A 72089-nucleotide genomic window follows, 5' to 3' on the forward strand; every position below is an offset into this window, starting at 1 on the left:
ATTTAACTCACAGAGAGCAAGAATCAAACTTCCAGGTTGTGTTCCTGTAGTAATTATAACTCATTATCATCATGTTTGGATTATTATCCAGTGCCTTTCATTTCATCTGACTGAGTATATGGGAAAAGAATGGAATACCCCATTTACACCAGGGATTGAAATGCATTCTGGGGGATCCAATTAGAATTTGACCATATGAGATTACAGTTGTAAATGCACCTGGAATGCATTGAGGACGGATTGTGATCCAGTCAAAGGAAAACCCCTCTGGAGGTGGTCAGGGAACTGTGACCAGAAGTGTGAATGTAAATGTGTTGTCAATCCACATGGAGCAACTACAAAGGCAGAAATATTATTCCAAACAAGCAAGGTAGCAGCAGGCAGCCAGCAGCCAGTAACACATGAAGTGGTCCTATCCCCCGTTCATGACACTCGTGGATGGACAAGAAGCAAACACCAATCAAAAACAAGCAAACACAATAATGAAATGTCTTGTTTACCTGTGCATAAAAGAGAAGGATGTCACAATTGTCAAAGCAAATGCAATCAGTCACATCTCAATTTGGAGAGACACAAAGGGTTGGTATGTTGTATTTAAAACACTTTTTATCTTATTCGTCGAAATTCTGAAAATGTCCTGATAGCATCAGTTGATGGCCTTTCTGTGGCCCTCTGAACAAAATGATTGGCTGGTGTACCTGTCTGTCACTAACCGACACGCCTGCCCGAGCTCTCACTGCACATAACTGGAGTCTTCTGACGCAGAGACGTTAGCCAGTAGCGAGCGAGTCACTGAAAAATCGTCTTCTAGCAGTTTTTTAGTCAGTGCACGTTCACATGGTTTGTGGGCGTAGCTTTGGCAAGAGCACCAATGGGAGGCGGTGGAATGTATCGTTGCATTTTTACAGTGTAGCCTGCTCTTGCTAGCTTTTCCAGGATAACCAACCCTGGCTTTAATACCAGGTATAAATGTTATCTGGGATAAATAATATGTAGATACAATCTTGTCATGAGACACACTGTGATGCCAGTTGTAAATTGATTTTTAAATATGCATATATGCGTATTTCTTCTTTTTATTCTTATCATCCTTTAACGCAATATGAAACCACTGTGTGTTGAAAGTTAGCAGCTCATTAGAAGATGACAGGGTCAGTGCTGGTATAGATAAGGGAGAAAGCACTTTTGCGGAAGTGGAAACTGGTTGATCTGAGAATGCGGAGAGTCTAAACTCTAAAAACATGAAATCCACTGGAGGAGATGCAATGACTCAGAAACTAATGTTCAATAATTTCCCTATTTGGGATCAATAAAGTACATCTATCTATCTATCTATCTATCTATCTATCTATCTATCTATCTATCTATCTATCTATCTATCTATCTATTTATCAATCTATCATGGAACAGTGTCCAGCCTGGAGGCGACAGTGGTACTTTGGCTCTCAGTAGGTTGTAAGGCAAAGTGTGATGCTTCCTGAAACTGGTTACATTATCACAATACTGCACATTTCAGTGTGATGTCGTTATATTCTTCTGCTGAGGCACATTTTAAAACAATGTTTCAGTGGGTGGAGAAATGCTGAAGGGGAAATATCTTACACAGAGACAGAAAATAAATAAAACAATATTTATATAAAAATAATCTCTTACAAAATATATTCTATCGACCAACATTGAGGGAAATGTATGTCTGGAAGCTCAGACGTTTGCTCCTGGTGGTGTCAACTTAGCTTGAAGAGTCAATATGGCTGCTCGTCACAAACTCCAGAAGTTTCCAGACAACTAGCAGCAGAATGGAGGGGAAGAGAAAGAAACAAGCGCAAAACAATACTATCAGACCGAGTCCAGAATCAGTAGTTTCATCTTCCTCTACTTGGTTTAATGCACGCAAGCGGCAGCTTCCCAAATCTGTCAGTCAAGTTCAGCCCTGACTCTTTCAGGTTTCAGCTCCAGTGTTTAAATATCTTGTACAAAAAAAAGAAATGAAAATTATTTTTGCTCTTAAGTGCACTTGAGTATTTTCTAAATAAAATGCCAGACATCTACACCAACTTAAAACCCCACCAGATTTAGCTGACAGAGAAATTTAAAAAATGATCAGTAGTTTTCTCACTGAATAAATTATTAGTCTAGAAAAAAGAAAAAGTAAATCAAACAATCAGTCTGAGGTGAGTCGTGCCAATAGAACAGTGATACGTCAAGCCTGGAGCATGAAGTGGCATTATGAAAAATAGAAATAAAGGTATGAGCCCACAGGTGGAGTCCAGTGTGATGACAGATGTGCACTGGCGTCCGTATCATCAACACAAGTTAGAGGCATCGCTTCAGGTGAATACACGTCCAATAAATATCTCTATTTACAGGTATACACCTCTGTCCTCTCACTGCAGGTGTTGCACCTGACGTAGCAGCACCACAGGAACTTGCAGTTGCACTGCCACACTCGCGAGTACTGGTGCGTGTTGTATCCGCGGCCACAGCACATCAGGTCGCAGCTGTTGGGCTGCTGGGCCGTTTTGTTGCACAGGCGACCCTGCGTCCCCATGCTGCCGGTCAGCTGGTCGGCCTCGCAGTAGTTGGGTGACCTCTCGATGTAGACCAACTCCGTGTCCAGGGGCTTACGGTAGGAATGGGGTTTCTTGATCTTCAGGAAGGTGGGGCGCTTGTTGCGGCTGGCTCGCACCGGCTCCACATGTACGGCCTGGTTGTACTTGTCCTTGAGAATGTATCCAAGCTGACGGAACTTGGGGAGCGTCGTCCAGCAGGTTTTGGTGGTGCAAGACCCTGACACGCCGTGACACTTGCACTCCAGATGCATTCCCTTCTCCAGGACCTATAGAACACAGAGGAACATTTCAGAGATGCAGTTAAAAAACTACTCAAACCAACTGAAAATACAGTTTAATTTATTGTCATTTTATATTTTTGGGTTAAACTATCTACCTCACTCTCATAAGAACTTTATCGGTAAAATGTTAATCAACTCTTTCTGGCAAAATATTCAGAAGTTCAAACACACATACATCTTACAGACTGTTTGTTGGTGTCCACAGGAAACACATGCGTTTGGAGAAATACTAAGTGATATTGCATGAATACTTCAACAGGTTGAGACAAAAGTTTTCGAACATTCCAAATGAATGTAGGCATTCCAGAGATCTCCGAGCCGCCACAGTATGTCACTCTATGGCTGGTAGCTATGTATGTTCCATTCTTTTACAAGACTGTGCTTCAGAACAGACTCATGGAGGAACCACACAATTTATAAGGCATATTAATGATACAACAATGTGTATGTGGTGTGTAAGATTTAGGTGAAAGGGATCTATTGGCCGAAATTGAATATAAAGCAATCCTAGTGATGTTTTCACAAGTGTGTTTCATCTAAATTGTACCAATTGTTGTTTTCTTTACCCCAGAATGGGCCGTTTATATTTAAATACTTTAAAAAGTTAAAAAGATTTTATGACAACTGAAGTTCACCACAGGTTCTCTTTTGGAGGGGGAGGGTGAGCTGAGTGGTATTCAGCTGCAAGATGCTACTTCACCACTAGATGTCACTAAATTCTACACACTGAACCTTAAATTCAGTGCAGTGTCTGTGGGTATCTTTCATTGTTTTCAACAGAATAATTACAAAAAGAATCTCAAAAGAATTTCTCTGATTTTAATTCATTTTACTTGAAGCAAGTAAGAATCAGTCTGTGAAAATGCATACGTCTCTCTGGAACAAGCTTGGCCATCGGAAAACATAACTCATGATTTACAATTAACGACTAATGAACTGATTCCAGTGTATATGAGAAAGTCCTTATTTATTATAGATGCCCAAAAAGCAACTTATGAGCACCCTGCATGAACATGGGTTATCTCAGCTTGAGCTCTGAGAATACATTCTTTACTGGACAGCCTGTTACAAACTGGGGGTGAGAAGCTTGAAAGACACAAGCATTTATCAGGCAAGGAGGGTTTAATTAAAAAGGCTATCAAGCATTAAGTGAAATTTGGAATGAAGGTTTTTGAGGCTTGGCACATACTAGGGAGTATAGGTCAGATGTGCTGCTTTGGTTTGGACAATTCTTTTGGACATTTTACTACCAACAAAAGTTTAAGGTTTTGTGTTTTGTGTTTTATGTTGCTAAAGTAAATGTACCACTACATGTTTCAGTAAATAACCTTTGTGAGCCTGAGACATGTTGCCAATAAATTAAATGTAGATTGAATTAAATACATTTGTTTTGAAAATTATTTTGTTTCCAAAAATGCAAAAGAGCAGCTAATTCTGAGGCAGAACCTCGTTGCACATGTCTTTAAACAACTCAGGCGACTTGTATATTGTTAAAATAAAATATATCTGCTGATGAATTCAGACATCAGCAGGGTGGATGATGAGTTCTTGTTGTAAGTGAAGTGACAGTTTGGTCCGTCACCATGTTCAGACATCCATGGTGACTGCACTGGCAGCAGTGAAAGGCCTTTTCAGGGTACGAGTGGAACCTTTCGGTGGGTTTGGCAAAGCAGCTGGGGTATTCTCTGAGCGCCTCGGGCTGAATGACATCAGCTCACCCTCCTTCCTCCTCACCCTCGCTGGCATTGAAGACGCCTCACCCTGCTTTTTAATTATTCCACTCTGATATGGCCTCAGACTTTCTGGAGTCTCATGGGGTAATTGTCAAAAGCCCTGGATGCACATGGCTTAGTGTGGTCATGCTCCCAAGATCTGACAAACATATAATTCACAGAGTTCAGTGAAGTGAGATGCCAACGAAGCTGCCATTGTTTGTCTAACAGAGCCCCGTAAGCCTCCATAGCACCTTCTACACTATTGTTTATTCTTCTCAAGAAATCTAAAGGTTGACACTCTGACATCATCTCCAATTAAACATGAAAGCCGCACTACAGTAATTACAGAGGTATCAGTTTAGTAAGTGTATATTAAGAGATCCACACGCCTTATCACAGTGTGACTGATAACAGAGCTCCAACACTAGTAGGAAGACGAGCCGTCACAGATGAAACAACAACTCCCTGAACAGGACCACAAGCTGTTACTGTGACACTGCGACATTTTACAAGCAAAAACCTCAGAATGAATTTTCCTCTGAAAGTCAATGTTACACTGTTTGACGAGGAGAAATAACAGAAGACCCTTTTGGTGACAAGAACAAAACACACCTCTGAAAAAACTGATCTCACAAAGGCACTTCATCTACTGGTTTACTGGTTCTACATCGGTATATACAGTAAAACTATGATGGGCTCGGTTAATGCTATAACATGCATGTAGTGAAACAGATGGATAAACAAATAAAGATACATTTTGACAGGAAAAATCCAAGAATTTGCAGTCTGATTCACCTGTTTCAATATTTAATCTATAAAGGTACCAGATTATTGGGAAAATGCTGGATACAAGTTTCCTGATCATTATCAGATCAGAGTTCTGCCATGCTAGCAGCTCTATGGGGGTTTTCTTTCATCCAAATGCTAGCATCTGCATATATATAGTAACATGCTCTCAATGACAAATGCTAACATGCTGATCTTTAGTAGTTAGAATGTTTGCAACACTCATCATCTCAAATTGTGCATGTTAGCATGCTAACACGGTGCTATATTAAAAAAAAAGATCTCCTGATGGTGGCACTAGAGAAAAAAGTAATAAAAGATGAACTGCAAATCATGCTGAGCAGGACATGATGCATTCATGGAAACCAATCCAACATATGTCGAGAAATTTCACCAAAAAAATGTCAGTCGGGTTCATCCTCTGGGGACAAGGTGTAACTAACTGATTGTGATTAAATCAAACTGCAGACATGTTCATGTTTAAAATCTAAACCAATCTAGCAAACTGTTAGAGTTAGGGTTACTGATCGGAGCTATCAGGGATTCATTGCAGCGGTTTTTTCAACAATGAGAATGAGACAATGAGAATGGCAATGAAATACACAAATTATGACTAGGTTCCTCCGACACGATGTACACAGCCATAGGAGTACACAGCTGACGTCGGCTGAATTGAGATACAGCTAAAGAAGAAACAACCTTTGAGGAATGCTTGAGAAGGGTTAGGTTTAGGGGGTTAGGGCTAAAACCAATCTTTGTGCTCACTGTATTTACTTTCTCTCATGTTGCCTGTTTCCTGTCTCACTCTTTCAGTTAAATCCAATTTTGTCTGTGAGGTAATTACCATTTTTCATGTTACATTGTCTTTTTCAGTTTCTAGTTATCAGAAGCTGAGGTGTGATTGTGACCCCAACACTGGACTGTATCCACCTCCTCAGGCTCACTTAAATCACATCAGGTCAGATGCCAGATTGAATTCGGTGGTGTGTCTGACTCCTGCAGGAGTAGCCCATTCATATTAAACCAAAGTGATTTTTTAAAATGTTGCTAAACAAAGTCAGGAATCCATCTGCTCTCTGTCTCCTAAAAGATCCCTCACAGATCAGGTATATCTATCCATACCGAAACCCTGATTCCACTCGACCCCGTCTGATGAGAAAATAACTGGTCGACACAGATGTGAGTGTGGGAGTTCCTACTGCATGAAAAATCCCAAACAACAGTTGCTCTCCCTTCCTGACCATCATAACTTCAGCCTGCACTTTTAGGGCTCATCTCTGATCACTGGAGTAGTAACGTTCCTCGATGAGGAAATGGTGCATTCCACTGACGCGATCAAGTTCTTCACAGATGCGTCATTAATCTGTGATTTTTTTCTTGGGATATGTTTTCAAAGTGAGTTGTTTGCAAACTAGAGGCCTTACTCTCTCTCTCTCCGAGCTCGATTTGTTATCCGCACTGTGCAAGTTTTACCTGATCACTGCAGCGTGCCATATACAGAGCCATCGTAAGAACATTGGAGTTCTACGTCAGAATCAACATCACGCATGCATCGTACCTTTCACATCCTCAGCAGTCACATACAACTTCATCGCAATGGCCCATAATGTGTCCACTCATCATGTTTGGCTTCAAATTCCAGACCTTCTGGAGCCTCAGCCAAGCTCCAGCACAAGTTCTCCTCAAGCTCTGTCTGCAATCAGACCCCCAATTCAAGGTCCAAAGATTCAGCTAAGATATATACAAGAAACTGCTTCGCATCTTCCACCATAAAATCATAAGATTTCACTTGGAACCTCTTTTGCAATGTTTTGTGTTTCTGCTGGTACGCCACTTAAACCTGATTCCATAAACACTGTTTGCGCCTTAATTTGTTACTGCATGGATGCTCGCCATTTCAAACCTCAGTACATTTGTGGGTAACTTTCCTGGATTCAGTTTAACATAACATGTTATGATCCTTCTTTTACTAGTTTATTTTCTAACCCAGCCATTAAATTACTTGTGAAAGGTATTTCAAAAGTTTCTCCCTCTGGCTGTAGATTCCCAGTCATTCTTTCCACTTTGCAAAGAATGCTGACAGTAGTCACAGATGGCATTTTGTCTCCTTACATTGACTTGATTCTGTATTTTCACTGCCTTTTGTGCATTACTTAGAAAAGGCAAATTCAGAATATCTTTAAATTCATTCATCCAGAATAGAGGTACTGCATTTTCTGATTTTCCATCACTGCAGTCAAGATGTTTGCTCCTTCACTTTTCTAATGTTCTGTGCTGCCATTGCTTACCTGCATCACATCCATTACTAACATTCAAATTCTAAGAAGAAACCACATTTTGTTGGAATAATGACTCCTCTAAATTATTCTGTTGCCAAAGACTCCTCACAAATTACTTTCTAATTGCTCAAGAATCAAATCAATTCATTGAATTTGTCTTTAATCATCTTTCTGTCTCTCCTGACTGAAGTGAAGCTCAGTAATAGTTCAACTGCTCCTCTGATAGATTTCAGGCACTGCACTGGTGCTGCAGTTCTGAATTTAGCAGCGGTGTCTAAGATCTACTCTCCAGGAAAACTTCAGAATTCAGAGAAGTTTCAAACTCAAACTGATCTATGATGTGACTGCTGTGGCTTTTCCAACCGACTGCTCTCTGGTGCGGTCACTTTGTGGAGGATCCTGCTATTTCTATTGATCTGTTGTTCAGCTCCTGAATTCTGTCCCCTGCTAACAACATCACAGTCTGGCTAATGTATGCTCATATGGTCCTGGTCCGGGGTTCACGCCACTATGCATCGCGTCACACACTGTTACCTCTTGACTCGACTTCTCTAAATGAGTGCAGGCTCTTACATTGACCATCCTCATTGGCTCTTGATGTCACTGTACTTGCTGCTTGCACTCATTGTGATTTACTTCAGTATGTAATCGTGAGAAATTACTACAGCCAGACCTCAGGTCTAGATCCAACATATCTTTGGATATCTACCTTGAGCAAGTTACTGGACCTCAGCTTGCCTCTAAAAACTGCGCTGGCAGTGTGTGAGTGATGTGTGACAGAGAGTGCTGCACATAAATGGACTGTATGAAATTGTGTGAATGTGTGGATGGCAAAAACAGCACTGTAAAGAGCTTTGAGTGGTCATCAAGACTAGAAAAGATCTCTATGAATACAGACCATTTACTATCATGTCACAGTATAAATGCCTCAGAGTTTGAAGAAAGCATAGCTTCACCTGCATTTACCTGCAATACATCATCTATTGGCGGGTGGCATCATTTTCATTTCAATATAAATGATCGGACCTAACAAATGATAAATGTATAATATTATACATCAGTATGTGTATTTCTTTTATTATGTCTGCTCAACTTTGATATGTTTGAACCTGTTTATTGTCAGTATTGCAGTTAAAGCCTAAAGCAGTAAATAAACAACACTGCATGTGTTTACTGTGCAGTTTAAACTCATCCAGTCTCAGTCAGTTTTACTCCCTGTTTTCAATCACATACCAAATTTATACCACATTTCCAGCAAAAATCTATTTTTAATGACAGTGTCCCACATTCTTCCTGCATCACTGTTTATACGGTTATTGCATCTCAGTTGCAACTCTATTTGAAACCCTATTTGAACTTCAAAAATATGTCTTAAAGTCTCTTGTTCAACATCAGCGTTTGACATAATGCACCTAGAGACTCCTGATTGACTGCCCATGTGACTGTGTGTCTCCCTGTGTTAACCTAGGCACTGTGTGGGTGCATCCTGTCTCTTACCCAGTGCATGCTGGGATAGTCCTTACAATGCTAAACAATAAGTAATGCAGCAGATGAGGCAGTGTGGATGACTGGATATTACCTGACTTTATACTGCTCTTTTAAACATTTTATCGTATAGTTCTAGCAGGGAGCATTCTGCGTGTGCAGTTTGTACCTACCACCAGACAAAAGTTAAACAAAGGCTCAGTAATTTTACTCACACAGCTGATCATTGTAGTTTCTATCGAACAGGAGGAAACAGAGCATTTGTTGGGGACTATTTTCAGCAGCGGATTAATCTACATTTGGTGCTCTAATGAGTATTTACTGCAGCAGGATGGTGTGTGTGTGGGATTGAGTCAAAATAAGCTGCAGTGCGTGAGTTCATGGTAATGATGGAACATGTCAGTGAAACACTGCAGCTCACTGATGTGTTTTTAATAGTTTTTGGAAACAATGGAGCTCTATGGCACAGGGGATAAATATGTATCAGGCTTTGGATACGCACAGTACATTCATTGTTTGCTTTGGAGAAAAAATTGAAAAACGTCCGTCTCTGCCAGCCTTATCCTTTAAATGATGTCTTCACTGATGTTATTAGTTACAATCACAAAGTCATACACTCCAGTGTTAACAGGTAAAATGTTTGAATGTCCCTGCAGCTTATTCACACATGCACTTTGGTCTGTCTGACCTTCAGTAGATGTTACTTCTGACTGGGGTACTGTGATGTGATTTCAATGTGCTGATGTAAAAGTCGAATAGACTATTGCAAACATACCTTGCGTCCCACTTCATTGTTATGTAAATTCATGAGAGTCCTGGCATTCTGCTTAATTTCCCGCGCGTCCACAAACACCTTGGAGAAATCCAGGCCGTAGTGGACGTCCGCTGAGCAGCCGCCCCACTTCCAGCCCTCCTCCTGGTTGTAGAAACCCTGCTTCTCCTTGTCACAGCCGCACCCACTCAAACTGCCCTGGGTGCAGGCCGCAGTGACGGCATGGGCCACCCCGGCAGCGATAATGGCGTAGGTGAACGCTGCCTCCTTACTGCCTGCGATGAAGAGAAACACACATTTTTAATCACAATTGCAGACAACGGAGCTTTAGTATTTCAGATTGGGCCCGAGCCTCCTCACATACCTGACATAGCTGCTTCAAACCAAATCAAAAAAATACACGAGCCGGGCCAAGTCCCATTCATCAATCATGCTCCCTCTACAAACAGAGACACTACAGGAGGAAGCTCCGAATCTTACAGAAAATATAATGAAGCCGTCTAAAAGAGGAGAGAAGCTCTAATAAAAGCTGTTTATGAGGTAGTGGGACAGTTTGATTGTTTTATTGGAGTTTACGGTTTTATATTTATGAGTTACTATCCGAGAGCCTTCAGGGTCAGGACCAGTCTGTAAATTTGGGGAGTATAATTAAACAACTGCACCAGACGATTGATAAAGATGAATATTTGAGAGCATTTACTGGGAGATAAAATATTAAATGTTTAGGCCTTATTCTGGCTCCTGTCCCAGCTGCCATCACTGGGATCCACCCTGTGGAGGTGAATCTGAGAGGCATGCACAGCCTCCCTACTGAGATGGATTTCCACTCCATAAATCTGACTGCTTCAGGTCAACTCCAGTATTTTTTCCCCTCTTCCTTTTTAATTAAAATAGAGATAATTCCTGGAGCTTGGGTGGAAACCATCCAAAAATGGCCGTCAGTTGCAAAAAATGCTCCAATAAAATCATCATCTTCAACAATCACACCACCACAGAAGCTTTTTAGACTTTTAAGGTCACGGTTCTTCTGCCAACGCTGGGATTTACATACAAATGTCAATAAATTGATGTGATATGTTAGAGTAGTACAATTTAAATGCATAATAGAGAGAATATCAAACATAGCACCTGAGCATAGGGATGAAACAGTCACCTGATGCTTAGTTGTTCAATCTTTAATTGCAGTGATTACCATGGTGATTTGGTTGGTACTGTAACAGCATTAGCTGCTAGTCCTCTGTATAAACCAAGCAACTGCTAGTTCCCATGTCCTCAGACATCAGGGTCGGCAGCTGCACTAAATGTAATGTGCCTTCTCTTCTCCACTCCACTTGTTTTGTGCTGTTATTTTGTTTACATATGATTGAATTGAACATGCACATACTTTGATAATAATGTTTTTTTATGATGTACGTATTCAGGGCTTTATTTAAACCAGCGTTGCAGGAAGCTTTATCAGTACTTTTCAAACATGTTCATTAACAAACATTAACAAAAACAATAATAATATGATCAAACTGCTTCATCTCTACCTGAGCACCACGTTTGTAAACCAAATGTAAAAACAGTTACATCATTAGCAGGAAACACTACTACAGTAGGTGGAGCAGCATCCAGTCGGTGCCCACATGTGAGCAGCCAGCCTGGTGGATGGGGAGGATACTCCATCCTAATGTCAGAAATACTGCACACTGCTGCAACACTGCCAACAACAGCCCCACATTTCTGTATTCTGTCAGTTATCAGTGTTCCAGTCTGCTGACACAAAACAATGGATTCAGACAGGCTGGATGCGAGGCAGCTGGAGCCGAGCAGCGAGCGAGCGAGCGAGCGAGCGAGGTGACCTGCTGCCTCCTAGAAATCAACCTGATCTTTGTCGAAAATCTGAGCAGAATATGGACTCAAATTATTTTCAATCATCTCCTCTCGCCAAGTTTCGTTTCAATCCATGTGCGAGAAAAAAGTGTAGTTGCTCCCCTAAAACATTCAGTTAAACATCCCCTGCCAAAGCTGCACGACCTGGAGGTAAATTTGTAAACCAAGAGGAGAGTGCTTGTCTGAACTTGAAGCTTTAGGAAGGGGGGTGGGGGGCTATGAACACATACGTGAAGGTTGTTCAGCTCAGAGCATGTAGGTCTGCATGTTAGCAGCTATGAAACAGGATGTTACAGTGTGTGTTCCTGATATATAACACTGAGATGATCAGACATAAGGTTTCATCTTATCCAGTCAGAGCAGAGGTCACCTGAAGCAGTTACACATCATCTACACATCAAACTACTCATCTTGCCGCTTTTACGAGTGGAAACATTTTCTGCACGCAACATTTGTTTCTGTTGTTTCTGATAATACCTCCATACCTGCAGATCATACAATAAAATATCAATGGGCAAAGCAGCTATCGGCATAAATTAAAGGCTTAAACGTGATGTGAGCCTTAATCCCATGATGACACTTTGAGTGAAAAACGACTCCCGGGCTCTGCATGTGTGTCTGCGAGATGACAGGGTGAACTTACAGGACAAGACAGTGGAACACCAGCGTGTTTAAATATGACACTCCACTTATTTCCACTGTCGAGTCTTTGGGAGCGAGCATGGCCTCGAGCCTTATTCCACATCCAGGATCAGATCTGGGGCTTGTTTTCCCACCGAGAGCAGAAGCACTGAGAGTCTGAGAGCTTCCTGACATGGGGGAGGTCCACTAACTTGGGGACAGTTCGTAGCAATTTAACCGTTTGGGGTTTTTTTGTGCACTTTTAGACTCATGTGCAGATGCTTCAAACTGTATTAAACAGACCACCTACAATATCAACAAATAAATAAAAGCATCTTCTGTTTGCAGTGTTCGTGCAAACCCACAATTATGAATCTGCTATTGTGACATTGTGCAGCAATTTAAAAAGGAAACAGCTTAAATACTTTTTAAAAAAACTAGAAAGATAAAGGCACTTTGCTGACAAAGATATTGAACTACACTTTGAATGTATTTAATATATATTATTATTATTATTATTATTATTATTATTTATGTACTTCATTATTTTAACCATTTGGGTTTTTCGTTGATCAGCACTTTACTGTGTGTTGAAAACAGTGCTCAATAAATAAAGTTATTTTTCTTCTTCTTATTATAATACCTCAAAGAAATATTAGTACAAGATCAGATGCAATACAACTACTTAAAACTCAGTATCACAGAATCCCATAGAATAATGTCCCCATTTCAGAAAGCTTGTTGCACAAAGAGTCAGTGAACTGGGTGGATGATGAATAACATACCCACTCTGAGCTCTCTGCCGAACACGGTCCTCTCTCCCAGGGCCGAGCAGTTCCAGCGTCCGTGTCTGAACTGGAACTGACACTCGTTGATGCCCATCTGAACCCCCTCTCCGATCACGATGATGGCGTCGGGCCGGCTCTGACAGATAGTCCGCTGACGAGGGGCCAGGCCCGGGATTTTATTACAGATGATGCTCGCTCCCAGCGCCACCACCGAGGACAGACCCCTGCAGGCGGGGAAGGCGACAGGTTAACATGTGGCAGGTGGAGCTCCTCCAGGTGTGGGGACATGTGAGGGAACATCTGCATGCGCTCTGGTGACATCTTAAACTCTGCTTCTATAAACTCCTGTGTGTGTGTGTGTGTGTGTGTGTGTGTGTGTGTGTGTGTGTGTGTGTGTGTGTGTGTGTGTGTGTGTGTGTGGAGCACCCAGTAACTCACCCGATCTTCAGGTACACTACTCCGAGGCACAGGAAAAAATGTAGGATCAAGCGCCGCGTCTTCCTGCTCATGGTGCCCGGGACCAGGCGCCGGATCGACGCAGTGAACCGCTGCAGGAAGCCGCCTTATTTCTGTGCGGAGTCCCGCAGGACCTCCAGGTGATCCGAGCAGCAGGCGCGGGTTAAAACGCTCCCGGGGACGAGAAGACGTGCGTGGGGGGAAAGTCCTGGTCTCATCGGGTTGGTGTCCGGTGGAGCTGCGGGCCCGCGGCGGAGCATCGGGGCTGCGCTTGTTCTCTGCAGGTAAAGTGCGTGCGTCCACCTTCTCCTCTGACAGGGCGTGTTCTGCTGCTCGAGCTGTGGCTGCAGCCTGCAGGTACACGCTCAGCTCATCTGTCCTGACACACACACACACAGACACACACTGACACACACACGCACTGAGCTGCACACCTGCCTGGGCACAGCTGAGCAGTTAAAGCCGCCAGGTCATGGCAGCTCACACGGACACTGGGTTTAAGTCCTACCCGGGGACACTGGATCACCCGCTTCACCACTGCAGCCACTGACACAGCAGCTCTCATTCACCACGTTTTATCCATTTTACACCAGTGAGCGCCCCTCCCACTGACCACACACACACTCACACACACACACACACACACACAAACACACACACACACACACACACACACACACTCACAGTCGTGTCTCTATGTCTTCAGAGGACACTACATTCATCCCTGGAGTCTAACTTTAACAATAGTTACTACTTGCCTAACTCTAACTCTTAAATGAACCATAACCTGAGTCTAACTTTAAAACATGTCTTTAAATCTAATGATTCAGATTATGGAAACTTGCTTTTTGTCCCCATAAGAGATATGATAGGATGAGATAAGATAAGATAAGATAAGATAGAATAAACTAAGGGAAGAAAAGTTCCCATTATACAACTGTGTAACAAGATTTATACCTGGAACACACACACACACTTCATCTTCATCCCAAAACACTGCAGGTGGGAAACTGCAAAGTACTGTGAGTACCATTGAGTATTGCACCACTTACACAAATATGTACCTCACTACACTTATGTAAAAAAAATCATTTCACAAATCTAAACATACCATTATCTTATAATGTAACATGTAGGTCCGCACAGAGCAGACCTGTGTTAAGTAGTTCAAACGAGCCCTGTCTGAAGGATCTGCAACAGGAAAAGGCTTCTCACATGGTGATGTGTCAATAAAAAACAAATCTAATCTAGTCATTCATTTAATAAAACTCATGGGGCTGTTCTGCACTGAAACAAGTGTTTACTTTCACAACTGAAACTTGTCTTTTCATTGAAACACATGCTTTTGAATGCAGACAGCACATTTTTGTAATATGTGAACAATCAGAGTTGTTCAATGTTTAAATTCACAATCTCATGGAGGCTGGTGTGAGGCTGTCTGCCCAACATTACCAGCTTCAGATTTAATGCACAATAGTTTTTTTTTCTCACAAAAGACAAACATTAGAAGCAGAACACCAGAATAATCTAGACGTTAAAAAGAGCATAACCTGAATCTAAGCCAATCTGTCTGTTTCAAGGTGTGCTAAGTGAACAGCAGTGCAGATATATTCTGAAGAACACTACACTTCCAGTTGTGATCCATTACTTCCTCATAATTTCTGACTAATAACTCAGCAGTGATTCACAGACTCCACTGAAGTCTCCTGCGTAGGACAAGATAAGTTGTCAAAGGACTATATCACCATCTGCTGTCACTTCTGTGGAACTACTATCATCAAGTGCAGAAGAACAGAGTCCAAAAACAAACTCTCTCACCATATTTTTACAGAGACCCAGGAACCAAGCAGCTCCCGTTTGCATGGATAGTATAATAAGCAGTCGTTGGATATGATTACAGTCAAATAGAATTATGATGGTGTTTTGACTCTGGGCCACAGGAACAATACATAACAGAGGATCATGTCTGATGCCAAACCCTGATTAAAAAAGCAGCTGACACAGCGAATGTGACGCTCCGGGACAGTCCACCACTTAGTTCACATGGTAACCAGCAGTGACAAACAGGTTTACATGAAGTGGATGAAGTTATCTTCACACATGGATCATGGGTTATGATTACAACTAGATCCTCAGATTTTCAATATGTCTTCTCTTATATATTTCTGTTATTGGCAATATCTCTATAAAACAATTGTCATTCCTGCTTCTTCTTTGTCAGACTTTTTCTTTTTGTGTAAATACTGAAAACATTGACGCACCTCTTCATTTATATTAGACAGAGTCTTTCCTCATGAATGTTGTAAATACTGTTGTGTTGTCGATGTGCTCTGCTACACAGCGACAGTCCTGGGACCTATGAGGCTTGTGAATATGGGCCGTACAAATAACCTTTTTGTCTTTGTTCTTTGTAGATTGAGATAAATTACACTTAAAAAATTATTCAATATCAATTTAAAGTGCTTGGCTGCTTATTTCTTCCACACCACACACTCTATTGTGTTGATCATGGTAAAAAAATGACATTTCCTTTGAGAAAAGCTCAATTTGAACCAAAGTAAACTCTAGTTACCTCTAATAACATTTTCACTCCTTTTCATTGGTTTGTTTGTAGACAGTGTTACGCAAAAACTACAGAACGAATTTCCATGACACATATTGGACGGAAATGACATGGGACAAGAATGAACTCGTTAATCAGGACAAAGAGAGTGGATCCAGGAATTTGTCTTTCCAAATTTCTTATCATTAAGAGATTGGGCATTTTAAGACATGTTCACTGATTTCCCTGGAAACAATTCATGGATCTTAATATCTCAGGACTAAAATCTGAGTTTACTTTGGTGAAGCATGAATGAATGAAAGATGCCGTTGGACCGTGGCAGATTCATGTTCTCTACAGAGTCCCATTCTAATTGATTACTTTATTCATGAAACATATTTCCTGTTTCCTGGACTCACTATTCTGTTTGCTTGAAGGCAACACCGACATATCTGTGTTTAGTAAATGAGCTACCATGAAAACCCCAGGTTACACTGTAGAGAGAGTGAGCTCCCCATTTCCATCACGATTAATACATTAAGCTATACATACATATTAAACTGATAACTGTACAGTGCAGAACTTGAAATAGACTATTTTAACATGGTGGTATTACTTTTACTTGAAGAATTTGAACACTATCAATATTCCTGGACATTCGTGATTCAGTATCAATCAGCCCACAACAGTGTTTCATATTGTATCTTGTTTTATTATAAAGCTGCAGACAAAACAGAAGGTTTAAGTTCACGTTCATCTGAAGCGGTCGAGGCAGACATCCAGTCTGGTCCTGCTAGTTTCTTCCTGTTAATGACTTTGTTTCTCTCAACTAAGTGTTTGCTCATTGTGGGAACTGTTGGGTTTCTCTATAATTTTGTAAGATCTAGACCTTACTATGAAATGTGTCTGAGATAATGTATGTAATGATTTGGATTTTTGATTTACAAATTAAATTGAGTTTAATGAAAAAACATTTTCAGAAATACATTCATATGACTGCAAATCCCATATATTTAACACAATCTATAAGAGTAAATGTGAAAATGAAACATTAACACATTTAAAAATGAATCTAGTTTACGGATATACTTTACAGTCCAAATGGCTCTGAAGGTTATGTGAAAGAAATCACAAATTCAAATAGTTGATTAGCTAACCAGGCTACACATTTCATACCAGGAGAGATGTCACTCCACAGGGAAGGCAATAGATTGTATAGTTATCTCCAAACAGGGCAAAATCACTACCCTACAACTATACAATCTACTACCTCACACTGTGTGAGCGACTGGAACTAACACTGCTGAGCTGAACCACAGGAAGTTCTGCTGTCTGGGAACCAGGAGTCAGAATCCATGCAGTGAGGACTGAGATGTGGGTTTGTCACTTTGAGAAAGACAGTAGGTTGAATAGTTATCTCCCAGTGCGGGTGTGACCCTAAAACTATACAACCTACTACCTCAGCCCATAGTGAAAACAAAGCTGTGAGCTGCACTAGGCGATGGGATGACGACTCCAAACGTCCAGACTCAGGTCATCAGCTGAATCTGTGAACAGAGGCAAACAGAGTGAGTGGTTTGGGACGAGTCCTCTTGTTTAGTATCTAAATATACTTCACCTTCTGAATAACACAATTGTGAAGTTTCTTGAAAAGATTCCAAATGGTTTATGAATTCTTCTTGCTTAAATAAAATATTGCAGATGGAGACATACTGATGACTACACCCTAAACATTCTATACCAGGGGGATGATGGATCCGTGTGGCTGTCGTTGGTGTTTAGACAAAGGTGTTCGCTGGCACTGTGTTGGATCCTTCAGTTCAAGTGTTTAAAGGTAAATATGATTAGTTTCAATTAGGGATATGACCTTTTTTCAGATTCATTACATTGATGACATTGAATTAGACAAAAATGCTTCTGAAGCTACACTACACAGAGGTCGGGCTGCCGTCTGCTTGATGTCACTTTCAGATACACACAGCCACACCAACATGACGGAGGCCAATCTGAGAAACAGTACAGAAGATCAGTACCATGGACAGCAGCTGGTGCTCCGGTGCTTGTCCTCAGTACTGATGGTGACAAAGACTAATTAAAACGTGCAGCCACAGTGACTGGTGTGTGTTGTTCGAGACTGAGGGATTTATAGTATTCTTACTAATGCAACTTCAAGCTTTGGCTGTTTTTTCAGACTGAAGCAGAGCACTTCGAGAATATAGTGGTGGTGCTCGCCCATCACTGAAATAGAGGAATTAATACTAACGTCAAAAGGATCATTTAAAATATATTCAGTAACAGGGAAAACACATAATGGGAGCACGTTTGCGACTGACTCCTCTCATTCCCAGTAGAGGAGTTTGCCTTTACCGGTGCATCATGTTCAACATCACGAGCAAACCAGAAAGCTCTTTCACCTCGTTGTCTTGCCACCCTAGTTTCTCCTTTCCCTCACTGCCATGTCTACTGCAGAGTCATTTCACTATGGAGTCAAAGATGAATGAATCCATTCCCATTGCAGACAAGAGCCAGATGCTCAGGGGCTTTAGTGAGTTTATGGTTGTCCACGGAGATCTGAGTCAAAGACTACTGACGTTCAGGTATCTATAACCAGGTCTACACGCCCTCTATTCAATTCCTCTCCAATATAGGTGAGGTTAACTGTCATCTCCTCACTATACTGATGACATATACCATTATCTCTCCAATTCAGCGTTTTGTTTACAGTTACATAAAGGGAAATGAACTCTGTAGTCCATAAATAACAAAATCTGCATCATTTCTCAGATTTGTTAGTTTGCTGGTTTTATCAGAGCTCTAATTATCTGATCAGATTTTTAAATTCAAGTGATTTAAAGAAAAGCAACACATTCTGCAGAGAGAAGATGGAACCAGACAGTAGTCTGCCTCTTTGCTCGATGAATCAAACAATGCAGAATCAAAACTAACAACCTTTCTGTTTTAGCTCAAATAGGAAGATGTTGTATTCTCTTCAGATGAATATGCATCCTACTATAACTTGAATTATGAATCTACTGACAGCGTCATGCAGGAATCATTTCATCTATACACTATCACAGCATGTAAAGGTCAACAATGACATATCTCATTTGGTCCGGCCCACAGTCCAAACCGCAGAGATATCCCATTTACAATATGACACAGGAGGAGCAGGTAATATTTATATGTCATAGGCTCAACATAACAGTGTAAGCTTGAGAGATAGATCGCTTCTTAATGAGCAGGAAAATCAAAGATCAAACTGTGTGAGGAACACTGAGCCATGTGAAATAACCTCCACACAGGGCTGCTCATGTGTTCACAGTTAGATGTGAGTATCGACGTGTTCTACCGTTGGACAGAAACCGTCCCTGTCTCGTACTAGGACCGGCTGCTGTTAACAGACAGTGGGAGCTAACATGCTAGCTGGCTCCAGCAATCAGCCAACGTGACTGAGCATTTAAGCAGCGCCGCATCTTATCCGGACACTTTCGACCTCGGCCGAGTCTCACTTCACGCAGCGGGGCAACTCATGACGAGGGGCTCAGCCCGGAGCTCCCCTCTCTCCGCCCGGGACGTCAGAGAACCACTCCTTACAACATGCTCTAGCTAACCGTACCGTGCTAGCAGCTAGTTAGCAGCACGTTCCAGCATGGTTGGGCAGAAAAGCGAACGTCGGTTCCAAGTGGAGCAGCCGCTTCTTCTTCTACAAAATAGCAGCCGCTGTCACTGTAAGCTCTTTTAAGTGATATCCGTCCAAGCATTAAGGTGTGATGTTGAAGAAACGTGTGATTAATCCAGGCTACCCACCTGTCTGCCATGTCAATGCTCCTCCACCCTCTGACTGCTGCTTCTTCGTGGATTGTGGGCACAGCGAGAGGCGCAGTACAGCCCCCTGCTGTTTAGGAGGATACACTACAGCAGTGCGCCGTGATGAATGGAGATTTACTGTAAAGAATAAAACGCTGTTCCACGTGTCACCCTGGTTATATTAATGTTTATAGTATATTGATTGAATGTAACACTACACCTTGTCAGTCAGTAATGCCTTGTATTTATTGGATATTTTAAATATGGTGTATACTATTTCTAATTTCATTTTAATTGTCTTTTCATTGTTGTGCTGCTCTGTCAATTGTGAATTTCCTCTACCGAGGATCACTAAAGGTACATGTTGACTTATGTTACATAAAGTCTGTGGTATAGATTCACCTGTACGCGGTCTGTAGTGTTGACCACTCGAAGCACTTTACATTCCATTCCTCCATTCACACACAAACTCCTACATTGCATCTATGTGCGGCATACACACATCACTTACACACTGCAGTCAGCCATTTGGAGTTCAGTGTCTCGCCCAAAGACGGCACACAGAATGGAGGAGCCAGGGATCGAACCACAAACCCTCTGGTTCATGGATGACCTATTCTACTTCCTAAACCACAGCCACCCAAGTGGTCATGGTCAATGGATCTATTTTCAAGATCAAAAAGCATAACAGGGGAGATTTGTCGTCCACAGTGACGTTAACTGTGAGTTAAGAAATTCAAGCGATTTGCTCTGGTCAGTCTCAGCTCTCAGGCCCTGGATGTCTGGTGTGGAACAAAGCGGTGTCCCTCAACCCTGAATGCTGAGGAAGGCTTCCGTTGTTGGTTTTGAGGCATACTAAATCTCCTTGGACACTTAAAGGGATAATAAAAAGTAATTTGAATGGGGCTGGTTACATTCAGACAATCTATCTAGTTTTAAAACTCATTACATCATTATCATCTATCATCCTCCATTACACTGTTCATATCGTAACTGTCAGAGTTTCTATTCTCAGATGTTCCATCAAGTTTTGATCGCTGGTGACTTTAACACATATTACATCAACAATATACATGAGAGCTTTACAGAACTTTTAAATACTAAAGGACTTTTTCAGAAAACAAGTCAAACACTCAATTGTCCACATCCTGGAATGGAAATCAAACAATTCACACAAACTTTCTGAGTTTAGCTTTTCGTCCTAATTTGCTAATCCAAGTTACGATTTTTGAAAAACAAGATGTTATCTTAAAAGTCAAAGTAGGAAGCTGAACTATTGAGTCAGGGTGAAGACGACAAAGACACAGTTGTGCAGTCAGTTGTGTTTAATTGTGTAAGACGTAGGCCACTGTAACAATGAAAAATAGTGCTTGTTGAAAGGTCTCCACACTATGTCTCATGTGCTTCGTAATAATATAATTTTTTACCATTATAATAGTCATCAGTGCTCCACGTTCAGCGTGCGTCAGCAGAACCACGTTACACTGAATCCATGAATAAGATGGGTGAGGAGAGAGGCAGCTCACACACATGCACCAACGCAAGTGCACTGAGGCAGACATTTTGCTAAATGCAGTAGTGGAGGCAGATTGATGTTTTACAAATGCACGTACAACAGTGAGAGGTTTCTCCGGTGCACACAGTATTAAGGACATGTGTTTGATTTGGAGAGCAGATGCAGTGTGGCCTGGTGTGTTTGCATTGCCATAACAATAGCCACAGTTTGCATCTGACTAAAAAAAGCTTGCGGCTTACATTCTACAGGAACAAAGCAGCTTGTCATCAGGGTATAGTTATTCAACTAGTCTCTGCATTTCAAAAAGGATCTGAATAAATAAGACACATCGTAGCATCTGCACAGTGTAAAAACATGTTTTGGTTTAAATAAGACCCCCCTCCCCCCCCCCCAGTAGCATTTAAGCAGTAACAGCTTAGTTACACATTTAGACAACATTTACATTAATATCACGAGAATGCCTCGGTCATTTCCTATCCACTAACAAACAGGTACACAAATATTACAAGAGAATAGACGACAAACTTTCAAACTGAGCACAGTGGCACATTAACGGAGGATGGCAGTGCTTTGAGTTTAACAAGCGCTTCAAAGAACAACAAAATCAGCAGAATCTGATGCAAGGAACTGGCTTCAAATACAATAATGCCCAAAGATGAGGAATTCTCCCTCTTGACTGACCCATCACACTTCGTTCACCTCCGCAGCTTTGTCCCGCAGCTCGTGAAGAATGGGAGTCAGGATTGCTTTAAGTGTCGTGTATAAAGACTCATTCTTCTCTGAGGCAGGGTCAATCTGGAGATCAATAAATAAATAAACACATTCATGCAATACAAATATGCCCCTTGAGATAATAAATATACAGCATCTTATGAAACTCACCTTGGTAAACACTTTGATTGTTTGCTTGAGGAAACTGGTCTCCACCTCTTCAGGCATTGGCAGGAGATGAGCAGCACAGTTGAGGATGCAGAGTAAAGTGAGCCGGTGACCCTGTGATCAGTGAAGGAACATTTTCACAGTCAATTTACAAACAATAACAGTATCACATAAAATATATGAATAAAAAACTGTTTTCACAGTCCATGATAAATCATGGCAGCATCACACAGCGTATTATATTTCTCGTGGCTTGGCAAATGTAAGAGCTGACTATAGACCATCAGACCATATTCAAAACTTTTTACAGGTAAATGTAAAAAATATAGTCCTGTGTTTGTTGTCTCCACACAAGTTAAAGGTTCAGTATGAAATGGATCTTTTGGGACAAATTGAATATAAAATAATCTTCATGATGTTTTCACTAGTGTGTTTCATCAGAATTGTATGGATTGTTGTTTTCTTTACCCTAGAATGGGCCCTGTACATTTAAATACTTTATATTTAGATCCTATCTGCAGGCCATGTTTTTAAGACTAGATTTTATGAAAACTGAAGCTACCACAGGTTATCTTACATGTTTGGAAGGGGAGGGTGAGGTGAGGGTTGTTCAGCTGCAACATGCAACTTCACCACTAGATGTCACTAAATTCTACACACTGTACCTTTAAGTGCAAAGCGAAAACACTTTGTACTTTGTATAACTGGCTGAATAATGTTCAGAGGTTGAGGCTGTTTTTTTGTGTGATTATATGAATATCCGCAGGTTAACGTGGTCGTGGTGTATGTTGGCTTTACAGAACACAACTGTATCTCATCTGTGGTTAGGAATACGCAACAAAATCACTTTGATTAAGGTTAGAGACAGAAGGTTTCATTTGGTTCAAATAAATAACGAAGCTGTTCTCATGTACATGTTTTATACAACAGTGAGGGGGCAAATAATTGATATTCGCTTTACATTCCTGTACATGTGACGTTTCCCATCATTTAACTGTAGCAACTTTGAACTTCAGCAGATTACTTTTCATAATTTTCAGTTTTATACAATACTGCAGTTGAAAATATATTCCAAGCCTTACTGCCCCTTTGTCCCAATTAAAAAATATGAAACAACTGTTCCTCATACGAGAATAATACTAAATAAATCCACATCTAGTATATGTTTGATCAATATGCTCATATGGTCAATATGCTGCTAGATGACATAACATGCTGAAAATATCTTTGACATCATCACGTTGTATGTGCACCCTGCCCCATGTCAGTAGATTTCAGACTTTTTCTATTCTCCTTTCTCTGTGCTCATATATACAGTCAGTATTTTATATAAATTAATTTCCCAATAGAGCTGTTCTCATGTACATGGTGTTGTTGTGTGGAAATTCATTAATTTCATGACTGCAATGCAAAATCCCAGATTTTAGAACCACAGTGTTGTCTGATAAAATCACAACACACATAAGTTAATTGGCTGGGATTTTTGGATGTATTCACATGCAAAATGATAACTCAGAGAGGAAGTCAGAAGTGAAACATTTTCTGTCTTTATTTCTCTGTCACCATGCGCAGCCTCTACAAACTCCTGCTCAGCCTCTCTGACACTCACTGAACAGAGTGGGGTGATAGTGGTGCCTGTCTTTGATGGGAAGTAGCTAAGGTTTGTCCAGAAAGTTGGAAAAGTTGGTTTATCTAGTGACAAATGTGTCTCCTGCTGATTTAATAGAAACTATTGCCACCAATTGATTTTGGAAGAGCAACAGCCAATGAGGGAACTCTAACACTCAGCCGACCGATCAAAGGTGACAGTCAGTCATGTATGGTTGTGTTTATAGATTTGGCCCCACTGCTGTGGTCCAGTCAAATGAGCAGAAGTGAGTTGATTGAAAATGGCAGCATGCAGATTGAAATGTTAATGTACTGTTGTTGGACAGTGAAACTGTGAACAGATGTGCTGTTGTCAGTAGCTTTGAAATACAGACACAAGATAGTTTGTTCAAACACTTTTTTACAAAACTGTCTAAATCTTTATCAGATGTCTTCTGAACTGGTGTATTGGATTGTATTAGATTATTATTCTCTCGGTATAAACTACCTTTAAAGAATAACAATTAAAACTGCAAAATATTCAGGATTATTTTTTTTTTTCCACAATCAGGTTTTACAACACTGAGTTATACAGCTGGCTGAAACCACAGTGTGTCAGGTGAATGTTGTCAGTGATGCTGTACCTTTTCCAGAGAGTCAAGGGCGTTCTGTGGGTTTACCTTCTTCCCACTAAGAGCTTTTATATCCTCACTGCTGATGACAGGATCCTTAAGCTGCTCCAGCCACGACCACATCAGACCGGAGAGGACCAGAGGATCTGTCTCCATGCACAGCCTCTCCCATGCCCCCTCTCTGGAGTTCAGCTCTGTCTGCAGATCACAGGAGAGAGCAGTGTGACAGTGGGCTGACTCAAACAATACAGCTTTTAATTAGGGATAACATTATATCACATCACATTGTATCAGTGTTACAGTCGCTTCTGGTCGCTTTCTTATATTTTCCAACTTTTTGTCTTTTATCCTTTGTCATATTGGATTAACTAAATATCCAATGTACAGCACGCACAATATTGTATATATTTCATATTTTCTTTTATATTTTTATATGCTATATTTCTACCTTTTACTTGGAGCAATTGTAACAAACACAATTCCCCCCTGGGATCAATAAAGAAATTCTGATTCTGACTCTGACTTCTGATTATATTATAGTTCTGAGGAGGGCTGGGCAAATAACCAAAAATGTAATGAAACCGACATTTATAACCTCAAACAGACTAAATCTTGCTCAAGTCAATTCCGGTCAATTAATACTTTCCCCAATGCATGCATTCACAAACTGTCCGGTCTCCACTACGTTTTGCAGCAGTGGAACATGTACCTTGTACCATGCAAATACCCTACTGCATGTCCTCCCTCCTCACTATCCTGCTGATCTGCACTCACTTTACATGTTAACAATACACACTATCACTAATCAGAAGTTATTGGGACATGTAAATAAAATATCACATACACAACTCTATTAGGGATTTTTTTTTTTTTTATCCTTACACAATAGTCCAACATTAAATATGAGCTCTGAATCTTAAATCCTCTTTTGCAGTTTTGGAGACCAGGGGGAGTTTGTCTCTTCTTCTTTTGGGTTATATGGAGAACAACAGGGTACTCATTTCCCTGAACTACTGGTTGGTGTCTAAAAGGAATCATGTGAAGCCCTGGATGTTACAGATTCACCGTTATTTTCACTAATCAAAAGTGTGGTGGCGATGATATCATACTGCGTCACGCTGGTGGTGCAGCTTCACATAACTCACACCACAGATCTCATATTCAACTCTTAGAGCTCTGACTGGTTTACTGAGTGAGATGAAGTCTTCTCAGTGGCTCAATATTGTGCTGCAATCAATGCAGGACTAATACAGTGTACCCTCAAACTGCAGATAGGTAGATTGGCATCATACCAATAAACAATACTTTCCAGTCAAACAGTACAGTAAAGTTTTCTATTGCTTTATTTTACTGTGTGGTGTATTTGTTACGGAGGAGCCTACCTGCCACTGTGAGACCTTGGAGGTAAGATCTTTGTCCATCACTTGCACGGCCAGGACTTTGGCCACCAGCAGGCGTCTGCTCTCTGGGGCCAGCTCAGTCTGGAGGGTGATGAAGGGACCCTCTGTGACAATCCCTCTCTCTGCTCCACCAGCTGATGCTTCCACATCTGGCTGCTCCTCACTGGTTCCACCTCTGTTTAGGGTTGATAAGGCTGGCAGTGTGGCGTTACGCTGGGATTTTCGTCCCTGCTCTATAAGATCTAAAGAGGTAGCCCTCTGAAGCCCCTTATGTAACTGCTTTTTTAAAAAGGGAGACCAAGTGTCTTGCTTTGATTCTGTATTTGGGTCCTGAAAGCTGATAATGTCCTGAGGAGAAAGTTTGCACAGTCTAGAAGATTTTAAGGCTGCAAGGCTGCTTTGAGAAAAGGAATGTTTGAGCAGGTAGTTGAATGGGCTGATGTTCTTCAGATTTCCTAAATAGTGCTTCTGTGGTGGGAGTTTGTGAAGGACACTATCACTGTAGCTGAGGCTCCTGCTGTCAGACAAAGATCTTAGAGGACTTTCTACATTCTGCTGCGTCCACAGAGACTCCAGGTCATTATCACTGGTGAGAGGCTGATCATGCGAGGGTCTGGACTCCAGAGCTGATGAGCTTAGAGGATGAGATAAACAAGGTGGGACAGGAATCCCTTTCCCTCTCATCTCCTTCCCCAGCTGCTGAAGGGCCTGCTGGGACACAGTCTTCTCCACCTCTGCTGTGAGGTCAGGGATCTCCAGCCACCTCTGCTCGATCACTGCTTGTCTGTTGGCCGCGATGTCGAGGAGGAGCCTGCACACCACCTGGACAATTTTTGGCACGTTCTTCATCTGCCGAGCCTCATAGCCGTGCAGCAGGTGGCGCTGCCTGGTGAGGTATTGGGACAAAGTGACGGCGCTCGCTCTGGGTTCTGCACAGGAGAAGATGCTTCTGAGGGGGACCAGGAACTGGGCAAACTCCCTGACACACAGCAGCTGCCCTCTGGTCTGGATGGAGTTGGGTCTCTTGGCTCGCATAAACAGGATGGCTTGGTCAGCACTCATCCGAGATGTGAAGACCAAATAACAGGCCAACAGTACTCCTGTACAAGGAGAAGTAAACCGTTGTTGTACAACACAACACAACCAACCAGTTAAATTGCAGTTTAGTCCACAAAGTGAAGACATTAAGTGTATTTTGCCATAAGTGTATGAATTCTTCAGTTACAACCAAAAACATGTGTAGTGATGTCAAACTGACCGTTGATCACCTAATTCTAATCACTTTATATTCTAATATGCCTATAATTAATTATAATTGATTATTTTATCAGTGCTTCCCACATAATTCATTGAAGCGGGGGTGCACGTGAATTCGCACATCACTCTCACACGTAGTAGATTCCGACTGACAGGTACACAGACTAAAGAGTGAAAGAGAAATTCTTGTGTATGAGAGCTGCATTAAATACTGCAACTGCAGCTGACACTGAGGTCAGACTGTCTGCGTGGACAGTCAAAAGCTTTATGTACAATAGCGTGCATGTGGCAAATAGCGCTGCACACACCTAAACAATCCAGCAATGGATAAAAAAAAAAACTTCTCTGCAATCTATTTGTTATTATGAGAAGTGTAAAACACATGAAAACATAATGCTCAGGCCACAGCTGTCACCTGCACAGACACATACAATAATACAAAACTTATAATATAATATATAATATATAATATACATATATAAACTTATGATATTGTAATTGGCATAAATGAGGATTTGACTGTTGGGACTACGAACCTGTTCTTCCCAGACCAGCATGGCAGTGAACTGCCATTTTCCCTTCTTGGACGGCAAATGACATGACTTTCACCATGTCAAGGATCGTAGTCAGAGACGCCACACCATAGTCCTTCCAGCCAAAGTTGTAGTAATAGACTGAAACACACAACAGAGATTTTAGTTTAAAGTTAAAGCTTTTTGTCATTCAGTTATAAAATGTTTTACTCATCGTAGCAGTGTAATGATAACACTGTTGGACTCACAAAGGACAGTTCAAAATCAGGATTATAATTGAAGCAGCAAGAACAGAGATCATCTTTTTCATTCTGTAAATGTTTCTTTCTTGACAAAACCAGGTGCCTACATTACCCACAATGCCACCTGATGCTCACATTGATGAGATCACAGACTTCTTCTCTAATAACATCATTTCACAAAGCTCTTTCAGGAGAGACATCGTTCACCTAAAATAAGCTCTTTTGCAGTATTTCCTGATTTATTAAATCATAATAAAATCATAATATTTTAACTTTGAGCAGAAGAGGTGGCGACTGAGATAATACATGTTAAAGTGAATTTACCAAGTGCTGCTGCAGCCTTTTAACTTCATCCGACAGCATTCAGTTCAGATTTATGTGACTCACGTAAAATGACTCTTGATTATTCAAAAGACTTGTTTGAGGTGAGCTCTGCTAATTTGTTTGTTCATAAAACTGAAGAATGAAGTGTGATAAAGTAACAAGCCAGTGTTTAAAGTGCAGTCTTGTCTTTTTGTGTCAAAGAAAAGACAACACCAGGCAACAGGCAGCTGACTCTTTGAAGAGGTGTAAAAATCTCCAGAGAGCTTGTTAGGGAGAGGAATTTAGATTGCAGCCCTCCTCAGACCTCACAGACGTGGAATCTGTCAGTAATTACTTGGTTACTGGAGACCACATCATGTTGAAGGCAAAACACAATATCTTTGGTAATGAGGAAAATAAAATCTATGCATCTTACACCACAATTCTTTAGTCCTCGTTCAAAATATGGAAAGGGCTCATTCACAATATCATTTCAGGTCTCAGATAATATAATATATATATATGATATAAGTAATATTTGTCCTCACTAATATGTAAATCTGTTGCTAGGAAACATCTCCAGCAGCATCCAAAGCAGTTGACAATGTAAACACAGAATCCACTGTGGCAGACGCTGTGACAATCTTTTCCATACAAGAATAGAACTGGTATTCAATGACAAACATTCAGTTCAGAGTGAGAAGGAACACTGTCAGTCTACCACCTCAAGGACACGATTAGGCATGAGGCTAGCTTGTTAGTTGATTCAGTTTCTTCTCACTGGTCCAGCCCTGGGACTCTGCAACTTCACAGGCTCTTAAATCAGATAAAACAATCAATATACCTTCCAGCCAGATGTTGTAAGAATGTAATATTCTGTCCATGATGCTTATGTAAGCTTGACTCCTCCTAACTGCCAAAATCTTTGCCTGTGATGATGGAGGGTGAAGTTACACTAAAGACAGTCCTTTGTCTCCATGTAACACATCAGTCTCAACACACACACAATCATACCTGATCCCTGACCAGGTCAATCACTGAATGACCTGAATGAGCGAGGGTGGTCATTAATTAAAGGTCAGCTGTTTGCTCGCTAGCTGTTGCTGCTAACTGATGAGGTGCAGACGTTCCTATTCTTCTGATGTTTTCTACAGTTACCAAGGGGCTTTACCACCATTGTTTGGATCTGAGCAGAACAGATTTGAGTGTACCTCGGGAAAACCAAGATGCATCCAACAGAAATGTGCATATGTAGTTAAATGTACTTAAATCTTGTACAGATTATATTAAGATATGAGATATTTGAGAGAAAGGGGTTAAACTGTTGTCTACTTATCAATATTTCATGTACTCTTACGTTATGGAGAAGAAAATACCAGTCAAATCTACATCAGGCAGTAGGTAGAAACTATGTTCAGTAACATGCAACCCTTTAAATATAGTGATGTATTTTGGTTTAAAAGAGACAAGTTAAAATATCTGTAGTTCCAATTAATGAACAGAAGGTGTAACAGGCTGCAAGAGCTCCATCCTTTCTTTTTTTTTAGAGGAATAAATGCATGAGCTTTCTTAATAATTACAATACAAAGTTATTACATCCCTGTGATCATATGAAATCAACACACCCAGGACTTTGTTCTTTTCATTCAGTCACCTACCAGGTCTCTAGGTCACACTGAATATGCATATACAGCAGGTTTGTATCCTGTTTGAGAGTTAACAGTGTGTTGGTGAGACTCACTTCCGGCCTCCATGAAAGTCTCAGGTCGATAAGTGAAACCGCTCTCCTGCTCCAGGGGGTTCCCACAGCTGGCGTGTTCTCCGGGCCGCTGCAGGTTGATGACCGTCTTCAGACCACACCTGGGTACAGCAACAAGACAGGCAGTGAACAGAGTAATAAACACAACAGCACAGACCACCACAAGTCAACAAAACACATATATTCACAACAACGTTGTAAGTTTTAAATTCCAACAATGTGTTAAAGAAGAAGACGCTGTACCTTTGAAACTGATCAATTACATTATATTTCTCTATGATTTCAGTGGAAGGCCTTGCCATGGCTAGCAAGTTGTCAGTAATCCTGCAAAGGGAGAAAATGATGAGTTCAACAATCCAAATCAATACTTTCATTTTATAACAAAGCAAACATCATCACTTTCAAGAGCTCAGGTTATAAAACACCACACAGACACACACACTAAAGCTCTGTCATGTTTAATTGTTCCAGTGTAACATGATGACAGTGTAGAGCAACAACCAGGACAAGTGTATTGACTTTTCGTGTAACTATCGATGTTGACGTCAGTGACTAACGAGTGCAGCACTGACAGCAAGAGAAACATGAGGTGTGTGTTGGTGGTGAGACAGATAAACGTACCAGGACGAGTAGAGCCCTTTGACTGCCTGCTCCTCACTACTCCAGCGAGAGGGGTTTTCATATTTACAAGCTTTTCCTCCACAGGCCATGGAGCACTGCATGTGACCGGGGATGACGTGCCTCAGGGTCTCCCCCATCTTGGTGTACTTTGCAGTGGGGACCCTCACATTGGCTGGAGAAAGAAGATACAACAAAAAACAAAGATAAGAACAATTTGACAGTATTTATCAGTACTATTTTGCGCTTTCCTTCCAACTCAAGGCATTACAAAACCCCTGACTGCTAAAACACTAGGTCATTCTTTTGTCGTTACATCTCCGGGTCTTGCGTTCAGTGGGAGGCTGAGGCTGGTTCAAGCTGACGGCCACCATGACTCTGTGGGAGGAGGAGAGGACCTCCAGGACAGAACTGCATCTGCGCTGCAGGACCTTCAGCATTATGTCCGCGGCAGAGTGCCTGCGGTCATGCCTCCTCATGCTCGCCATCATCTCCCCAGCTAAGGAGAGCCGTCCTCTGTGCTGCTGCATTTTACAGCTGTGAGCGGCTCTGTATGAACAAAGCGTCCTGACTCAACAGCTCTGCGCCCAGGGTGAATCATCGCACAACAATCACCCGGTGGCAAAGAGAGGCAAATACAACAAATCGGTTCATCAGCAGCATTTGAAGTGTCACCATGACAACCATCTCCAAAGTCGTCAGTGGGAGGCGCATAGATGGAACACACAGACACGCACACAGATCTGACGTACAGCCTGTAAAATGACTGGATGTGTTTAAAAGGCCAAACAGCTGGAGGTGTAGAGCCCTGACAACACAACGTCGACCAGTGTTTACAGTGAAACACCTTTCTCTGCTTTTGATTGGACCAGCTACAACCAAGTGGTTTACATAACACAATCTGCCATGTGTGGAGATGTAACATTTGATTGAATAACCCGATAAACACTGTTAAAATGAAACATGTTTGGGTTTCATTTGTCAATTATCTTTTATCCTATGGTCTAAAAAACATTGACAGTGGAGGAATCAACCAAGCCAACCAAGCAGAGTGACACTGATCATTGTGTATGATTATTTGAACCAGCTGGATCTACGACATTTGTTTTACGTTGCATTCATTCTCACTTCAATTGTTTGCTTCTAAGACCAACAACTTGTATCCACAAAGACACAACCATATAACTGTGACATAGACATTGTGCTTGAAGCCCACTCAAAAATTCAGCAGCTATTCCAACAGAAGCGTCTCAGTGAGGAGCAGCAGCCGGCAGACACACAAACAGCAAAGATGAGAGAGGTGCTGCAGTTACACAAAGCATGAGAGGACTGGCTCCATACGTTAGGGCCACAAAAAAATCACATTCATCACTTCTCTTCTCCTTTACCTGTTGGGATGGAATATTTTAGAAAAGTCGCGTCAGGATAATTCAAAGATTCAGATATTTGAACTCAAGAGAATATTTTATAATATATGTCAATATAATATGACAACAGATTGTGTGTGTGTGTGTGTGTTTTATAATAATATATTAATAAGCACCAGTTTTGAAGACAGTCAGGAAATTGAACAAACATCAGGAGGGCCACATCAAACTGATTATAATCGTCCCGATGGCAGACTAAGGTATAACATAGGACACGTTCCATCACTTTCCAATAACAACTTTAGCACATACTCTATCGACAAGGATCAACCTTTTATAATTCACAGTCATTTGTTACTGCTAAATTATTTATTTTCTCGCAAATTACATTTATTTTGATTTTATATAAATTGAAATATTTCTGTGGCCAAAGACAAATAAAATTCACTCACAAACTAAAGAGACTTTTTCATTTTGGAAAAACTAATATTCAGAATCACATCATATTGAATTTGCTCATTTTGGAATAAAAAACAACATTAACTTAATGGTACTTACAGTGGTCAGTAAAATAAATGTTTGCTTTTTCATAGCTACCATAAACACAATCTAAATTTGCTGTTTATTAAAAATAAAAGCATTATTTTAAAGTAATAAGTGAATAAAGACAGGAATATTTTCTAGTACAACAAGAACTTTTTTGTTAAATTCTTTTCGAACGATCCTTTTCTTCTTCTTCCTGATCCCTTCATAAAGTCTTTAGTCAGTAAACTAAATCCATCTTTCAGACTTTAAGATTCTATTTACAGCAAACCTAACTTCAGATCACATGATGACATTTTCATGACAAAAATATCTGTTTTGTATAAAGCAGCTGTTAGGTAATAAAGTTACCTTGTGTTTATCCTTAGTGGTTGTGTCTCATTTCTAAAAATGACCAGCCAATTTTTAGCACACATTATAGAAAAAATCTGGTTTGACTTCATATAATTTTAAGTTATAACTGTACCTTCACAAAAATCATTTCAAGTCTAGAGTCGTCAGCATGAAAACGCCCAGTATCCCTTGTGTTTTTTGTGCGTTGTCCTACCTGTCTCCATCTCTGTGTTGATCTCTCTACTCGCTCCAGTCATGGAGTAAGGCCGGTCACTCAGGACGCTGACACCAGCTGCCATGGCAGGGGGGCTGAAAGGTGTGAATAAACATTGTGTCAGAGGCAAATGAAAGACAAAACAGGAGGAGAAACAAATGATCCTCCAAGCACAAGCTTTGGTTGTGCTGATAGTGCAAACAAGGTGCGCACACAAATGAGATATGAGGAGCGTGAGCGGCGTTGCCTGGCAGGACGACCCAGGGGAGAGAGGGAAACGTGCAAACTGAGCCACCAAGTCAGCAGCTTGCGTGTCACTGACCACTGCACCTCTGGGAGCAGGTGGGCGTGCTCCGGGGATGACAGCGGGAGCCGGGAGAACATCTGAGACCCACGCACGGCACGTGGAGAAGCCTCACGATGAGCACACACTGAAGTGTCCTCATCACACCCAGTTCAGTTCAACACCCAGTTCGGTAAGTAATGATTTGTCCTGTTTTCACAAGGCTGCAGCCATCAATTATTCAGGCCAACATATCCACCAGCGATTTAGAGCTATACTCCACCAATACATGTGATTTATGTAGTCTGATATCACCGTTGTGTCACATACATCTCCCAGAGTGTCGGTTTAACTCCAGGGACCAACCGTTTCTCATGTTACACCCAGAGCAACAATGGCCCGCAGCGCTTGTGCTAACTGGTGTTGAAAGAATGAAACTGTGCACCTTCACAGCTCTCTGCCTCACTGTGGTCCATTAACAATTAAGCAGGGCCTGTTTTCTTCACCTGCTAACTTTTTGATGGCCAAACGATTCCCTGACCTTTGCTTTTCTCCTTCCTCTTTGATAAAGTCAATTAGGAAGTGTTCTGGCTAAGAGCAAGGAGTCTATATAAGACTAATGCTTTACTTTGTAACTGCTTTTTAAACTAAAATCAAAAAACGACCTGAAAGTGCTGATCAGATTTTTAGATTTTGATTTCCCTCTAATTTATATTGGCCCATTAGTAAGAAAAACAATAGTTTTTAAAATATAATTTTCTCCAATGTAATATAGTAAAAGTTCCATATGTATTGATAAAGGCATTATGCATTGTGCATGCACTGTGAGGGGTGTTTACTACATCCAAAAAGGTCTGTCTGTATGTGGAACGCATATCCCGCTAATCGTTCATCTTATCGCCTTCAGACTTGGCATGTGTATTCTTACTGGCCCAGAAGTGCAGTGTCGAGTTTGATGGACATGCAATACATTCAAATACATAACAACCAGCACTCTGTAGCAGTCAGTGGGGACGGGCAGATCTTTGTCTATGGAGCAGAGTTAAATAGAGATCATTCTACTGAGTTCGCTTCAAAAATGAAAGTGAATTTGCTTTATTGTCTGTTCACATGTGGTTTATAAGTTTGAATGATCTACTAAAGAGGTAATCTTTTTTTCATACATTGCATGCCAGCTATTTTAGAGGTCTGTAATGCAATCGACACAACCTTCATAGCCAAGAACACAAATTATCAAAATAAAAGCTCTGTAATTCTAGTAAAAAATAAACCATTTGCAGAAACAGAACAAACATTGTGCTTTTACTTTGAAGACAAATTGCCAAAAAAGAAGTGATTCAGTGAATGTTGCTACCATGATGAAGATCAGCACCCATCAAGGGTCAGTCACTTATGGTTTGACGCAGGTGCCGACCACTGCTTTAGTTAAGACGACATGTTCAACTCTGTCCACAGACTGACAGTTGGCATGCTGCCCTGCCCCCACTGATTGAGCACGGGTGGCCTGTTTATTCTATTTTAATTAATATTGAACGTATCACATGACCAAATTGCACGGAACCTGGCACTGCCCTTCCCTGGGCCATTTATAAAAGACACACGAATTGTGAAGCCAGCAAATGAACCGTTTGTGAGATAAGTGTTCCACAAACAGAAAAACAAACAGACATTTGTGGCATTAGAAGGTAGATATTATGAATGAACTTGGAATTTTAGCAAGCAACTCATTGATCATCACAATAAAATCAAACTAATTTGAGATGAACTGCATTTTAGATTTAGGAAACAATACTACAAATAATAAGGACAATAATATATTTTGTACGTAAGTACAGAGTTTTTCACTGAGTAAATAATTTTGCTCTTTTTCAGATGTTAAACAGATTTTATGATTACGTGATGTAAACTAATCAGCTGCTGTAGAACTTTGGCCCAAGACAAATTTCCCTATGGGACAATAAAGTACATTTGATTTGACTGTTGCTGCTGCCCAAGAAGAAACAAGCACTTAAAGTCTGATGTTTTCACATTTACCAGTGTGTGGATAATTTGTCAAACAAAACACATTAGACAAGTTTTATTTCCAATCTTCATCACATAGTCTCCTTGTGTTATTCTGAGCCGCAGTGACAGAAATTAATTCAACAAAACACAGACATAAATATATTTGCTGCTCTTTATCATTTGTTAATTTACTGTAAGCTTTCGTGTGAAATCTGATTTTTCAAGTGATCTGATTGGCCAGTAGTCTGGCTGTTGACAGATCTGTTATCAGGAACTACAGGTGCATGCTTGGTGTGCAGCACTAGTTACCATGCTAAGAAGTGAAGCACCGTTGTAACCCTAAAACCCCAGGTTTATACCTAAAGTCATCTCACTAATCACAAACCCTGCTTCGTAGTACAGGCCACTGCTGTCAGTGAATAATTGATGCTGTAAAGTTAGAGCCTGACTTTTTCCATCCTCACAGTTTTTGGACTTCTACACTGTAATCCACACGTCTTGTTACAAACTGATATGACACTGGTTGAAGCCTGTCCAACATTACAGCCGGAAAGAAGACTATCCAATCAAATCAGCGGTCGGTTCGCCTGGAGCCTGACACCACTTGGCATTAGGAAGCTCCTGATAAATAAATCTCTCCACTCAACCGCTAATCAGGGAATTCACAACATGTCTCACATCGTGGCTGATCCATAAGCTCATGTCCACTGGGAAGCCAGTGTGTTGGTCATTAGAACAAGGGTGTGAAGGCTGAGAGATGCTTTCAGACATGAGTGTAGGATGTGAGAGTCATTTCCACTGAGTGTGCTAAAAAAACCAATATGGCTGACGAGCTGGTGCTCTCCACACCATGTTTAATCTGTGACAACGTGTGTGTGAAGGGATCCTCATCACACAACAGACAGAAACAGCCTTCACAAGACTACAGCAGAGCTTTCTGTGTCAGTGGAATCAGCGGAATCGAACCCCAAACAGTTCCACTGAGGGTTCAATGAGCTACTTAATATTTTCTAACCTGACATCCCAGCTGGTTATCAGCGTCTACTTCGAAATCTAGTGGTGTGGTGTGATGCTGCCTTCAAATGGGGTCATGTTAGACACAATGTTAATATTAATGTCCATGTTGCTGTTATCTATCAGTGGTGTTCTCATGACTTAACCACGTGCACACCAAGCACTGTGTACATGACTTTCCACATTGTAACCACGAGCTCCTGAATTCCATTAGAAGGCCTCATGATTGAAACCTGATCAATGGCTGGAAGTGCTTTATCTGTTAATCATCATTTCTCCATAAATAATGTAATAACAGAGGCAGATTTACAGCCATGTCTTCAAAAAATGATTCTTAAACCCAGATATGTTGGTCTATCCACAGGTCAATATGAACAAGAACTAAAAACTGTACTATTCATGGTATATTTCCTATTTTCATTACAGATGTATTCTATTAGTTTAGAATGGATTATGTAATCAATTAAATCCTACACGTGGGGAAATGCTCAATAAACTTCACAGAAGTGGCCAATAATCCAAAATCTACAAAATATTCCACTCACAATGATTTACAACGATACACATTTGCAAATTCTCACACTGGAGAAACCAGAGAGCAACATTTTTCCTTCAAGAATTATAGCAACAAATAATTGAAAAAATTAAAACAGCTTTTTTTCCCTTTTTCCACCTCTATAACATTTCAAAAAGTGCATCATGTTAAACGTATACACTACTGTTTACATAGGAACCCCGTCCTATGAATATTTGTTCTGTCTCTCCTTCACTACTTCTTCTTAACACTGATAAATGTAGGCATGTGTTTCCTGTATCTCCTCATTACTTATTAACATTGATGCAGTACCAGGCTATAAGGTGCAGCATCACACATTAATCCACCGTGCAGTGTCTGGTCACTCTGATTGATATTTGTTAATTATCTTGCAACACTAGACCAGTAAGATGCTCTAATGTTAACAAGCAACCAGTAAGATTTCTAAAATGACTAGAATCTAGCTGGGGTGGCTGTGGCTGAGGGGGGAAAGCGGTCGATCCTGGTCTTCCCATCTGCATGCCGAAGTGTCATTGGGCAAGATACTGAACCCCGAATTGCCCCTCATGGAACAAGTGCTGCCCATAGATGCACTGTATGAATGTGTGTGAATGGCGGTAACCTGTGCTGCAAAGCACTTGATACAGATATATATAAACAACATTTAGCATTGAGGATTCAGCATCATGACTGAACTAAGGGAAATAGATGACTGTTGTGTCAGTGAGGCTGAGGGTGAAGAATATTAGAGTCGCAGCACAGATCACTTTTTCGAGCTGCAGTTAAGACGTGATGATGAGGAGGAGGATGAGGAGGAGGAGGATGATGATGATGAGGAGGATGAGGAGGAGTACACACCCAACTGTGTGGCAGTGTGAGGAGGAGGAGAGGCAGTGACAGGCGGCGTGGCTCACACTCTTCAAGTGTCAGTGGAGCACATTTTAAAAGTGAAACATCATCAGCTGTTGTTGTGTCACAGCTGAAAGTCACGAGGCTCCTCCACAAACACCATATCCACGCACTGAGTGTGATGTGACGCTGGGTGCTGCACGACTAATTAGCACTAGCTACCTTAGCGGGCTCTGCGTTAACCGCAGCTAGCATCGATGCTACATGAGAGATAACTTACCGTCGCCTGTCGTCGGACTCCTGCGCCGTCTGTCAGGTTTCTGACACAGTCACTTCATCTCTACGGAGCCACGTTTTGTTTTGTCGCGAGCACGAACCAGGCCGGGGTTTCCCACGAGCCACATCATTAGGCTAGCTAAGTACAGCTAGCATACGAGCTAACTTAGCAACCTGACATGTTGTCATGTGGGGCAGAACTTGCGTCACGTGACCACAGCACCAGAAGCGATCAGCGGTTTTAATTCTGCTGTTTTAACACTTTGGAAACTGGAGATGTTAATAATCGAAGGCTTTGTGTCATTGAATCTGCTTTTATTTGTAGGCTGCTGTTTTCTGTTCAGTCCTGCAACAACTCTGCATCTGTATGTTTGTTTTTTTTCGTTTCTCATTCATTTTTCATTTCTATGTGAGTTTTTCTTCAATACTTTATATGATCCCAGTAATCCATTATTTTAGAGTATTCTTATAATTGCCTTTCTTTCATTATTTGATTTCATACTGACATTTTGGTTCTGAAAGACGTTTTGTTTTACACACACGATTCTTCTAATCCTTATGTAGAGTTGTCCAATTGACATCCTAACACATTAGAGGATATGTATAAACATATGAGGTTATCATTTCTTTCTGATAATAAAAATAGACTCTGTTCAGAGTCCACATCCCAGAGGAAGATCGTGCTGCCCACAATTGTCTTTTCTTTCTATCATTAGAATAAATCATCTTCTTATTTGAAGAATACTTGTGAATTAATAATGAACAAGAGACAGTTTAGATCCAAGACAAATGATCCTGACCAGCTCCTCTGCTGTGCTCGTTGGCTTCTCAGTTTTCTTTACACTTGACTTTGATCACTGAGACAAATTAGGCTCATGTGTAAGCAATAAAGTTTTCTTCTGGATCTTAATTGTATCTCACTAATCTCATAATTTGAAATAAAGATATGTGGAGGGAGACAGAAATATGAGCATGTTAGGATCTTAAAGAAGGATCATGCTGAGACAAGAGGAAGGCTATCAGGAGCTCAGTTGTGCCTAGGAGACGTGAGAAACTAAACTGCAGTGAGGTCATAATCATTGTCAGTCATCTCACAATGTTTTCAACAGGACAGTCCGGAGACAAAGGTCACTACATGCTTGATGAGTTACTATAAAAGCAAATGCAAAAACTCAGTGGTTTAACATTTCAATAAATCCACATCTTAGAACTAATAATGATTTGTGTGTAAAACTGCTCTATCTGCTGAGGTATGAGACTCTATTACCAAACACCAAAATAAGCAGTCTACCAATGGAGTGTCTTTGTTTCACCTTGTTGACATGAGGATCCCTGAGAAAAACTGATGAGAGTGTCTTTTATGAAGCTCTCTGGTGTAGCCTAGTGGCGGTTCAATAAAATGCTGCAGTTTCTGTGGCCTTCCCTATGCTGTGTCTGCTTCTTTTAGGGCCTGAGCAATGAATGGTGCAAGGATCCTACTGTTCCCTTAATTATTACAATTGTATTTACAGTTTACAGTATTTACTATGTGCCTCTGACACATCTCTGCTCTGACTTCCTGTATTGCTTTGGATCCTGCACAAATCTTGCAGGAATAAGTGGTTCTAACTTTTAAATGGAAACTGTGGATCCTGTGATTTAGTCAGCAGTACTAACCTCAGGGTGTCCACCTGCACACAGGTCTGCACACGCAGCCCTGTCTCTCATCAGGTATGGGGGATTGGCTGAAAGGGGATGACAGGAGTGACAGGATATCAAAGGTGAGTTAGTATTTGGTTAAAAGGCCCCTCATCCTCCAACAAATCGCCTGTTGCTCAAGGTTATTTTAAGATATTGGTACGTGTGCTTTTAGTCTGAGGACATCACAGTAATTCATTAATTCATGCACATGCTGCAAGTAGCAGAGCACATCAACAAGATAAGAATATTTAGTGTATCAATATTTGAAGTATTTGTTCATAATAAAATGTCCCACAGAGATGAAGGGAGCGATCTTGTTGTATTCGTAATCCATGATCAGATCCCAGCCTGCCGCCATGATCATGATAAACTATCATTATATCATCCTAATCATGATCCACGATCAACCATCAATCGCCACAATCCATGATCACGATCCACCATCATGGTCCACGAGCCATGATGTGGCAGCAGCAGGACTTCGAGGAGGAAGTTAAGTCATATATTACTGATATATTTATTGATAAAACATTAATGTGATAAGGATGTTATGAGGAAGAAAGAAAAGCGAGGTGTGTCTTCCCCTGACATTAGCAGCATAACTAAGAGATGGTTCAAGACCGACCCTAACTCTGACAGCTTTATCAAAAAGGAAGGTTTTAAACCGACTCTTAAACGTAGAGAGGGTGTCTGCCTCTCAAACTGAAACTGGGAGATGATTCCACAGGAGAGGAGCTTGATAGCTCACACACACACACACACACACACACACAGCTGATGAAGTTGATCATTTCTTGTTGCAGGTGTCAGCAACAACATACAAGTAAAAAGACAAACAACTTACATTACAGGTGACTTATAGATCCCCTCCAGACACAATCTAATAATATATATATACTTTTCTTTGAATAATAATTTGTTTCTCGAATATTTATATCCCATTAAAAAATTCTAAAACTTATATATGCTCCTTCTACTACTATTCCTAAAAAAATTCATCTGTGCTACTAGTTTTAAACATGCTCGACACAGGACATCGCCTGCTTTGCTGGAAACTCCAGTCCCAGTGTATGTGCACTGTTTTTAGGGTTTCACATATTTTGCAAATTACATACTGGACTAGACAATTATTGTCTTATACACAAGTGTCAGAAGTCCTCCTGGCACATGTGTTGAACTGAGATTTAAAGCTCCAGTATGTAGGATTCAAAATTTGAATATAATCTTCATAATTATGTTTTCATTATAACCACTTATAAGAATCATTGTGTTTGATATCTTAGAATGAGCTCCTTATTTCTACATAAGGAGAGGATCCCCTCCCTGGAGTTTGCCATGATGCACCACCATGTTTCTACAGTAGCCCACACAGGACAAACCAAGGCTACCTCAGATTAAAGCTGCACCAACCAGGCCACCGTAGATTCATGTTGCACCACCATGTTTCTAGCCCAGACTGGACAAACCAAGGCCACCATAGCTTCTCCTACACCTTAGGAAGGGAGGGTGAGGGGAAGGGTATTCAGTTGTGTTGTAGGCCTCACCACTAGATGTCACTAATCATACGCACTGAACCTGTAAAGTGAAAACAAAGGAAAACCTCAATCGGCAGATGAGTGTGCACTGTGTATATACTGTAAATAATGAAGTACAGTGACATTTACAAAAGCACATTATAGGTGGAGCTGATTTTGAGGTAAAAACAGACAACAAATATACAAATACACTATGAGAAGTACACTCAGTTACAGTCAGCCCTGCAGAAACCATTTTAAAGAGGAGCTGATTCCACTCTATGCTCAATATAGAGGCAGCACTTTGTGGTTCTTTTGAAATGTAATAGGTAATAGAGACACCCTATGAGGAAAGGCTACAAACACCTTTTAGTGTGATGTGCCACAATTCAACAGAACCACAAACTAGCCTCCGAAATGATCGTAGAGGTGAGTCATCACCTCTGTGAAAGAGTTTAAATGAAAACTGAACTTACTGAAGGACTGATGTAGACTGCATTAGTTTTCCATTAGCTTATACACAACATACTTTTAAACAGTTGAATGTAAATAATAAGCAAAGAGATCTGGAATGTTCAGCACTTCATTATAAAGACACATATTGTAGTATGCAGATGTATTTACAGATACACAGGCAGGGCATTATTCTCCTGCAGTTTCAGAGGTGGCCACCAGAGGAAGACATGTTCCAACAATGTCAGGTAATCCAGCTGGAGTTCATAAAGGGCTGAAGGAAACATCAGCAAATGCATTAGTTACCCATGAATCAATGCATGATCAGCTGCAAATCTATTATCAAGGACAACTCATTTCAATATTGCAAGAGGACTGTTCATTTGGATGTTTGGAGTTGTTCTTCAGGAAACCTTTACTTTGCTCAGCACATTTCTACACAACACAATCTTCTGAAGGACTCGTGGTGTTGTGCATCATGCAAAATACTCCCTATCAGACTCAAAACTGCACTGCGATTGAGAGTCTCTTTTCTAACTGTTTGTTAGAAAATAACAATTTGACATTCTGAATAATATGACTGATTCTGTTGGGGCTTTCTGTGAAATGATGTAAGAGTGAAATATGACAAATCCTGCGATCTTCTAGTCACTTAAAACTGCTATATCTTGTCATTCGCAAATAAAGTATCTGGAAACTCTGACAGCATGCATGTAGTGAATTGTGTTGTATAGTTTGAGAGATGATCATTTAATTTGAGCTTATTAAAGACTGACAGGTTTTATGTGGCGCTTCTCTCTGAATTGTGTTTACATGTTGACAGTATTTGTCACGTCTGCTGTGCAGACCCGTGCGTAGTTTGTTGTTTACTGCATCATTATTAAGTGAAGGGCTAAAACAAAACATGATTTTAAAAGTCTGAGTACTGTACAAACAAACACCAGCTCTGGACCATTCAAAGGTTCTTCTCAAGCGGTTTCCAGCTGCAGAGTTGACTTTAGGAGGCCGGAGCTTTTCTCAAAGCGGCACTGAGACATGCTAAAAATATGCCGTGGGAGATATTTCACAAATTCTGGCCAAATAACCGCAAAGGAAAAAATCCCTGAGGTGCTCTGGAGTGGATTTCTTTAAACCAGAATGATATATTTCTTTTTGAGCTGCCTCAGTGGTTCGGTCCGACACATGATGGGCTTCCATCAGCTGAGGTTGATCAGTCTCTGATGACGAATAGCTTCATATCCAAAACATTTTTGACAATACATCATAATTATGTCATTACTAAATTTAAATAAATGAATGTGCCACTAATTTTGAACTGAACTGAACTTAACTGAACTTAACTGAACTTAACTGAACTTAACTGAATTTAAATTAACTGAATTGAATTGAATTGAATTGAATTGAAGTGAAGTGAAGTGAAGTGAAGTGAAGTGAAGTGAAGTGAATTTAATAGAATTTAATGCCACCACAGAAAAAAAACCCATTATATTTAATTTTCGATAACTTTTCTTGTAAAACATGTTTTTTGTGCAAACTGCAGACTTATGTGTGACATTAAACAGACCTGAATGCTTGCAACAGCCCAATAACACATATTCAGCTTATATTGCCCTAATAACTGTTTTATCAAATCAATTCTCTCTCACTCAATATTAAAAACTTATGGTTTACTTATTAGTTTATAGAAAAGTATCAAGTGTGCATTATTTTCAATTTTACCATCTAACATGAGCTTCCTGTGTTGCACTATATCACCCTCTTCCTCCTCCTCCTCATCATCATTCTAATGGCCTATTGAAGGGCATGTTAGAATGTCCAGATTTCCTTGCCTTTGCATATAGATGCATGCAGCAGAGACGGGAGCAGTTTGCATGTGACTGGAGCTCTGCAGTGAGAAAGAAGCAGACGGACCCTGAGAAGAGGTGGAGCCACCACCAGACTCATAAAACCCAAAAGCTTTTTCCTCAACTCACTGTCAAGGTGACGCGCTCCGCAGCTGACAGATGAGCTCCGACCTCCGCGGCTCTCTCTCATACACACACACACACACACACCCACGCGCACACAAAGAGAGACACACGCACGCACAAAGCCACTGGGCATGAGCGCAGCCGGGCTAACGGGAGCTTTTGGTCACAGGCTTGTTCTCCGCTCCAGATTTGCTCTCCAGAAATAACCAAGTGTGGTCTGAAGTGACGCGTAAAAACCCGCAGAGGACGCACGGAGTCTCGGGGACTTCAGCTACTTGTGGGCCACTTGTTATGTTTTATTTGTCGGCCTGCTCCAGAACCTGAGGATAACTTTGCGCTCCATCTCCGGACTATAATACACAGGGAATATGACAGCTGGCCTGGGCCACTGAGGAGCGGTACTACTGCGTGCAGCACTTGCGTGTCTTGTTGAGGCCAACCGCGCAGCCACAATATGCAGCATCATTTGGACTTGGGGGCGCATTACTATCCTCCGGACGTTCACGCCGATCACAGGACTCATCGCTACAGGAGTTTTATGATAGAGGAGATCCTGACCGATCACCCCGAGCACAAAGCGTCGGCTCCGGCCGGGGAGCTCCTCAAGTTCGGGGTCCACGCTCTGCTGTCTGCCCGGCCTTTCCACAACCAGCTGGGTAAGAGGCGGCTCTGACTGTCACTGTGGCTGGATTCATGTAAAAGTGACTGGATTCAAAATGTAGGCTGAATATCACAGATGATTCTTACTGATAATATTCATTTTAAATGAGATTATAAATCACCAGTTGGTGGATTTAACTTTTGTCACATGCGGGCTTGTTTTTGAGACACACTGGTGTGTGATAATGAAGCAAAGACTCGGACACAACGTATATTTATCGAACAAGGAAATATCTCAGGTGAAAGCAGTTCCATTAAGTAGTAAGTATTTTTTAAATGCCCCCCAAAACGGCTTAAATGCGCGACTCTTAATACGCCTTATTTTTTTAATAAGAGTTTTGAATGTGCGTGCGTAAAATCTGGACTCTCAGTCTCCCAAATAAACCAGAAGATTGCCTCTGATTACACAATGTAATCAAATTGGAGATGTTATAATATTTTATTTGTATTATTCCAGTGTAGAAAAAATATAGCTTAAGTGTATTTATATACCTTCAATCTACAGCCAAACCTTGTTCACAGAAGAAAACCACCGCCAGTGTGTGTGTGTGTGTGTGTGTGTGTGTGTCATTATCAACTCTTAATTACAGGAGTTTACATGGAGATGAGATTGGACATGAGCTCCAGTGTGAGTTGTGAAACAGGCCTGATTATTGAAGGTTAAACCAGGCTCCAGTTCGTTTATTGATGATCATTTATGATCATATGACATTTGTCCGACTCGGCTGGACAATAACCCATTTGGATTAAAGTCCCATGAATCAGAATTGTATAGTTTTACTTGTACTAATAATAGTAATGAAATCAGCATAATAGGAGTGTTTCTTTTAAAGTTTTAGGCCCCAGTATTGTTGTTGTGTGTGATCTCAGTGTATTCTCATATTTATGATAAATGCATCATATTCTAACAGCTGTAGGATCCCTGAACTCTGACCTGATCAGTCTGCATTTGACACCATGTCAACAAATGCAGTGTTGGTACAATAAAATAGCAACAACAACACAATTACTGGTGCGTAACACAACCCTCTCTCCATGTGTCTCTCATCCTGCAGTGCTGAAAGCCGAGCAGACGAGCTTGCTCAAGTTCCCCATGTCCCCGCTGTCCTGCTCGCTGGGCTCGGCGCTCGGCCCCCCGCTGCTGTCCGTGCCTCCGGGCCTGCAGGTCGGCGCGGCGTCCCACCACCTGCCGCTGGACCTGCACCTCCGCGGGAAGCTGGAGCACGGAGCCGACGGAGGCAGCAAAGCCAAGAAGGGCCGCCGGAGCCGCACCGTGTTCACCGAGCTGCAGCTCATGGGCCTGGAGAAGCGCTTCGAGAAGCAGAAGTATCTGTCCACCCCAGATAGGTGCGGTTATTACCATTATTGTTGTTATTATTCTTATGTGTGTAGATGCCATACTTCTAAAATCAAAATACAAAAATAAATTTAAATTGAATCATCACACTTTATAAGAGATTCAAAAGCATACAGACTTCTGTTCCAGTGTTTCCAAAAACATGATGAGCATCACTCATTGTTAGAATTATATATTAAATCTCTCACCAGAGCATGAAAGGTGAGGACATGTGCATTATTTCATTCATTATTCTATGTACAGTTTCAATATGTTAATTTATGTAATATTTTATGAAGTAGATATAGATATTTTATTAGGTTTTAAGTTGTGTGTGTGTTTTTTTAAAGGAAATGTAAACTTTCACCATGTTGTTAAAACTCACAGTTACACACACAGGTAAAAAAGAAACCACCCAGCAGGACATGACCTCATAGTTTTCAGTGGCAGCTCTGGCCCTGATGCCTTAAGCTGTTACCCAACAGTGTCCCTCTATGATTGAATGCTGCGACGAATAAAATGTGACAGAATTATCCGAAACAACTGACAGAATGAAATGATTTGCCCAACCAGGAAACAAGCCCATGAGGTCTTCTTGTTGAATCATTGGATGATATGTGAAAGCTTTGGATTGTGTTCTCTACAGAATAGACCTCGCTGAGTCTCTGGGGCTCAGTCAGCTGCAGGTGAAAACATGGTACCAGAACAGACGCATGAAGTGGAAGAAAATTGTAAGTCATTCTTCATTTTCTACGTTCACGATGATGATGATGATGATGATAGCAGTTGTCAACAACAAACAATAGGATTTATTTGCGTTGTGTATTATGTCAGCAGATGTTGCTGAAAGATGTTGTTCAGACAAAGTAGATCAGCTGGTGTGTTACTCACTTCTCTACAAAAGATGTTGCTGGGTTATGTGATACATGCTTAGATTAAATCAACATGGGTTTTTTATAAATACTTTCAACGTTGATACACCTCCCCATTTATATTAGACACTTTCTTTTCTCATGAATGTTGTAAATATTGTAAATGTTGTTGCCGTGCTACTCGCCACATCTATTCAGCTTCTGTCCATACTGGGTGACGGATCCCTCACATGGGACTTTCTCTGACATTGATATGTTTTTTCCCTGTTAAATGGGTTTTTTGGGCACATCTTGTTAAAGCCCTATGAGGCAAATTGTGATTTGTGAATATGGGCTATAAAAATAAAATTTGATTGATTGATGGAAAATTATAAAGAAATGATCTGAAACTTTATATATATATAGAGAGAGAGAGATATGTATACGTATACGTATATCTATCTATCTATATATATATGTGTGTGTATATATATATATGTATAGATATATGTATAGATATATATGTATAGATATATATGTATAGATATATATTTATAGATATATATGTACGTATATAGTGCTGTATATTTGTGCTGCATTGTGATGGCCACTGATGGGAGGTCAGTTTGTTGTTGAATCTAAACCTAAGTGAACTGCTCATGCAGGTGCTGCAGGGAGGAGGCCTGGAGTCGCCGACCAAACCAAAGGGGCGCCCGAAGAAGAACTCCATCCCCAGCAGCGAGCAGCTCTCCGAGCAGGAGCGATCTGCGGCTGACGCTGAGCATCAGTCTGAAGGTTCCAGCTCCCACTTAGACAGCACTCAGGAGGAATGAGGGGGCCTTCGAGCCTGCAGACACTCTTGACTCTATATGTGCAGGGCCCCTGCGACTTACACTATGCACATTTTGGATGGGACCAGACTCTATGATGGTATGGAGAAGATTTTTGTGGATGCCCAAAAGACTTTGAATGGCCCAGCCGAATTTGTACAAGGCAACAGCGACCAGCAGTCATGTGTTTTTGTTATAGCCCGACCATGCATTCCCTCATGATGAACCTGCTGCTGTAGAGGAGGGAGCTCAAACCGCTGCAGTAGGTCGACCCTTTTTATTCTAAGGATCCACACTCACTCATCTGTTTTGCATTCCTTTTGTGTAACTGTGCTATGTTTAATTATTAAATATATTTTCACTAATGCTCTTCTCTGTTTATTATAAAGGACATATAGAGGTTTAATAAGCTTTTAGTCTAGTGTGTGTAGTGCACACGAGGATGATAGCTCACAGGCTCATCAGTTACACACTGACATGCTGACATGCTTCAGGGCCTAATATGGTTACATACCTTCTCAATACGTAAATGTCTTGTTGATTCCTGACATCATTTACTGGGTATGAGGTCCCAGACTAGGCAAAAAAAAGAAGCTCACACATTCAAGTACATGACATGTTTCTTTTGTTTGAGGAAAATAGGGTAGGCTTCGTGTCAAAAGTTTGTAAGTGGTTTCCTAAATCAATGTTGTCATTATTTGATGTAACAGGGGCCACGCGTCTCCTGTTAAGTTGTGGATTCACACTGGCATCACCGCTCATTGTGTTCTTGTATAAAAGAGAGAGGAAGTGATGCTGGCTCCCATGAGGACCTAATGAAAAGCAGAGCAAAGAAACTCACACACTTTACATTTCCCTTAGTTTTGCTTTCTTCCATCTCTTTTCATTTCAACTGTCAAAAACTGAATAGATACACAATGTGAGGAGATGTACTAATTAGTTTTAGTTTTTAAAAAATGAACAGAAACACAAATAATTTGGATGCAAGCAAGTGTCCTTATGACATCTAATATCCACAGAGCTGTTTTAAGTTTACCTGAACAGATTTGTTCTTTTAATTCATAACAGCGGCCGATTAGAAGTCCCACTTTACTGTTATATCAAATAAGAGTTGGTAGTTTGACCATCTTTTTTTATTGTATTTCTTCTTTTTTTTTTTTTTTACAAAGATTTCCTCACGCACTGCAGAGACATTAGCAGCATATTGTACTCCATTGCCGACATTGTATTTTGCTGCATTTAAAGTGGACAATTTAATGTTATTTTATTTTGAAACCATTTGACGTTACCTGACTGAGAAGAGACCATGAGACGTGAGGTGCTCCGGGCAAACAGCAGGAAAGTGAACATAGAGGAATGGATGTCACATTCTCACCCGTCACTCATTATTAATCAGTATACGTATATGTGCAGAGAGGATTCATGAGAAACCTGCGGGAAACATCATGTGCGTCAGTTTGCTGTTAGCGCACACTTTGAACATCAGGCTGTCTCATGGTGTAATGAACAATTGAATCCTAAACACGTCGTCATCTTCACTATGCTGAGAGTAAAATCAAGCCTTATTTTCATTGCTAACGACTCTTCGATTCATTTTTATTTTATTTCTACAACAACTGACAACAATTATCGAAAGCACTTCACGTAATGAGGTATAGAGAAACCCAGCAGTTCCCACAGTAATACAGATTGTTAGAGGTATTTACTCTGCAGCAGGCTGTGCAAACATGTCAGAGTGAGTTTTTAGGTTATATAGAAACATCAGTGAGCGTCTGCAGCCTCAGATAACAGTCTGTAAAACAGCCTGTAAAACAAAGCACCGAGGCCTCCACCATCACCTTCCACTACAGTTCAGTGTGTGTGAGCGTGAGCGGCAACAAGGAATTAATACAACATAACATACAGGCTTCTGAGCTGGTTCATATTTTTAGTTAGACATGAGCAGAAACTTTTATTTCTGACTCAGAAAAAAATATTTATTTCATCGGGTGTTTTATTTTTACATTTACTTTTTCTGAGAGTATTTTGACAGCATTTGATTGGACATCCCACTGTGGCCCTCGTCTTTAAAAAACACGTAACTACAATCCGTCTGACTGCTGCTGGAATATTCCACTTAACATTAAACAGAACGCGTATTAATATGAATGAATACATGTTAAATGTAACGCAACTGCAGCTTAATAACATGTTGGTTTCACACTAGATATTATTATTATAAATACATTATAAGTTAACAGCGTGTCTGCTCCTACAGCTTCTTTAGAAGATTCTATTTCTGCACTTACTTTATTACATGGAGTCTACTGAAACGGGCCAGATGAAACAGCAACAATGATCATTAATTAATAATCGTATATATGAAGCAGGTCAGCAGCTCAGTCAGCTTGAATTTCATTTATTGCGCTCTTTATAAAACTGTTAAACTCTCAGCTGACGGTTTAAAAATAAATAATACAACATTAACGCTCGGTCTCAGTGAACTCTGTTTGATTTTTCGCAGGGGATTCGGTTTATATTCCAACATTAGGCTAATGTATTTTACAAACAATATGCAGTGTACTTAGCATATATTTAATTATTCACCGATTTCAAGACAAATGAGTCAAACCCGTCAAGTTAGAAATGAAACAGAGCAGCAGAGATTTTCATCATTTACATGAGGGCTGATGTAGAACATTTAAAAAAAAACTAATAATAAAACGGTTTTAACAATTAGATGATTATTTAGGAGATGATTCAAATTATTTAAATTATTAGACTAATGCATTTGAAACGCTTTCAAACTTGAAACACAGCAATATTTTTTATTTTTTACAAGCCAACTTTATAAATATATAATAATAATATTAATTATGATCAACTCTCGGGAAGGTGATTTGGAAAAATGAAAATGAAGAATGTTGCTTTTAAAAATCAAAGAAGGCATCAGAAATGATCGCATGTATAAATGACTTGGATCAGTAGGCAGACTTAATACGCGCTTTATTGTCTCTGCTGCTCGGGAAGCAGCTGGAGACCAACAATACTTAAACTGTGAGACTTGTTTCTTTGTTCACTCAACTCGTTCCTGTGTTTGACTCGTTTCTCTGCGTCCTGTGCGCAGGAGCACCGTGCGTGTTCAGGTGTGTTGTCCCAGAAGATGGAAGTGGCAAACACCAGCTCTCACCCGTCTGTGTGTGTGTGTGTGTGTGTGTGTGTTTGTGTGTGTGTGTGTGTGTGTGTGTGTGTGTGTGTGACCGAGCAGATCCTTCACTTCAAACCGAGCGTGTCTTACATTTGACAAATTAAAGGTCTTAGTCTCAGAGGTTCAAACGAAAAAAGAACGACTGAAAATTCCACAAGTTTTAATCTGCATCACATTATAATTAGAGTTTTTTTTTGTCACTGTTTATTTATTCATCTCAAAAAGAGGCATCATTTGTTTCTCCTGTAATATAAGAACAAGGGCTGCTTTCATCAGTGGCTCAACATTTATTTCAATGAAGGGAATTATTACTGTGACGTATGGAATATTCATTATGATGAAAAAGCTGCATATGTAGAATGATCGCCTGGATGAAATAACCACATAATGCAAATGATGAAACTTTACTTCATAATATTTATATTAGCTTCATCTAGTTGAAGTGTGGTGATGCCTCTGAGGCTTTGTAAACTCCACCTATTCATTTTGACTGGCTGCTCTTTGTAAATTGTGGAATCCAGATTCTTGAAATTCCTTCTAATTATCTTTTTTTTCATCCCAAAGTGCACCTTTCTTTCACTTGGTGGTCTCAGTTTCACCTAAAGATCCACATGGACATCTGCTAGTCAAGAACAACCCACCCAGCCACACACACACACACACACACACACCATCATCATCATCATCATCATCATCATCATCATCCAAGCAAATGGCTAATCAGTCCATGCTCAGGATGTCAAATTGATGTCAAGGCTTAATCATATGCAGATTAATGACAGGTTCACCAAAACAACTGAGCTGAGGCTGCAGAGCAAGATGAGAGAAAAGCAGCAGCACATGTTAGAAATGTAGTTATGACTGTTGTCAATTTGTTGTAAGGTGAATATGTGGGTCTGCCTTTGCTTCAGAGTGCAGATAAAAAGCTGCAGCAGGCCTGGATGATTCAGGCTCCATCCACGTGCACGTTTGCTCTCCAGGGCTTTGGAACGGCCTGAGTGTTGGACAGCAATGGCTTCCGACATAAATTACAATCAGGAGGAAGAGGCAGTCGCCAGGAATCTGCAGATTCGGAACATCCATACTTGACGCAATTTAATCATTAAGGGGACCCTCTGTGGTGGTATGATAGCGCTGCGGCGCAAGCAATGGGAGGCTGACCCCAATTTCTGAGAGCGGGTGTTTGTGGAGTCAAAAGGTCTGTGCTTAGACAGAGCCCAGGCCGGGGGTCCGGGGGGCCCCCAGCGTCCGCCCCGGCCATGCACAGGAGAATTTCTCCACGATTAAAGAGCCCCTGATTAATCCAGCGTATGTGCCAAAACTGCACATGCGGCGTATGATCCCAATTAGACTGAAACCCAACTCTGTGCAGGCCCAGCTCCACATTAGCTCTGCCATTCTTCTCTTTGTTTTCACTGGACGCTCCCTGACAACAGGCCTTCTCTTCATCACACTCTTATAAAGTCTGCCTGCAGAGACGCAGTAATGCTAACTAGACTATCTCTGATTTAATGTATCTGACTGATATGGAAGCATGAGGCTTGGATCATAAACAACTGAAGGGAAACTTTCCCGAAATAAAAAAGCACAGACACCGTGGCCGAGTCCATTCAAAGGAAAATCACATATCATTTAAAGTAAAATGGGCTAAATATGAACTAGGAGAGTAATTCACGTTCTAAACTATTATCTCTTATCCTTAGGTCACCAGACAAAAAAAAAGTTTCTGCTTAAACATTTTATATTGTAAATAAAATAAAATAAAATAAAATATTTTCTTATTTACCAGTTATGGAATCACTTCATGCAAAGTGTTTAGGAGTAGATGCAGCATTAAAGTAAGGAATCAAATGAAATCGTGAGGGTTTTATGGCTCCTGCTTGATCACCTGTTCTCTGAGGGTCAGACGTCAGTTTAAAGCTGCACGACTCATTTTTTTATTGACAATGGAAAAATATGTGTGATGTATGTGATGTGTGAGAGAAACCAACTCTGCAGTGATCGTCATCTCTCTGGAGCGTTTAGTTCACTGTAGCTTCTTGTTATTTAAATAAAAAACGTAATTTATGTAGCACTTTTCAAAATACAATTAATGTTTCACAATAAGAGAGAAATAAAGTACTTAAAACTTAATAATGAAAATAAATCATTCACTAAGAAAACTGTAAATACTTTAAGCTGTTTCATGGAGAGGACAGCGTACGTGTGAAATGAGGAGAACGAATGGGAGAAGACATGCAGCAAAGGTTGAAATCAAACCTGTGGCAGCTGCAGGAGGATTTGAGCCTCCTTATGTGGGAGGCCCAGGTGAGCGAGCAGGCAGCCAAAGAATTTTGAAAGAAAGAAGACAGGAAAGCGTCCTTGAATATCTCGAGAGGTAAGTGAGAAAAAACTTTTTTGTGAACATATATCTGAGCCTATAAAGGTGTGAGGATGGTGGACCAGCTGACAGCCAATCGGATCCTTCCTTACTATAATCACGCTTTTGTAGCAGTCATGGTGTAAAAATGTAACTGTCAATAGAAATAATTAGATGATTCATGGCCCTAGTAATTCTCCATTGTGCACGATAATCCATTATTGTGGCTGTCACCTGCAGGTACATTAACACATGGTGCGTTCACAGACCCTGCACTTTATAAACAGCTCAGTGTGACTCGCATTCATTATGGGGCTGATCTCTCAGCACATGAAGTGAACTGCAGGGCAACATTTTCAGTCTGAAGTGGCGGCGAATAAAGTCCTCACTGTTTCACAGCTTGTGTCACTGAGAGGGCTCTCACTCAGAGCTGCACTTTAAATAAATACAGTTTTTTATGTATGTACTCAGACTTCAATGTCACTTTTTTTTTACAATTCACAACAACCACAATGAACTTTCTAGCTGCCATATCCATCCAAGGAAAAATTACCTGTCTGAGAATATTATATTTTTATAGTCCGTATGTATGTTGACCTATGAAAAGTTTGGTTGAAAACTGACAGCACAGTTAATCAATTTTTGCACATCTTTCAGCATATAGACAGAAAGTTGTGTCATTATATATATATATATGTATATGTATATATATGTATATATATATGTATGTGTGTGTGTATAGGATGATGACATTTTGTGAATAGTCTGCTGTGATGACAAATGCAGGACATCTTTATTTCAATTTTTTTTTCCATATTTCTATTTAAGGCCATAGATCTAATAACATTAGTGTTTGAAATGCCTCCTGTGCAGATAAACGTTTAAAAGTATTTGCGAAATTCTTCTGCGTTTACTCACAGATTGGTAAATGTGTGTGCACAGATGGATTGTGTTACATTAGTGAGGGGAGTTCTGAGACCCTGCACAGTCTTTGACCTACAAATGCACATTATGTTAAAGGGCTGGTGGAAAACTCGGATGTCCGGCTTTTCAGTACATTTGTAGAATTTCAAAGTTGAAAAGGTTTTTTTCCCCTAAAAGATAAAATATGTTCCATTGAGTCACACTGGACTCAAACAATAATTCGGGCCGGGAACTTGACTCCATCCCAGGCATCCCTGTTCATGCAAACCACCAAACCGCTCATTTTGTTAGCCAACCCTATTTGTTGATGGAGCTGGTACCAGACAAGTTGTAAAATTGACCACTATGTTCTTCTGGGAAGAAAGATTACAAAATACAGTTGGGATGGACCAACAAGCAGCCTTTCTGAGTTTTTTATGGCTCTGAGTGAACCATGAGTAGATATACAAGGCCAGACACACAAAACAGATATCTTACACCTTAAAAAAAGAGAAGGAGATACAGGGTTAGTTCACATGTTCACATAATTATCTTAAACTCTTACTCACATTCAATCACTAAAATTGAACATAAGCATTTTGCTGTATCTTTAACAAAGAGCCTTCTGATCATAAAACCATCCAAGCTTCTTATTAAGAATGTTATCATGGAGAAGCAGGTAGACGTGTGCTATATGCATCATAGACACAATGATGTCATATATGACACTGAGTGAGTGAGTCCCACCCGATGCATGGCACAGGCCAACATGACCCTCAGGCCAGTGGCTGATGTCCCTGTGTGAATACAAGAGATTCACGGGATTTACAGTAGTTGTGCCCATAGTGTTGACAAATTGTGCAAATTAAAGGTAGTGTGTTGAGTTTTTGACCTCTGGGAGCACTGTGGAGCTGCTTCACTCTAGAAAAAGGACTTTTGAATTGTTTCATGAGGAAGGAAATATATTCATTGTGTTCTGGTGAATGTGAAATGATCACTTAACCAAGTCCTAAAGAGAACTCTGAAAAAGTTGAACAATGCTAAAGTGGATACTGTGCTGCAAGGTCAGATATTTTGGCAGAAAACAAATGTGTTGTCTGTTAACATTTTAATGATATGTTCAGTATCAATGTATATGCAACTTGCCAAATACATAAATGAATAACAAATGTGTGAATAGACAACCTTATCTGGTCACAATTACGTTCCGTGCAAAAACTTTTTGCATTTGCTGTGAAGAAGCGTCATTTTCTTGGTTTGACCTCTGACAGCAGTTTTCCACGACTGAGCCCATTTCAGCAAAAGACCAAAGAATCTTACAGTACAACATACACTCTTGATATGTGTGTGTGGTGCTGTGCTACATGTGAAACAGTAGCATACTGTCATTTCACTGAAGTCATTGTTAATTTGAGGTAACCACAAGATATGGACATTAAAGGGTAAGAATGACCAAATGACAAAAACAAACATTTTATCATTTACCCATCAAAGTCTTCCAGATGGTTTTGGTTTGATTTGTGTAGATATCCACCTCATTACAGTTGGTGCTGTTCACAAAAATGAAGCATCCTATACAGTATACTAATTTAGTAAGTCCCATAGACCGTATATAAAGATGGACGACATGACAGCCTCCATGAGTAAAGCCAAAACTTCATGATCACCCCCTAGTGGCTGGCAGCAGTAAGCTAAAAAGTCAAAGTGCACGTTAAATACATTTTGTCCGATGATCACTTCATTTTAAGATAATTCTCATCACACTGATGAATGTTCAAGTGCTCATGTTTCTGATGAGTCTGGTTTTGTTATTTGATGATATAAAAACTGGATAAAATATCATGATTGACCGCCGAGACTGACTCGCAGTTGGTTGAGCATGTGTATCGGAGAAACCTCGAAATGATGACAAAGGCATATGCGTGATGTTTTAGCTTAATGTTTGTTCAACTGAAGGAAGTGGAGGCTCCTCATAAATATTTCTAAACAGTCTGTGGTGGGAAAATGTTACCTCACTCTTGTGCAACAAAACTTATTTTCTGAACAATTTGTTTTTGACTATTTTTATGGGAGGTGTGAAAAGAGGCCCCATCCGCCCCCAACAATCCCATACTACTTTAAAGCGCCCCAGTTTTCACTAAGATTTCACAATGAAAAGATATTAATACTTAATTTTATTTGTGCCTTTTTTAATTCCTTTTTTATATTCTCACATGTTCTCTTGTCTCACTATCTCATTATGACAATCTGCTAAATTTCCCTAGTGTGGAATCAATAAGGTTTCTCTTATCTTAAGAGTTAAATGTTAATCTTTTTCTATCATAAAAAATACAATCAGCTACTTCAACAATCTCTGTCTTTCAGTGTCTTGTTTCAAGAAACTGAATTTCTCTTGCTCAGTTTTTATCTGCACAGATGGTTGCTTTTTATCAGTTGGAGTATGAGCAGTGAATGTGACAGTGAATGTAACATGGTCTGTTAGTAGCAAGTAGAAACAGACATTTATTTATATGATAATATAATGGGTTTGTACTTTAATGGTATTTCTGCCTTTCATGCTCAATACGTTTTAAAAAATGTAAATTGTAATAGTTGCAGGCTGGTCCATCATCGTCGAACATGCACTCAGAGTCATTTTCAGACCAACATGGAGTTGTGTTAAAGCAAAGTTTTCTCCTGCAGGCCTCATGTGATTTCCTGTGGCTCAGATCACAGCTCTCAGTCGTGCAGCTAATGGGAGAAGGCATTAGAGGACATAAACAAGAGTACATCAGCCCATCAGCTCCACGATGACGCTCCCCTCTCAGCCCACTGCCCCGCCAAGTCAGTTCGGCCAGCACAGTTTGTAGGAAACGTCAGCCGCTGTGATTGATTTGAGATGGGCGATTCCCTGACTTCATGCTTGTATAAAGCAAGACAGCTGTTGAGAGAAATCAAATTCCAGCAGACATATTTTTTCCATCTGTTTAACTGAGTCGTTGCCTCTCACTATACGAGTAAATAAAAAAAACGTGGCCGTGATGTGGCAGGGGGTCAGAGAGGCTCTCATTTTATAGCAATTACAGCACAAACCCCTTCCCTTTCAAAATCCAGCTTGAAAGTCAATTCCACTTTCCAGGGCTTTTTAGAAGTAAGATATGACAAGGCAGAGATCTGTCTTTGGTAACAGCTTCAAGACTCACACTATACCCATGATGCACAGCGAAGGATTTATCTCGCCGTTCACTTGTTTTTGTTAAAGATTCCACTGTAGTTTACTCTTGAGAAAATGACCAAATCATTTACTTTTTCACTGATTTCCTATATTCTCCCGCCCTCATGAAAAGCCAGTAATATAGTTACCAGGAGTCCTGGGTTATTTTGGTGTTTTTGCCTGTGAAGATGCCCTTGCCATATCGTTGATTGGTATCTTTTTAAGCACAGCATTGCATATATTTCCAATTCATTATTTCTGAAAATTATGTATTTTTTAAATATAAAACATACTCAGCAAAGCATTTAAAAAGGAATAAAAAGCTGATGTATACATGTTTGATAGATATAGATGTTCTTTTTAGCTATGCAACTCTTAATTCTCAGATATGTAAGTACTTTCTTTGCATATCCAGAGGGAGAGGATTTTTTTTTTTTTATGTTGATGATACTTCCAAGAAGCAACAGAAGCCACAAAAATAAAAAATAGGAAACAAATATATCCAGGTGTGTTATACATGTAGAAGACACCGTTGTCTGTCTTTTGTAAAGAAAATGATGTGATCTCTGCAGCAGAGTTAATACGTCACTCCCTGCCTCTGTCAGCTGCATCTGGCTGCTCCACCTCTCACCTGAATAATACAGAGGATTTGTTGCTGTTGTGAACACGTCTGATGTGTTGTGTGAAAAAGAGACTCTGGGCAAACTCCAGAGCCAATTCTCCCCGGATTTTACCTGCAGGATCGTCCTGTCTGAAAACGGCCTCTGTGTCCCCTCCTCCCTGTATATTCAGCTTGCAGAGCAAATACAGCAAATTCCAGATTTTTTCAGTTTCTCAAGAAGACATAAATGATGAACATATTGAAATAAATTCCACATCTGCATCATCCTGTCTTGCATATTTTCACTGACATTTAAAATACGAGTTTTAAAATTTGATTTATTTGATCATTTGATTAGTTTGAGCTGTTTATTAAGTTATTCACATTTTTCCCAACAATTAAACAAGATACAAACGTCGTGACAGTTTGCCGTGTCCTCCTCACATCGCTGTTTGGACAGATCCATCACTATGGGCATGTGGTCGCAGCTTCTCTTTTCACCACAGTGCTGCGCGAGTGATATAGTACTGAACGCTTCTGCGCTGGCTGAAGCAGCGCTCTTGTGTCTCAAGTGAAACAGATTATGAAAACAGATGAAACCCAAGAAGCGCAAACTTAGTTGGAACAGCAAAGAAACAGAGTAACAAAACATTTGAGTCTCTAGAGCTGCTGCACTTTTGACTCCTGATTCTTATCATGTGGCGTGAAGCTTCTGGTGACTCACAGAGCTAAACAGACGTTATTATCAAAAGTTATGTTATTATCTCAACTATTAGTGGTTGAGCTTGTGCTCAGTACAAACAGGTGGATCTGCAGAGGGGTTTTTAAAGAAGCAGCTTTGAAGCACCACTTGATCCTCTTGAGGATTGTTTTCTGGCTTACCAATCAGTCATGGTTCTACAATACGCAGCTCTGACATTATAAACATTAAAGTGAAACCAATGATAAATCCTTATCATCTGAAATATTCAAGTAATAATAAGAGAATAAGAACAGAAGAGTTGCCAAGGAGCAATCTTCAGATGGATCTACAAATTTTATAATCTTTACAGCCAGTTAAAGGTTCAGTGTGTAATATTAAGGTGAAATCTTCTATTGGCAGAAAATGGATGTGAAATAACCCTTGTGATGTTTTCACCAGTGTGTTTCATCTAAATTGTACAAATTGTTGTTTTCTTTACCCGAGAATGAACCCTTTACCCTGTCTACGGAGGCCGCCATGTTTTTTACAAACTGGAAAAACTAAAACCTTTTGAGTTTTTATGACAACTGAAGGTTACCACAGGTTCTCTTAAATGTCTGGAGGGGGAGGGTGAGGTGATGGGTGTTCAGCTGCAACATGCAACTTCACCACTAGGTGTCCCTAAATTCTACACACTGAACCTTTAAAGTCAGTTTATAATTTTTATGCTATAATCTCAATATGAAAAAATAGATAGTTAAGAAATACTCATTATAACATAATGTGCTTTCTTTAACAGTGATGGAACCTTCTGAAGTTACACAATCATATCATTTCTTGTACCAACAACAAAAAAAGATGATGAGTTATTGAACAGGTATGTGTTTCCAGTTTGCTGATAATGACCTGAGGCCCTGGATGATTCATATGAGCAGCTATGACCTGGTGACTCATCACATATGAAGCAGAGACAGAGAATCAGGGGAAAACACACAGTCACCACAAGGTTTGACTGACAGGTGATCTCAGGGAAGATCACTGGAAAAACACTGCAGTGATGATTGCTGAGCACTTTGTACTGGTGTCATTTCTTTACCCGCCACATCTACAGGTACAAATGAAACTAAATGGAAAATATATACAAAATATAGTTTAAAAAAAAAAAGCCTACAAATTTAATTTGCAAATTGTGATTTATGAAAACTATGAAATGGGAGCACCAAGACTGTAAATCGGATCCCAACACGTTCAACATGTATTTCATAAATGACTTCATCACAGCTTTTTGTGAACTCTTCTTTTATCTTAGTGAGCTGTCACGTTATGAAAATGAGCAGCCAACGACTGCTTGTTGTCAGAAATCCACACTGATCCTTTGACATTGTGTTTTTTCCCTTTTCTTTCTTTTTTGACAATGGAAGACAGTGACGATTAATAATGTCTGTGAATGGACAAATTATTCCCCCTGCACCAATTACAGGAAAGTACATGGAATGTTTTTTGCCCTCTTTATGACAGCTTGGCTGCAGCTGCATCACATTATTGCAATTATGAGTAATTCTAAATCGATTAACTTAATATCAAAGACAAGTCGTGGAGACAAAAGCATAAAATTGGCGCGGCTCTTTGTAAATCCACAATCAAAGTTTTTCAGGGTTTTATTTTAGCTGCAGCAGGATCCATGTCTGGATATTTATTTGAACAAGACATGCACAACACAATCATGCGCTCCAATTTCCGGCAAATGTTTTTAATTTTGCATCCTTCTGTTGTATGTCCAGTCCCCTCTCGTTTGGTTTGATTGCAGGCTGCTGGAATATTCAGCGTGGATTAAAATAGCAGAAGGCCTTCGGTGCTTGTCGACGGGAAGACACAGAGGTAGTAATCTCCCAGATGTGCCTCACATGGCTCTGGAATCACTGGAGGAGTTTCCTCACAGGGCCTTATGTGGAGTTCAGTAAAAACAATCAGAAACGCCTGGCACAGGAACTGTGTGGTAATTCTATGATGGCCTTGGAGACGGTAACAAGAGGTGACAGTTATAATCACCGTTGTACAGCCATGACTGGGGGCAAGATATGTTGAAGAGATTCCCCAACATGGATATAAAAGATGTTCATGGAAAACATGTTGGACATGACTTGGACTAAACTGGGCGACCTGATCTCCTCTCCAGGATGTGTTCAGGCTGAGGATCTGTGCATCGGCGCGGCTCATTTAGAGAAACTGTCCTCCCAAGAAAAACAACTGCATCACTTGTCTGTGTACGGCTGTCCTGTGTTTTACACCACAAACTGTTGTTGGTTTATGACACAAAACAGAGTGAGAGGATGTTTCCTCAAGCTAAGCAGAGCTAAAGCTCTCTGTTCATGGTAATGGCCGCTATTGGAAAGAGTCATACTGCTTGAGGAATAATGACTTTTCAACATGCTTATCTGTTTAGTAAAGCCGGAGCAGAATCTGGCTGATGAGAAGGAACATTTTGCTTGTAGCAGGAAAAAACAGGTGTTTAAACAGGGACACGTCGTCTTAAAAGTGGGTTTAAATTATTATAAATTTCTTTTTTTGTAACCGTTGATAGATTTTCTTGACAACTGCTTATCAGATCGACTTCAAACCTGACAGGCATGTTGCAGAGGATTTGAGAAAGTGCAGTGTTGACTGTGAAGTTGTTTTATTTTTGTGACAGTTGATTGCGTTGAAGTTTTAATTTTTCGATGTTATAAATGCTGTTGTGAACAGTCCCTGACAGTTTGTCCATAAGAAAGATTCCTTTTTTATTGTAACTTTGGTTGCAGTATTTTTTTTTCAATTCCTGGCCACTGTTAAAGATACAATATGTAACTTCCGCCACTAGGGGTCTCTTAATCAGAAGCAGTGTGCGATCACAGGGATTACGCAATTAAAAAGACACTAAAATGAAAAACGACGTTATCTTGATTAAATGTTTTGAATTTCGCAAAGGTTCGAACTTTGTTGGAAACATTTTGGATAATGTAACTCCTCAAGTTGATAAATTAGATAACATAACTACAGTCATTTTTCAACATGTCAATGAAGAATTGTTACATATTACATCTTTTTACAACTTTTAAATATATAATAACTTATAAGCACACACACACACACACACACACACACACACACACACACACACACACACACACACACACACACACACACAGACACATACATATGACCTTTTGGTTTTCCCTCCAAAGAAAAGAGCTTTATATAATCTGAATAAACAGTTGTCTTATTCATGACGTGTCATATGGCTGCTAATGTTTCTCCTTCCCTTTGGACAAAGCTGAGCTGCTATACCAAGATCCCACATGTCCTCATTTGAGTTGGTGAATACAAGGTTAAATATATATAGCTACAAAGGTATGATCTGACATAATAAGAGTAATAATAATAATAATAGACTTTATTCCTAAAGCACCTTAAAAAAACCAGTCACAAGATGCTTCACAAAATAAAATACAAGTGCAAAGTTCATCATCGAAAAGCCAGATCATACTCAATGCCACACAATTTATAAAAATATTTAATAACAACAATAAAACAGTTCACCCTCAATTGTCCTTTAACATATCTGGTTTATACATTAAACATTTCTGGATCTGTTACAGAAGCCACTTAATATAAGATTTGGTATTTTGGACACATGCATTGGTCACATTATTGATAATCAAATATCTTTAATGTGAGCAGTGAGAGTTTTAGAAAAGCTTTAATAGGGCAGTGTAGCAGCTGAACTACAGTAACTGCTCTTTAATTTACTACTTCTTCAGAGCTGCAGGACTGAATGAATGAAGCTGAGATGTATTCTGCCAAACCACATTTCAAGAGCTTTTAACTGCTCCATGACACCATCAAGGCCCCGAGCCAACATGTCACATTTCCACATGATTTCAGTGTTATTTTCCCGCAGTCAAATCAAAGATTGGTATTCAATCAATAATATTCCTGCTTCCCCTCCTCTACCCACTGCCCTCCCACTTCTGCCAACAGTATGTACCAAATAACGCTGCAGCTGCCAAGAATATCTCACCAAGCCTTACACGGACACGTCCGTACAGAGAGGGAAAAAGTCCTGTGTAGTAGTGTGGTGACTAAATTGGCAAAAGATTCATGACCCGATAGCACACTGGGGGGCAGAGGAAGATATGCCAGTGTGTCCCATTAAATCCCAGGACAGTGTGCATTAAGGAGCAGCCTCTCTTAAACATACCGATCAAAATATTAATAGTAGGCTATAAACACAGTGCCTTTATCTGACAGTGATTTACTTTACAAAAACTTTAATCCAACAGTGTGGAGCGGCTCCGCTCATTAGCCACGGCCTTTAACTCACACTCCGGGGTGACACACACAGGTGGACGCTGAGCCCGGAGTGACTTTTGTGTTTATGTTATCTTTTCATAAGCTCTGTTTGACATTTGTCAAACTGCATCACTGTTTAACTATGTGCCCATCAAACTTCACACTGCCAGATGGGTGCCGTTTCTGCTAACCTTGCCCAAGGCTGTGCGGCCACACGGCATTTATCCCTCTCTGTCTTACCCCTCCTCTTCTCCTCTGGTGTTACCTCTTTTTCTCTTCCTCTCTTGCACCACAGAAAGCTCTGACAAATCTGACTACGCTGACTCTAATTTCTTTTTAAATGAAAGCGTCTGCTGGCTTATGAATAAAAGTTCACGTTACCCGTGATAACTGCAGACAAGCTGACAACATAACACCATAAAAGTTTGGTGGTTACGGGCAGCAGAGTAGTCAAGCACAGACATCGTATTATAAACCTGGTAGGGTAGGTGTTAATGTTTATGGAAACAATGAGGGAAAGCTTTGACAGAAAACAACTCAGTAATTAGCTGCAATTTAGATTCAGCAATGAGACCCACCACACACACACACACACACACACACACACACACACAGTGAAACAGAGACGCTCAGAGTGTGTGTGTGCTATTTTTCTCCAAGCTCCGACAGGTTTCACTGACAATGAAAAAAATTCTACCCATGGTGGAAAATAGAAATAATTCAACAAAGTTTATTTAAAGGTCCACACCAGTGCTTTTCATGTTGTAACACATAAACTACAGGTCCCATGTGCCTCACAACCCTTTTGGAAAACAGTGGGCTTCTGTTGTGCTTGAGACATTTGTATGAATATTCTCAGAATGTTTCAGGCAACCATTTTTTAGAATGAATGTCTTGAGAAAATCTGACACTAATGAATAAATAAACAAACTAATACATTTTCAGCAAATGCGCTTCAAGCAATGATTGATTTGAAATATCGGAGGGCTTGCTATGAGATGCTGTTGACAATGACCAAACTAAATATTGATATCATGTTAATAATATTAACTTGTAAATAATCCAGTACCTCTCAAATAATTTGCATTAAAATAAGACACATACAAATAAATAAGTACAGTTAAATATAAATTAGATATTGAATATGTTTTTTAATTTTTTTTGCAATTATTTTATCATTTCATCAATTATTTTATCATTTCATCAATTACTTTGGCCATGTAAAGTCCAGTTCATTTTTAAAATTTAAAATGAAACCTATTGACAAGTTATTTTTCTTATTGTCATGAAATCAGAGGACAATCAAGACCAACAATTGATTAACTGACCATACAATAATTACCTATAGAAACTGATCAAATATATTTCATTGTGGCACAGAGTTGCAGTGAACATGTAAAACACCCAGTGAGTTTCATTCTTTTACTCTCGTTTGAGTCTTTTCTAAAAACACAGTTAACGTGTTTTAAAATTTGTGAATTTTATTTAATATGAACTCTCAGTTGGAACCAAAAGACCAATGGGGCTACAACATTGTCTGGACCCTTCATCATTGTTATTGTGATAACATTGAGATTGTTATGCTACTTTTAATAATAGGAAATGATGGTGGCTGTAAATGCTGGACATTATAACTTACATATACTCAAGTCCATTTATTCATTAGCTTAAATAGTTTTATAATGATTATGTTCTTATTTTTTATATTTGAAGAAAAAGTATCTAAGAATTTGTAAACAACACTTTTACTTTAAAAGTTCCATTGTAAAAACATATTAAACAATTTCTACAAATGTCATAAAGTCATGTATAATCATGCATTAGTAATTAGAAATATGAATAATCCAAAAGTATATGCATTGCATAATAAATATTATTTCCATTTCCAAGTTTGACGGACGCTCCTTGTTGTCTATAGCCGTAGAGTTTTAGAAAACTGTGAAGGGAGCTGTTTGAACAGATGGAAGGTGGAGTGAGTCAAGAATCTGTCTCGAACAATCATCCAAAGATTAAGGACGTTAAAAGCAATTGCGGGGCTTTGTTTTGACAAGCTGAAATATTCCTCAAACCTAATATTTACGGCAGACAAGCATCATCGCACTAGACACTAGACCGGTGGATGAGCTCCGTAAGTGCTTAGCATCAATTCAGCCAGCTAATGTCCAAGTTGGATTGTGAGCTGTACTCTTGTCACCAATGCCATAAATAAGGTGAAATCTAATGTGTTTCTGTGTTGCCTTCTTCTCTGTTATTGTTAGCATTGTTGGATCTAATGATAGAAAGGCCCAGCTGGCCCTATCAGCCCCGGCTCCCAATCTAAACAGATTGACATAGTGCAGGTGTCCACCACCTCCTCTGGCACCTCAGCGGAGAACATTAGACTGGAGCAGGGCTTCCTTTATAGCTTTTAAATGGAGACATAGGTCAAGGGCTCCCATCCAAGGCCTCGATCAACACCATGACCCCGTCCAGTCAGCCCACTTTGACCTGGAACAGGGAGAGAGAGGTGTAAACCAGATGCTGACCGATGACCCACCTGCCAAACTACCTGCACCTACAAAGGAAAGCTCTGATGGATGGCAGCTGAAGATTGCTCGTGTTGCATGTTTGTATATAAGAATTGTCATTTCCTAGCACTTCTTGTCTCCTCAGTAAAGCAACCTCCCTCCCAGGGTTTTAAGGCTGTTAGTAAAAAAAAGACCACAATATGTTGCAATATACAGAATTCAAATAGTCTGACTAATTGGACCAGGCTTATTTTTTCCAGTCTTTAACTGTCTTAGATTGGTGTCTCCTCTCTTTCTGCTTCCAGCCTGCTATCGTTCTTAAAAGCTCCTTACCTCCAGTAAAAGAATGAGTCCAACCTCAAAGCTAGCAACCTTCATGTTTCCATGGAAATGACCACATTTTGAATCATTTGATTACAAAGTTGACGTACATCTATGACTGATTTTGGGGAGTTTTCTTTGCTGGTAGTTGATCATTTTAATGACAGTGCTCATCAAAGATCCACCAAAGCAAATCCCCTATCCTTATTTGCAAGGTCACCATTGCTTCATTCTGGTAATAATGGCTGCCCAAGCTGTTGTGATTGGTTTAAGAAATACAAACACGATGGAACATTTTTTCACCCCTATATCAGAATGATAATTGGTGCTCTGGAGGTCTGGCTGTGCAAGCATTCTAAAACCAGTCTGACCATTTTCCTCCAACCCCTCTTATCAGCAAAAGAACTGCTCTCTGAGTGTTTTTGTTTTGGGCTGCGAACTCTCGACTGTTATGTGTGAAAATCTCAGGGGGTTAGCAGTTTCAGAATCTTTCAAACCATCAGGTCTACCACCAACAATCATGACACGGTGAAATTCACTGAAATCACATGTTAACTGAAGCTACTGACCAGCATTTGCAGGGTTTTAATATATTGCAATGCTGTTATATGATGGGATACTCACATGAATGAGCAGTTGAACATCTGTTCGTGATGAAATGTTTGGCAGGGGGATTTTGGGGATTATTATATGTAGCAATCTTATGTTGCATTTTACAATGTCAGACTTGCTATCTAATATGTGTAGGTGGAAATAACAACCAATAACCCGTTGACACGTGTCAGCTGAGATTGGCTCCAGTCCCGAAAAACGGATTCATACACTGATAAAACATTTAATTTGATTCACTGGAGTCATTGACAGTGTAGATTGTTGTCTGTTTCCTGATCACAGCACCATTAAAATGCAGTTCAGTAAGTCAGTAAGTAAAGTACTGACTGCGACTGTCTTAAGTTCAGTAGTAGAAATTTCCATACTAGGTCAGTGCTGGTTCAAAACATTAGAATGGGCTGTTTGCTTGGCCTGTGTTAATGTGGGTTGCAGCATTCTTTCTGAAACTGTACAAGTGATATACATAACTGTTATTTTGTATACATTGCATGTCGGCTATTTCAGCGCTCTGTTAAGCAATCAATACAATTTTCAGACCAAATTATACAACTTTCCAAAATAAAACCTCTGTAATTCCGGTATACTTATAAAAATAATGTTGTGCTTTTTAATAATTGCTAAAGAGGAAGTGATTCGGTGAATATTGCTTCAATGATGAAGATCAGCACCTGTGACACATATATCTGTGTCAGTCCAATACAGTGATTTACAAATGTTTAAATGACCAAAATGATGTGGATTAAAATGTATTGCTTGCCCGAATTGCACCAAACTTAACACTGCACTTCCTTGAGATGAAAAGTGTGAAAATCGGCATGATGAACAGTTAGAGATGAGTTCCACATACAGAGAGACAGAGAGACAGACAGACAGACAGACGTTTGGGATGTAGCTCTCAGCCTGTTGATTCAGTTAAAGAGAAAACCTGTCTACACAACCATTGCTTGAATAGTTAATGGCTCAGCAGGCCCATGTTTGGAAGAGAGTTACCATGATATCATCATATTCTGCAGCTTTTACAGTCCTGTGAGAAGCTTTTAACCAGGCGGTAATGTACTCTGAGTCACAGCCTCACTGACAACAGCACTGTCAGTCACCACTGAGAACCTCCACTGCTAAAACCACTGACTTGCTCAGTGACTATGATTCATTAAACTCAGTTCAGTGTGAAGATTTTGTGTTAAAGACCAAAAGTACCAAACACCTCTATGGTTATTATTTAACCTGTGTTGGATATTGAGGTAATATAAAAGCTCTGGAATCTCTGAAAGCATCTACCTCCGTCCTCCTGCCATGCTGGTTTGTATTTGTATTTAATGCTCCAGTGATTTTTAATTACTGCAGACTCAGTACTTCAGGTTCGCCTTCATGAAAAATGGTTACAGATACAGTTGAAGTTCACATTTTTGTGCTACAAGTGTGACAGATTGCATCTTATTGAGGAAAGGTTTTGGAATGGAAAATAGGAAACATGAGTGACCTAAAGACATTTTTATTTTCATGAGAGGCTCTTCGTTAACCCTCTACTGTTTCCACCACAGAGACAAGGCCTTTCTTGTACATTGTTGAAAGTTGTTAATGTTCATTCAAGATCCCGATGCAGCATTTCCTCACAATGAATCCAGTAAGGTCTTTGGCTCCGCATCATCAAGTTTCGGTGAATGGGTCATGGCGTAATTCATCAGAAATTCATACCTTTCAATAAGACATTTGTCACCATCTGTCAAAGTCATAAACTGAGACATTTTCCACGTCTTCAACTCAAACACCAGAGGGATTAACATCACAGTCAGAGCACTTACATAAAAAGGCTATTCAAGAAAATGTAATTAATTATGGTGGTGTCCTTGAGGTTTGGATTTCTTTTTACTTCACTTCCACTACATTTGAGAAAGGAATTATGTTCTTTTTAATTCACTACATTTATATGAAATCTGTATTAAATGGTTACTTTGCAGATTAAGACTTCAGATGCGTTATTAAGAATTTTACTTCCTTACAGGCTAAAATCCGCTCCACCTTCATTAGCTAATTCTGCTTATACGTTTATGATAAAATAATGCAGTAATATAACTGTGAAAGTGGCTGTGATTTAGTTTTTTTATACTAAAGTACTTTTTATGAAGTTTTACTTTTATTCAAGTGAAGAATGCAAATGCTTCCTCTGATACTGATTAAATGTAATTGTGAAACTGCAGTTTTAAAGTTTAATTAAGCGCATCAGGAAAGAAAACACAATGCCATTTGGGTAAAATAAAATCCCATTCAAAGATTCATTTAATCAACACACTGATCATGCTTCTGTGTTTTCTGCAGAATGTCAGTGGGTTCATTTCATTGGCATTTAGTAATAGTATAAATATCAGGCCGTGGTAGCATTTATGAAACAAAATAACACGAGACCACACACAGATATGGAGCATACTCAGTGCCTGAAACAATATGTTTTGCCTTGCATACTAATCACCACTGTGATCCCTTTGTAAGTGCATTTCTGTTCTTTGCAGTCATCAGGAACAAAATGTAATATTTCACCGTGCTGTTATGATAGCCTTATTCCTCTGGTCCGCTCTCGGCCTGCGAAATGCAGCATAAACTGACGCACAAGTGCAAACGGCAGAGAAAACCGCAGGTGTTAAAACACTCTATTGAGCACAGGGTAATTTTGACATGTTTTTGTTTCATTAACACTGCATTAATCCAGCTAAGCGTCCGATACACCTGTACCGTGAACACTGCGGCATTCCACAGTGACAGCTCGACTTGTCACGCCTCTCCTTCTCCACGTCCCCACCTGTGGTAGTCACAACAATTTATCCCCCCACTTCTCCATCCTAACATTCACCTCCGCCTGACTCAACCATGTTGTTTTGACAGACGCGGTGGAAAAAAACAGCTGCTGGAAGTGTACGGCAGGGCTTCAACCGTCGCGTAAAAGGTCGTTCGAGTGTTGGCTGACACAATCAAAATACAATCCATTAAGAGCTCTGGGATGATAGCAGCAGCAGTTTGTAACTCATCAGCTTTGTTAATGGCCTGTCTTAATGTTCACTGTTAGCTGATGTCATGGCACGCCAGTTGAGCCTGAATGCATAAGCAGGAATGTGTTCTGTCGTGACACGCAGCAATTACAGCAAACAGGATCATTTTATTATCACGTCTCAATGATTCACTTGAATGAGACTCATAAGGTTTGAAGTGAGAGGTGATATCTTTGATGAATCCATTGGCTCTTCCAAATAAAATGTCCCCACTTACTTTTCTCAAAGAAGTATCTGAAAGTATAATGAGCAGTGTGTTGCAATAAGGAGACTTACACAATATCCTCATGAATATCTGGAAAAAAAATACACTGAACTATACTATGATAAAGTGTCAGGTGAGATCAGGAGGTCGAGCTGGAGCAGAATAAGTAAAATAAAATATTTTTCTGAAAAGTATGTCACTGTTGATTCTTTGAAAGAACAAACCTGAAAATGTTCACAACCATGTTAGCATTTCTTAGACCAGTAGCAGTCCAACAACAGCTAACAAGGCTAGAAACCTAGCTAGCTGCCCTCCAGGCAAAAAACAAATGTAATACAAAATGTTACCTAAGCTAGCCTCCCCTGCTACATTTACTGTCACAGCTTCAGATTTTTTCCCTAACAAACAATAATGGATATAGTTTCAGTTTGTCCTTTGTCATGTTCGCCTATTCAGTCTCGAATTTAAAGAAGTGTAAAACAACAGCAACAACTCTATAGGCCCCAGTAAAATCCAATAATTAGAATACACTGTCTGCAAGCCTCAAATTAAGTTCAAATATGTTTGGACTAGTAACAATTCAACAACAGCTAACAAAGCCAGAAAACTAAAGAAACTGTATTCCAGGCGATATATGAGCATGATACAAAATGTTGCCTTTAGCACTCATGCTATTAGTATAAGATTTATTTGAACAGCTGATTTTCAGATTTTTTTTTTCAACACACAACTAAAATATACAGTTTCAGTTAATTCCTGAATGTACCAGAAATATAAAACAACACACACAATTAAAACTCACATAACGTGTGTTAAATAAATACATTTCTGAAGCATTGTTTGTATGGACCGCTGCCTGCATGGGCTCCACTCAGGTTTATGGTACACATTTTACAAGTTTGGTTACTCATCAGAATTCAGTTTTCTATACAAAATGTCCGGTTGCCCTACAGATGAAATCCCCGACCAGTGTTCAATATGTCTACAGCTACAATATTAAAATGTTACTTATATATCCATTCAGTGGTAGTTTTTCTGTTAAATACATTTTAAATGCAGTTAATGATCTCTGTACTTCTGCCACCACCAATTATAATTAATGATTATTTTTGTTCTAATGTGAAACTTACTCCATAATTATATAAGTATGTAATTTTTACTCTGTGGTATACAATTGAGGGATTAGTGTACAACAAAGAGAATTGAATGACATTAATTAGATTAAATTTAATGAGAGTGCTGCATACAAGCAGAGTGGACGTAGCCTTATGATTTGCTTCCACCACTGAAAGGAAAGATGCACATTTACTGAAGATTGCCCCTCTATGTGTCTGGCCTCCTCCCACTCACGTATTATTGTGTCAGTATCATAGCAATGAGGCTGTATTTGGGTTTGGGAGGTTCTGAGGTGGCGGCTGAGTGACGTGAACCCTCGCTGGCCCCTCTTTGAGAGGACATGCTGATTAGGTAATCACCTGTGTACACAAAGCCAGCGCGCTCCTCTCCCTCCACATCCTCTCTGACAGACATGAGGGGACGACACAGTTCTGCTTTCACACCCCTTTTCATCACACTGCGGATAACAGCTTTGCTGCAACCTGCGAGATGGTAAAATATATTTACTGTTTGAACAGAGTCACCAGGTGAGGTCTGGCCTGGCCTATTGTATGCTCAGGAAAAGAAGGAAATGATGAAAAGTTAATCTTTTAATGCAAGTCAGCGAGAGACTTATTACCGGCTTAGCTCTGGATCCTGAACCCGAAGTGAATTATGAGCTTTTCTTTTGCCATTACAAGACGGGATTATTATGTTATTATAGTTCATAAAACATAACACGAGATTGTCTGTACTTCTTTAGCAAGGACAAAATATAAACTTTATAAAAGATAGTTTTTACTGAGACAGATACACTTAAACAAATCAACAGGTTATTTCTCATTGTTGCAAAAAAACTGCTATACACAAATTATATCTCAAGGATCGGGCTGCTTGCATTCATGATTTTTGATCCTAACTAGCTTAGCAATGCTAACAGGCGAGTTGGCCAAGGAAGGCTAGAGGGGCCCGGGTGGACCGGCTGGCCTCTGAGTCCTGATGGGGCTCAGACCTGTCACTGCTCAGCAAATTGATTCAGTGGCACGCTCCGCTCCAAATAAAAGAGCAGTGGGTGGGGGTAGCGAGAGACTAGCGGTCCATTCATTAATCACTGAGGTAAACAGGCCATCCAGTGACACCTGGTCGGGTTAATGCCTGGGACCCCAGAGTAATTACCACTCCCCTCCCAAGCCAGACACAGCCAGCCACTCACATGAAAGCTTGTGATTATAAAGGAAATGGGAATTAGCAGAAACATTTCAGAAAGGCGGTCTCCAGTTCGTTGGTAGCGGACAGGGCTTGCAAAAGAAGAAGGAGGGCGGGGGGAAATAGTGCGTGGAGATATGGGCTGATTGGAGTTTTCCCCACGGGGCATGAGGGGAGGAGGGAGCGGGAGGAGTGGGGGCAGGGGTCAAGCCCACACCAAATTAGTAGTGTCTGTTATTTGAAACCAAAATAAAGCAGGAGCAGCAGTAAATGATTTCCCCAATGCTGGAGTGCCTTTCTGGGCTCTCTGTTGAAATTACCGAGAGGCCACGTCGCAATTAGTGGTTTGTTTCTTTTAGACTGAAATATGGCCATAATTCATAGCTTTCAACCCATTTCATTGGGAAGATGTATTGGCTGGCCAAACTGAGGA

At 40.2% G+C, this 72089-nt stretch overlaps 3 protein-coding genes and 1 long non-coding RNA gene across 5 annotated transcripts; 1 reads left to right on the forward strand and 3 right to left on the reverse strand.

Annotated features, from left to right (window-relative positions):
• Positions 1 to 288: 288 nt before the first annotated feature.
• Positions 289 to 16466, reverse strand: wnt7aa (wingless-type MMTV integration site family, member 7Aa). Its single transcript, XM_020086516.2, has 4 exons — positions 13611 to 16466; positions 13170 to 13396; positions 9892 to 10163; positions 289 to 2836 (listed from the first exon to the last, which is right to left on the reverse strand). The coding sequence occupies exons 1-4, from the start codon at positions 13679 to 13681 to the stop codon at positions 2357 to 2359; spliced, it is 1050 nt and encodes a 349-aa protein (XP_019942075.1). The 5' UTR covers positions 13682 to 16466; the 3' UTR covers positions 289 to 2356.
• A 395-nt stretch (positions 16467 to 16861) lies between these two features.
• Positions 16862 to 20081, reverse strand: LOC138405381 (uncharacterized). The gene is made up of 2 exons (XR_011239113.1): positions 19978 to 20081; positions 16862 to 17717 (listed from the first exon to the last, which is right to left on the reverse strand). It is a non-coding gene; the product is annotated as an uncharacterized lncRNA (long non-coding RNA).
• Positions 20082 to 21287: 1206 nt separating this feature from the next.
• On the reverse strand, positions 21288 to 38343 carry ptpdc1a (protein tyrosine phosphatase domain containing 1a). Of its 2 annotated transcripts, XM_020086277.2 has the most exons (10): positions 38126 to 38343; positions 33161 to 33255; positions 30707 to 30878; positions 30329 to 30409; positions 30068 to 30186; positions 27785 to 27922; positions 25974 to 27091; positions 24604 to 24789; positions 22376 to 22486; positions 21288 to 22288 (listed from the first exon to the last, which is right to left on the reverse strand). In XM_020086277.2, the coding sequence occupies exons 2-10, from the start codon at positions 33243 to 33245 to the stop codon at positions 22178 to 22180; spliced, it is 2121 nt and encodes a 706-aa protein (XP_019941836.2). In that variant the 5' UTR covers positions 33246 to 33255; positions 38126 to 38343; the 3' UTR covers positions 21288 to 22177. The 2 variants fall into 2 exon arrangements, with proteins under 2 accessions (XP_019941836.2, XP_069369619.1); XM_069513518.1 differs by lacking the exons at positions 33161 to 33255; positions 38126 to 38343 and adding an exon at positions 31020 to 31346.
• A 5378-nt stretch (positions 38344 to 43721) lies between these two features.
• Positions 43722 to 48411, forward strand: barx1 (BARX homeobox 1). The gene is made up of 4 exons (XM_020086567.2): positions 43722 to 44394; positions 45454 to 45745; positions 46381 to 46465; positions 47251 to 48411. The coding sequence occupies exons 1-4, from the start codon at positions 44193 to 44195 to the stop codon at positions 47416 to 47418; spliced, it is 747 nt and encodes a 248-aa protein (XP_019942126.1). The 5' UTR covers positions 43722 to 44192; the 3' UTR covers positions 47419 to 48411.
• The last annotated feature ends 23678 nt before the right edge of the window (positions 48412 to 72089 follow it).

The sequence above is a fragment of the Paralichthys olivaceus genome, chromosome 2, assembly GCF_024713975.1.
Source record: "Paralichthys olivaceus isolate ysfri-2021 chromosome 2, ASM2471397v2, whole genome shotgun sequence".
Classification (NCBI taxonomy): domain Eukaryota; kingdom Metazoa; phylum Chordata; class Actinopteri; order Pleuronectiformes; family Paralichthyidae; genus Paralichthys; species Paralichthys olivaceus.

Excerpts from the sequence above, each read along its gene's own strand:
- ptpdc1a (XM_069513518.1), bottom strand. The coding sequence starts at position 31,233 with ATGCAGCAGCACAGAGGACGGCTCTCCTTAGCTGGGGAGATGATGGCG. Across the intron at positions 22,487-24,603 it reads CCCTTGACTCTCTGGAAAAG|GGTCACCGGCTCACTTTACT; the intron begins GTACAGCATCAC and ends CACTGATCACAG. Across the intron at positions 22,289-22,375 it reads CAATCAAAGTGTTTACCAAG|ATTGACCCTGCCTCAGAGAA; the intron begins GTGAGTTTCATA and ends ATTGATCTCCAG.
- wnt7aa (XM_020086516.2), bottom strand. The coding sequence starts at position 13,681 with ATGAGCAGGAAGACGCGGCGCTTGATCCTACATTTTTTCCTGTGCCTC. Across the intron at positions 13,397-13,610 it reads GTAGTGTACCTGAAGATCGG|GGGTCTGTCCTCGGTGGTGG; the intron begins GTGAGTTACTGG and ends CCCCGCCTGCAG. Across the intron at positions 2,837-9,891 it reads ACAATGAAGTGGGACGCAAG|GTCCTGGAGAAGGGAATGCA; the intron begins GTATGTTTGCAA and ends TGTGTTCTATAG.
- barx1 (XM_020086567.2), top strand. The coding sequence starts at position 44,193 with ATGCAGCATCATTTGGACTTGGGGGCGCATTACTATCCTCCGGACGTT. Across the intron at positions 44,395-45,453 it reads GCCTTTCCACAACCAGCTGG|TGCTGAAAGCCGAGCAGACG; the intron begins GTAAGAGGCGGC and ends CTCATCCTGCAG. Across the intron at positions 45,746-46,380 it reads TATCTGTCCACCCCAGATAG|AATAGACCTCGCTGAGTCTC; the intron begins GTGCGGTTATTA and ends TGTTCTCTACAG.